This window comes from Podarcis melisellensis (genome assembly GCF_964234715.1).
Source record: "Podarcis melisellensis genome assembly, chromosome: 11".
Taxonomy (NCBI): domain Eukaryota; kingdom Metazoa; phylum Chordata; class Lepidosauria; order Squamata; family Lacertidae; genus Podarcis; species Podarcis melisellensis.
Genome location: NC_138543.1, coordinates 8,590,626 through 8,662,714, shown reverse-complemented (window position 1 = coordinate 8,662,714; position 72,089 = coordinate 8,590,626). Strand labels below are relative to the sequence as shown.

General features: G+C 44.9%; 1 protein-coding gene across 5 annotated transcripts; it reads right to left on the bottom strand.

Annotated features, from left to right (window-relative positions):
• Window positions 1-15,384: 15,384 nt before the first annotated feature.
• Window positions 15,385-70,973, bottom strand: ERCC6L2 (ERCC excision repair 6 like 2). Of its 5 annotated transcripts, none has more exons than XM_081930372.1 (20): window positions 70,827-70,973; window positions 66,900-66,960; window positions 66,276-66,700; window positions 63,649-63,768; window positions 62,373-62,566; window positions 60,445-60,606; window positions 59,853-60,060; window positions 57,798-57,938; window positions 52,949-53,062; window positions 52,532-52,651; window positions 48,318-48,389; window positions 46,546-46,691; window positions 42,208-42,303; window positions 42,002-42,101; window positions 37,971-38,123; window positions 36,162-36,242; window positions 33,109-34,285; window positions 29,856-30,010; window positions 17,395-17,585; window positions 15,385-16,694 (listed from the first exon to the last, which is right to left on the bottom strand). In XM_081930372.1, the coding sequence occupies exons 2-20, from the start codon at window positions 66,916-66,918 to the stop codon at window positions 15,776-15,778; spliced, it is 4,593 nt and encodes a 1,530-aa protein (XP_081786498.1). In that variant the 5' UTR covers window positions 66,919-66,960; window positions 70,827-70,973; the 3' UTR covers window positions 15,385-15,775. The 5 variants fall into 5 exon arrangements, with proteins under 5 accessions (XP_081786498.1, XP_081786497.1, XP_081786499.1 ...); XM_081930371.1 differs by having other exon boundaries at window positions 70,650-70,971; XM_081930373.1 differs by lacking the exon at window positions 66,900-66,960 and having other exon boundaries at window positions 70,650-70,971.
• Between the last annotated feature and the right edge of the window lie 1,116 nt (window positions 70,974-72,089).

Sequence of the window (72,089 nt, the reverse complement as noted above, 5' to 3'; positions counted from 1 at the left end):
ATGAAAGTTTTGGATTCCCCCCCATGGGATATATTTTATATGGATTCTTAACTAAGTAAATGACTTCTATGGGAGATGAAGAAGAATGTGACTGAGTAATGTTATCAAGACTCTTTCTTGTGCAATGTTGTTGTTGTTTGCGGCTGTGAGAGAGAAATGATCTGCATGACAGCTAACTCTTCTTTCTTTCTTTCTTTCTTTCTTTCTTTCTTTCTTTCTTTCTTTCTTTCTTTCTTTCGCGACATTAAAAGCTCCAGATACAATTTTATCTCTTTGGTTTTACCATAGGGCTGAAGACCCAGTGTGGGGAGCGGGGGGGATTGAAAAGCAGAATTTTCCACACTTTTTGTAAGAAGGAGGCATTTTTCAAAGCCCTTCTCGTCATGTGGGTGGGCAAATGGATGGATAGATAGAGAGACGGAAAAGGGAGTTTCCTTCATGGGTTTCCAATAATTGGTATGTGGTTTACATTCCATTCATCTGAAGGGCTGGGATATTAATCAGAACCAGGCATGGGCTACTAAAACTACCTCTAGCATTCGAAAACATGCGCCAGTGTGTTTTTTCACATGTGTCTTTGCCTCAACACCCACAGTCCCCGGAGAGAGCTTGTGGTCATTTACTACGCTAAGCTCAGCTGCAGGTACTATAATAGGAACAGCCTTGGAGATCTTTTTCCAGGGAGAGGTTTTGATGATTGCTAGCTTCAGAAGTGAATTCGTTTTATAGCCGGGGAGGCCATTCTCTCTCTCTCTCTCTCTCTCTCTCTCTCTCTCTCTCTCTCTCTCTCTCTCTTCCTGTCAATTGGCTTAACTCAGACGCAGGAGAGATGAAGGTGGGGGCCATGCAGCTTTGGAGGGGGGCGGGGAGCTCATCTGGACGGAGTCATGGAGGTCTGGCAGTTTCGTCTGGCACCTGGGAGCCGGACATTAAAGCGGCCAGGCAGTGAATAAAGCCCTGCTGCTGGCAGTGGGGTTTACTGTGTGGTTAGGAAGTGTACAAAGAATCTGTCTGGAAGTACCTCGTGGTCATACAAACTTACTTTTCAGCTCTCTCCCAGAGGAGGGCAAGGAATGTGGCATTTGGCTTCAATGACCACTCACACGGGGAACTGGCTAATGAGAAAAGGATGGGCAAGGATGGCTGGGATCGTGGCCTGCGATTTTTGGCTAGAGTCACTGCAGATTGCATACCAGAGGTCTGAGTTCAAATCCCAGCACCACCAAGGACTTACCAGGTGGTCTTTCATTAGGTGCTCTCCCCACTTGTAAAAAAAAATGAGGGGGCATAATTATAAATGCCCCTTGCTGCCATCACAGCCGCCCTGTGTGGAAGACACTTTAAGGTTATGTATACAACGCACATTTAAACACACACACTCCTCCAAATCCTGTGAACTGTAGTTTCGGAAGGGTTAACTACAGGATATATAAAAACATTAAACATTTTTTTTAAAAAAAACCCTCCCTATACTGGGCTGCCTTCAGATGGCTTGTGGGTTTGATAACTCCATACCCTCCAACATTCCTCTGATGAAAATAGGGACACCCTAAGGAAAAGTGTTGGGTGGCGCTGTGGGTTAAACCACAGAGCCTAGGACAGGGGTCTGCAACCTTTAAGACAAAAAGAGCCACTTGGACCCGTTTCCGAAGAAAAAAAATCTGGGAGCCGCAAAACCCGTCATTATAAAAATAACTTTTTTGTCACTTTTTTATTATTTCTTTGTTTGACCCCTCAGAATTACTTCTCCTCATAGAAATAAACATTAAATTAACAATTTACCTGTGTGTGTGTGTGTGTGTTCTTCACTCCCCTTCAAAACAGTAACCAGCATACATGCCTCATTTCAATGCAGTGACCAGCGTACATGCCCCTTACAATGTAGCGGGCGGGTGGGCGGGCAGGTGACATCGGGACGGTGCGTGAATAACGCACGCACCGCCCCCATGCGACGTCACAGTGGGGAGTGTCCCCCCCTCGTTAGTATCCGTCCCGGAGCCGCAGCAAAGGTGTAAAAGAGCCACATGCGGCTCCGGAGTCGCGGGTTGCAGACCCCTGGCCTAGGACTTGCCGATCAGAAGGTCGGCGGTTCTAATCCCCGCGACGGGGTGAGCTCCCGTTGCTCGGTCCCTGCTCCTGCCAACCTAGCAGTTTGAAAGCACATCAAAGTGCAAGTAGATGAATCGGTACCGCTCTGGTGGGAAGGTAAACGGCATTTCCATGCGCTGTTCTGGTTCGCCAGAAGCGGCTCACTCATGCCAACCACATGACCCGGAAGCTGTACGCCGGCTCCCTCGGCCAATAAAGTGAGATGAGTGCCGCAACCCCGGAGTCGGTCACGACTGGACCTAATGGTCAGGGGTCCCTTTACCTTTAAGGAAAAGTGGGATATTCCAGGATCAAATGAGAAACCGGAAAACTTGCGATACTTGGAGGGTCTGCAGGATTTTGTTAGGGGGTAGAAACGTGCTTTAAACGTATGGTGTATAAGCAGCCTAACTCTCAACTAATGGGGGTCTGTCATGGGCAGTTCATCGAGAGTACCAGACAAATTTTCTCCACATGCCACAAGGAACTCAAGAGGAGACTGCCCAGTGCTTGTAGAATTGCTGCACACAAATGGCTCACCCCACAGAGATAGCTGCCAGGTGATGTGAATTGAAGTGGCGTCCAGAAGATACAATAGACAAGAAGATGGTTGCTCATCCCAGAATGAATTGTGGCCCATTGAGCAGCCCGGACAAAACTCCAAAACCTTCGAGGGTAAGTCTGAAATGGCCCAGTTGCCCCACTCCTACCAACCAACCCATCCTGTTCCTAAAGTAATCCTAAAACTGTATAAATGTGGTGCTACTCTCGGCCTTCAGAGCTGAAGGGCAGCACACTAAAGGTCTAATACTAACACTAGCTGACTTGGAGAAGAAGGAGATTGCAGATTGTGTTTTGTCTTGAAAGACCTACACTGGCTCCCAGTACGTTTCCGAGCACAATTCAAAGTGTTGGTGCTGACCTTTAAAGCCCTAAACGGCTCAGCCCAGTAGACCTGAAGGAGCATCTCCACCTCCATCCTTCTGCCCGGACACTGAGGTCCAGTGCCGAGGGCCTTTTGGCGGTTCCCTCGCTGCGAGAAGCCAAGTTACAGGGAACCAGGCAGAGGGCCTTCTCGGTAGTGGCACCCGCCCTGTGGAATGCCCTCCCACCAGATGTCAAAGAGAAAAATAACTGCCAAACTTTAAGAAGACATCTAAAGGCAGCCCTGTTTAGGGAACCTTTTAATGTTTAATAGATTATTGTATTTTAGTGTTTTGTTGGAAGCTGCCCAGAGTGGCTGGGGAAACCCAGCCAGATGGGTGGGGTATAAATAATAAATTATTATTATTATTATTATTATTATTGTTGTTGCAAGTGAGTGCCAAGCTACATGTCACATTATCTGTGTGATTAAATAGCACATTTACGACAGGATGAGCCCACTGCATTCTGGGAAAACAAAAATGGCAACTGCCAGGCTCCAATGCCAGTTTAAAAATAAAGTGAATTAAGGATAGTAAAGTATATAAAACCATTGCCTGAGATTTATTTCCTTTCAGCAAGTGCACTTATGTTGGGAGTAACTGTAATTGGTATACAGGTCGAAAGATAAATGCCTGAGGAAAACTGCACAAATACCATCCATTTAAAGCACATTTCCTCTCAAAAGAACATTGGGAATTATAGTTCCTCAGGGGTGCTGGGAACTGTAGCTATGTGCAGGGCAAACTACAGTTCCCAGAATTCTTTTCAGGGGCAAAATGTGTTTTAAATGTATGGTACTTGCACAACCAAAGTTACAGCTTGAGCAGAGTCATTTAATCATTTGCCCAAGCCTTACCCCCATTTCCCTTTCTGACCATGATTTTATAGCCCTCTGTGCACATCAAGACCCTGTAATCTGGCTTTCAAACTAAAGCAGCCCCACCCTAATAAGCTTTCAGGTTTGTATTCTCTTTTTCCATGGCTATATGTTGCTTTAAAGTTGTTATGTTTAAGCTTCGGGGGAGGGGACACCTGAGTTAAATAAGTTCGCTTATTCACTTTTGCTGATAGTTGCAATCCGCCCACAGAGCCCTTTCAAATCTTTTTTTTTCCCCTTCCCAGTGTTTTGGAAAGTGGATAAGGGGCTCATTCAGTGACGCACAAGGTTTGCTTGAGCCCAGAATGAAGCATGAATTTCATAAAACGAGAAAATAACCACAGACCACACACACAGTGCAATTTCTGAACTCCGGCTCACTCCTCCTTTTCCTCCCCCCCCCCACCAATCCTGCCACACACACCCCCTCTCTCCTGCAAAACAAGATGATGACTGACATTCTTAAATCCTTTAAGCATCCATCTACAACTAACGGCAAAAGGAGGTTTTCAGAGCTTAGGTGGCTGATTGTTAGCAATAAGCTGATGAAAAAATGGATTACTACAGTATATGCCTGCCATGCTGAAGGGGAAATCACAGAAATCCTTTCCCCCCAACCCTTCTGCTTTTATAGGCAGGTTTTGAAGGGAAAAGACAGCTGATATCCTTGCAGTTTTAGACACTGCCTATTCAAGGGGAGGCTGGACACAGTAAGAGGCACAACTTTAAAGCTAGACTTCTTGCTGCTTGCAGAGACCATCTCTACATACAAGATGTGAAGGTTTGACAATGCTTTCCTTGAGCAATCGGTGCCTTTTTGTCCAGTAAAATGTGCTGCTTCTTTACCTTCCCGCCGGAGCAGTACCTGTTTATCTACTTGCACTTTTTGGCGTGCTTTCAAACTGCTAGGTACACCCATTTAGAATCATAGAATCATAGAGTTGGAATATATGATAGCCAAGGGCCATCGAGTCCAACCCCCTGCCAAGCAGGAAACACCATCAGAGCACTCCTGACATATGGTTGTCAAGCCTCTGCTTAAAGACCTCCAAAGAAGGAGACTCCACCACACTCCTTGGCAGCAAATCCCACTGTCGGGAATTTGGCCATTCTCTCAAGGTATTTCTACTGTTTGTGGGGTTTTACATTTTGCAGGCACTGCTATATTTTCTACCAGGAAAGCTGTGATACACACAGAGTATGGAGTCAGATACTAAGTACTGTCATACCTTGGGTTACAGACCCTTCAGGTTGCGCTTTTTTTGGGTTACGGACGGGTACTGGAACGGGTTACTTCTGGGTTTCGGCAATCATACATGAGCGCTAAATTGTTTGCCGAATAGCAACCCTCACATGCACAGATGCCGCGCTGTGGCTTGCAAATGCTGCGGGTTGCGAATGTGCCTCCCATACAGATCATGTTCGCAACTTGAGTGTCCCCTGTATTAAATGGATGATGGACTCAAGGGCATCCTGATCAAATTTGCAGATGACACCAAACTGGGAGGGGTGGCTAACACCCCAGAGGACAGGGTCACACTTCAAAACGACCTTGACAGATTAGAGAACTGGGCCAAAACAAACAAGATGAATTTTAACAGGGAGAAATGTAAAGTATTGCACTTGGGCAAAAAAAATGAGAGGCACAAATACAAGATGGGTGACACCTGGCTTGAGAGCAGTACATGTGAAAAGGATCTAGGAGTCTTGGTTGACCACAAACTTGACATGAGCCAACAGTGTGACGCGGCAGCTAAAAAAGCCAATGCAATTCTGAGCTGCATCAATAGGAGTATAGCATCTAGATCAAGGGAAGTAATAGTGCCACTGTATTCTGCTCTGGTCAGACCTCACCTGGAGTACTGTGTCCAGTTCTGGGCACCACAGTTCCAGAAGGACACTGACAAACTGGAACGTGTCCAGAGGAGGGCAACCAAAATGGTCAAAGGCCTGGAAACGATGCCTTATGAGGAACGGCTAAGAGAGCTGGGCATGTTTAGCCTGGAGAAGAGGAAGTTAAGGGGTGATATGATAGCCACTTTCAAATATATAAAAGGATGTCACATAGAGGAGGGAGAAAGGTTGTTTTCTGCTGCTCCAGAGAAGCGGACACGGAGTAATGGATCCAAACTACAAGAAAGAAGATTCCACCTAAACATTAGGAAGAACTTCCTGACAGTAAGAGCTGTTCGACAGTGGAATTTGCTGCCAAGGAGTGTGGTGGAGTCTCCTTCTTTGGAGGTCTTTAAGCAGAGGCTTGACAGCCATATGTCAGGAGTGCTCTGATGGTGTTTCCTGCTTTGCAGGGGGTTGGACTCGATGGCCCTTGTGGTCTTTTCCAACTCTATGATTCTAAATGGGTGTACCTAGCAGTTTGAAAGCACGCCAAAAAGTGCAAGTAGATAAACAGGTACTGCTCCGGCGGGAAGGTAAACGGCGTTTCTGTTCATTGCTCTGATTTCAGTGTTCTACTGCGCCAGAAGCAGCTCAGTCATGCTGGCCACATGACCCAGAAAAACTGTCTGTGGACAAATGCCAGCCCTCTTGGCCTGTAAAGTGGAATGAGCGCCGTAACCCCAGAGTAGACCAGGGATGAGAAACCTGTGGGTCAAATTTAGCTTGGCACCAGTCCCAATTTGGTCTACTTTCCTCAAACGAGTGATTGAGCTTTTTTTTTAGTTTTTTAGTTTTGTCCAGTTGTTGACCTAAATCTTAAAAAAGATAGATGGAGATACAGCCAGGTCGATTGTATGACCAAGCTTGTCATGCAGCAGAAACCAATATTTGAAGCCATACTTTTTGCACACCACCCTGGAACCTTTAGATAAAGTGTGACCCCCTGGGCTCTCACTTGTGGGGTGCCTCAGGGTTCTGTCCTCTCCCCCATGCTTTTGAACATCTATATGAAGCCGCTGGGAGAGATCATCAGGGGGTTTGGGCTGGATGTTCATCAGTATGCGGATGATACCCAGCTCTACCTCTCTTTTAAATCAGAACCAGTGAAGGCAGTGAAGGTCCTGTGTGTCTGGAGGTGGTTGGAGGATGAATGGTGGCTAACAGATTGAGCTTGAATCCTGACAAGACAGAAGTACTGTTTTTGGTGGATGGGGCAGGCAGGTGTGGAGGATTCCCTGGTCCTGAACAGGGTAACTGTGCCCCTGAAGGACCAGGTGCACAGCCTGGGAGTCATTTTGGACTCACAGCTGTCCATGGAGGCGCAGGTCAATTCTGTATCCAGGGCAGCTGTCTACCAGCTCCATTTGGTACGCAGGCTGAGACCCTATCTGCCCGCAGACTGTTTCACCAGAGTGGTGCATGCTCTAGTTATCTCGCGCTTGGACTACTACAATACGCTCTATGTGGGGCTACCTTTGAAGGTGACCCGGAAACTACAACTAATCCAGAATGCGGCAGCTGGACTGGTGACTGGGAGAGGCCACCAAGACCATATAACACTGGTTCTGGAAAAACTCCCAGTATGTTTCCAAGCACAATTCAAAGTGTATACCTGAAGGAGCATCTCCACCCCCATCGTTCTGCCTGGACACTGAGGTCCAGCTCCGAGGACCTTCTGATGGTTCCCTCACTCTGAGAAGCGAGGTTACAGGGAACCAGGCAGAGGGCCTTCTCGGTAGTGGCGCCTGCCCTGTGGAACGCCCTCCCACCAGATGTCTAAGAAATAAACAACTATCTGACTTTTAGAAGGCAGCCCTGTTTAGGGAAGTTTTTAACGTTTGATGTTTCATCGTGTTTTTAATATTCTGTTGCGAACCGCCCAGAGTGGCTGGAAAAACCCAGGCAGATTGGTGGGGTATGAATAAATTATTATTATTATTATTATTATTATTATTATGGTTAAGAAATGAAATGAAATTGTGAATATTGTTCAAGGAGAAGCGGTGGAATTGGTAAAGAAGTGTCTTCTGCGCTTTATACTTTTACCCAGATATGCCAGTTTATCTCATTAAATGTTCACTTGAATAATCTTTTATAATGTGGATGTGTTTTTGCTTTCAAAAGAAGCTTATTTACATTTATTTTATTTTTTGCGGTAGTGATGGAGTACTCCTCACCCCTCATAGGCACATGATAAACAGCAACCAACATTTGTGTGAAGTGTAGAAAAACAGAACGCTGCCCTAGTATAGCTTGTATCAACTCTCAAAAGCACTTATAAAAGGTAGGATCTTTACCATATGGGGCATGTGCAGAACACATGCTAGATTCTGTGAGAGGTTTTACCCACACTTATATTGGATAGATCATCATAACGTCCTTCTCGTTTCACCACTTGTGCGTTATGTGGCTATCTGAATACAAAAAGTTAGGGGAGAGTCTGCTATCAGACTACATAGTCATTTATTTAGTCCCTTTTTAAAAAACCACAGCTTTTACCCTTAGGGCAAGATACAATCAATATCTGTTGAGGAGAAAACAGAAGCAAGCAATCTTCCCTTCTGGTGGTCCCTGTTATCAGATGTAAGGGCAAACAGGTCGTCCCCACAGTAAATCTTCTCTACCTGAAAGCTGTAATTTATGTGTCTGGTGGTGTGGGTGGGGGCATATTAACATGTTACAGACCATCCTCTGCAACAGAGTAGATTGACTGAAGGGCCTTGGTAATAGCACAGTGGAAGGTTTTGCATGAAACTCTAAGTCAGGCATCCCCAAACTTGGCCCTCCAGATGTTTTGGGACTACAATCCCATCATCCCTGATCATTGTCAGCTAGGGATGATGGGAGTTGTAGTCCAACAACCTCTGGAGGGCCGCATTTGGAGATGCCTGATCTAAGCCATAGATGAGGTCATAGCCACTCTACTCCTCCCCCAGTGGCCCTACACAACCATGTGCTAAGCCATGGCTTGGCTTAGTGCATCATCCAAACCTGGGTTCGTGGATTATCTCACTCCGCACAAACTGCAAGCTGTAACCAAGCTTGTTCTTGGTTTTACAGCTCATGGTTTGTCTGGAGGTGAGAAACCATTAGCCCGGGTTTAGCTGGTGGGAACGTGGAAGAAGCAGGACCAGGGGAGGAGAAGGGCAGTCACAATCTCCTCTCTGGGAACTCCCCTGTTCAGGCATGGCCATGGTTTATATAGAGGAGCAGGAGGCAGAATTAGATTCTCAAAAGTTCTATGCGGCTCAGTGAAAGGAACACACACACAAAAAAGGTTCTCAAAGACCAAAAGAAGGTATGGAGGAAGGACAACACTCAGTGTGAGTGGATTTTTTTATTAGTGTCCTGTATTTTGAGACTGAATCCAAACAACGGGGGTTTTTTTCGGGGGGGGGGTGGCTTCCATGCAGAAACCTTAATCCAATTTATTTTCTTTCTCATCCCTCTTTTATCAGGACGTGGGATACCACAGTGGCATTCAAACTTGCCAAATTTTATGTGTGGAGAGGGAGTTTGCTGGGGAGATGGGAGACCGGTCTTTTGGACATGAGCAAAATTATAGCAACTGCACATGCGATGCTCTTTCAGCTACCTGATGAAAACTTTTATATTTCAGCAAGCTTACATATTTTAAGAGTTTTGCTGATTTTATGTTTTCATTGTTTTTTTAAAAAATGTATACAGTGGTACCTCAGGTTAAGAACTTAATTCATTCTGGAGGTCCGCTCTTAACCTGAAACTGTTCTTAACCTGAGGTACCACTTTAGCTAATGGGGCCTCCCGCTACTGCTGTGCCGCCGCTGCACGATTTCTGTTCTCATCCTGTAGCAAAGTTCTTAACCCGAGGTACTATTTCTGGGTTAGCGGAGTCAGTAACCTGAAGCGTATGTAACCCAAGGTACCACTGTACTTGTTTAGGAGTTTTGTGGGTTTTAGTAGGGCTTTATCAATGATGGAGATGGAGTCGGGTCCCTGTGTCTACCTAACCCAAGAACATAAGAGCCTACTGGATGAGGCCAATGGACCACCTAGTCCAGCATCCTGCTCCCACAGCAGCCAACCAGAAGCCTGGGGATCCTGCAAACTGGACCTGGGCGCAAGAGCACTCTCCCCTCCTGAGGTTTGTAGGAACTGCCATTACTGTGTGGAAGCATGACTGCCACACACCACGGAGGCATGGTATAACCCATCATGTCTAGTAGCCATTTATAGTTGTAAAGGTAAAGGGACCCCTGACCATTAGGTCCAGTCGTGGCCGACTCTGGGGTTGCGGCGCTCATCTTGCTTTACTGGCCGAGGGAGCCGGTGTACAGCTTCCGGGTCATGTGGCCAGCATGACTAAGCCGCTTCTGGCGAACCAGAGCAGCGCACAGAAATGCCGTTTACCTTCCCGCCGGAGCGGTACCTATTTATCTACTTGCACTTTGACGTGCTTTCGAACTGCTAGGTTGGCAGGAGCTGGGACCGAACGGGAGCTCACCCCGTCGCGGGGATTCGAACCGCCGACCTTCTGATCGGCAAGCCCTAGGCTCTGTGGTTTAACCCACAGCGCCACCCGCGTCCCTTATTTATAGTCTTACCCTCCATGAATTTGCCTAATCCCTTTTTAACCTCTTAGGGGTACCATATAAAAACTCCTCCTTGAGAAGCCACTTCCAAAGAGGAAATGACTTGAATCCCACAGAAATCTGGTTATGTGCAGCCAGGGCAAATGCATCTGCTCTGCCACTTTGTATATTGCAGAGAATTTGTTGCATGCCCTCCTTTTTGGCACGTGAACACACGGTGGGGGAGCACAAATATATATCTTAGCATTAAGCTAGAAGAGAAATAGTAGTTTTCTAAAGGCCATTTTAAACATAAGGTAGAACACATGAGACCCCACAGCTAATTCTCCCCTGGCCTCCTCGCTGGCCCAAGTAGGACCAATTCAGCCAGCTAGCCCTGAGGATTATCTAATGCTTGTTTCCCCTAAATTGATTTTTTATTTTTGAATTTTATTGTTATTCATGTTTTTATACTATATTTTATGCTGCTTTTATAATTAAGTGTTTTTAATTTGTTGTTAGCTGCTCTGAGCCCGGTTTTTGAACCGGGAAGGGTGGGGTATAAATAAAAATGTATTATTATTATTATTATTATTATTATTATTATTAACATATCCTGGCTGTACTTGCTTGTGTAATCAGGTAGGTTTTCAGCATATTGCTAGAAGCACAAAACTGTTGTGGCATGAGTATTTTTGAGGTTGTTTGGTGCAAACTACCTTGAACTTCGATATTTAGCAAACTAAAATGCATTATGTCTACTGCAAGGACAGAGTGAAGTTTATAGCATCTTCCCATGACCTAAAGGAGAATCTGCTACAGATGAAATTTAAGTTTATTTCCAACTGGGCAATCCTCCAGACCACAAAACCCACCACAGTTCAGAGACTGCTGTGTTGTTTTCGGGACCCAGTTTTCAGAACAATTTCCTGTTGCATAAAACAGTTTATACAGGCAAGGACACCCACAAGTCCTTTTGTTAATGTAGTGTTAAATCTGAAATTTCAAAACTTTCAGGAGTCACGCAAATCAAAATTGCTTCCCCTCCAGAAACTATGCATCAGAAAAATCCCTCCCATAACCTGGTCCATTAATCCTTAGGCTATGCAACACAGTTTGCAGCAAACAAGAGACTATGCTGCTTTTAGTACTGTACAGGCAACTCCCCATTTTTGCAGGGGTTACGCTCCGAGGCAGCACACGTTTAAGTGAAATCACATATATTTGAAATACCTTTGAAAAAGCCTGCAAACATCATATTCCTCCCCCACACCTTTTTGTGATGTTTTTGGACCACTTCCAGGTTTGGTCTGATGTGTGTACTGTATGTGTAGTTGCACAAAGATTGAACATCCATAAATGTGGGGTTGCCCGTAGAGTAATTTTGTAATCAACAAAGGACTAGTTTCTTACTAAGTGATTGCACTGCACACAGCAATGCCTTTAGAACAAGACATTAGCAGGAGGACTTGAACATATACATTCGTACCTTGGAAGTCAAATGGAATCCATTCGAGAGGTCCATTTGACTTCCAAAATGTTCGAATACCAAATTGCAGCTTCTGATTGGCTGCAGGAAGTTCCTGCAGCCAATCAGAAGCCGTGGAAGCCCCGTTCAGGTTCCAAAAGCACGTTCGCAAACTGGAACGATCACGTCCAGGTTTGCAGCGTTTGGGAGCCAAAACGTCCAAGTTCCAGGGCATTTGGGATCCAAGGTATTTCCATACAATTGAACAAACTGAGGTTGTATTCTACCTGAGAGTCTACGGAAAGGACAGTCGAGGCTTTGCCAACCTAGTGCCTTCCATATGTTCTAGACTGGGGACAGCAAGGTTTATCTTGCCTGGGCTGGCTCGGTCCTGCTGAGATCCGGGGACCAGATAGTGCATGCACGTGGCCTGCGATTTTTGGCGTCTGCACATGCACAGATGCTATTTCTGGCGCTGCGGAAGTGAGTCCCTGCACCGCGCTGGTTTACCGCAGCATGCGAGTGGGCAGCTCAGTTCGGGGGCAGCTCGTGGGCCAGTCAAACAACCTCCGCGGGCCGCTTTTGGCCCATGGGCCTTAGGTTGCTGACTCCTGTTCTAGACTACAGTTCCTTTTGCCTGTAGCCAGCACAGCTTATATCTGAAGAAAATCAGGTTGGCATAGGATGTGACTGATCACCTGTTTGCAAGCTTTCACAAAAAGCTTTTTATACATCACCTTGTCTTCTGTGGCATGGCCTAGGCTATTCTCTTCTGCACTGTCTCCTGACTAGCTGATAGAGGCCCCAGGGAATTTTTTTTAATGGGGAAGCTGGGTGGCCTGGAGTGCAACAGGGTCATAGTTCTTTGGCAATAAACCTAAGATTTTCATTGTCTTAAATAACTTACGTGGGATGTAATGGTAATCTATCCACAGTGTAGGCCATTCATAAAACTGAAAAGTGCCTCTCAGTACAAGAAATTAGCTTTCCTCAACAAATGTTTGTTTTAGCAGAACTCTATAGAGATGTTTTTCATTGAAGGGATTGTCAACAAAGGGTATTAAAAAGTTTTAAAGAAACTTAATTATGAGGTGCTCTACTCCATCTAGTTAAAGCAAACACTACCACATTATGCTTAATTATAGGCTTGCAAGCATTTTAGATTTTTATTTATTGTACTTTCAATTATTTAATTCTAACTCACCGCTATTGAAAGGGTGAATACAAGCTTTAATAAGTAAATATAGTAACACAGAAGATTAAAATCTAAAAGGCTGAGAATAGTTTTGCAGGCAAAACACTGATAATGGAAGAAGCAAATGTGAGCTTCCAAATTTCCAAGGTTCTTCTCTTGATTTTGGAAGAAAAAATCCAAATCTAGCTATTTTTAAAAATTGTTTTTATTAAAGATTTTATTGGGTTGTAAAAGTACATACAGTGTATTTGCTTTCAGTTCATAGAGTCCTTTTTACAGATCAGTTACATTGAATGGGAGCCAGAAATGTAACGACCATGGGTAGGCAACCTAAGGCCCGGGGGTGGCCCAATCACCTTCTCAATCAGCGTGTTTTTACATGAGTAGAAAGTGTCCTTTTATTTAAAATGAATCTCTGGGTTATTTGTGGGGCATAGGAATTCATTCATTATTATTTTTCAAAATACAGTCCGGCCTCCCACAAGGTCTGAGGGACTGGCCCCCAGCTGAAACTGACCTGTCTTACATAGTGCATGGGCAAGGTTACTGTTTCAGCACCACACAGGTAGGTTCTTTAAAGGTAAAGGTAAAGGGACCCCTGACCATTAGGTCCAGTCATGGCTGACTCTGGGTTTGTGCTCTCATCTCGCTTTATTGGCCGAGGGAGCCGGCGTACAGCTTTCCGGGTCATGTGGCCAGGATGACTAAGCCGCTTCTGGCGAACCAGAGCAGCGCACAGAAACGCCGTTTACCTTCCCGCCAGAGTGGTACCTATCTATCTATTTGCACTTTGCCGTGCCATCGAACCACTAGGTTGGCAGGAGCAGGGACCGAGAAACGGGAGCTCACCCCGTCACGGGGGTTCGAACCGCCAACCTTCTGATCGGATTTTATAAATGCTCACAGCTGCACACGTGAGGTATTGTATGTAAAAGGATTTTATTTTCAGACAAAATGCTTGCAATAAATTCATCCAAGCTGAAATTTCATCATTTTATTGGCAAAACCACTTGGCAATTCACTTACCAATTTAATGATGCGAACTTAGCCAATTGTAATTAATTCAAGAAAGTGGCACAGTGAAGTGAAACAGCAAGCAAAGGCTGCTATGCAGTTTTCATTTATTTAAATGAGGCTTGTGCATATGTATGGCCAAACTTCGCCCTCCAGCTGTTAGCTAGGGATGACAGGAGTTGTAGTCCCAAAACAGCTGGAGGGCCAAGTTTGGCCATCACTGCATTACAGTATCTGGCAACCAGTGCCCAGCAATGCCAAATGCAGTTAACGGATATAGCAGAACTGTTTATACTCTCCTGTTATGATGGCCAAGAAGCTGATTAATAATAGAAATTTGTGATTTAAGCTGATTGGAAACAAATCAAACATTATCAACCACCCAGAGATCACATGGACGGAAACACATCCCATTGTGGCAAGTAGTGGCAGGTTGGATCATAAATCACCTTTATAAAATGTACATTTATTTTAAAATTGTACAGTAAGGATGTGTTTTTTTAAGTCCTCAGTTTAAAACACTAGCATTAAAAATTTGTATCCCCCAATAAAATCTGACAGGTTTCTGGTTACCATACTGCTTTTTTCATACACTGATACCTTCAAGTTTTAGTTTCCAGCAGGTGTGAAATGAGACAACAATACATGCCTGCAAGGCTTGTATTGCTAAAGTTACACACCTTGCTGTATAAACGATCCCAGTGGAACTGCCCTATCTTTCAGAATCGTTTCAGATATCACAAAGTAGCAGAGTACAGCTACCTCTTCTTGCTCAATACCCCCTCCAGGCTAAGGTTGTGATGTCTGATGATACATACTACTTGATAGATTCGCAGAAGCCTCTTACGCTATCAGCTCAGCAGCTGCCAAACTAGTTCATCATCAAACAAGCACTTTTCAAGATGTCACAACGTTTGGGACAGAGCAATCCTGATTAATCCCAAAGTGTTTGCAGCGATTGTGGGTGTTTTTAGATATCTGAAAGTGTGCTAGTGTTAATCTAGTAGCTCAGAGGAGTACCAATCAGGTATCTAGTTAAATCCCACACTTTTGCCACAGCTTTGCTGACAGAAAACATGACAAAAATGTTGGAGTGTACAGAGGCCAACAAATTACGATGAAACATAAAAAGAATGTGGCCGTTCAACCCATGGTGTTGCAAGTCCTGTGCACAGAGGGATCGTTGTGTGTGTGTGTGTGTGTGTTTACATGGACACAAGTAACTTGACTAAATGGAAGGGATGATCTAGATGGGAATATGGAAGGCGAGCAGAGTTTTCATGTGTGCAGACAAGCAGGGGAAATGGAACTCTAACGGGACTCTGATATGGGTCTTATGGGGAAGGCTCACGGCTTTGGAACATTTCCCTCCCAAGTTTAACTTTTTAAACCTGAATTAGGAGTCAGAAGCAAGAGCACTCACAAAACAGCCAAACAGGAGGAAAATCTCCACAGGTGCTGTAAGAGCAACACACTCTTTTTCTTAACGCTAATGCAATGTATTTTGTATTTCTTCAGCCTCTTTTCAAGGATATTTTCCTTTCACGATTCTTTCAAAACATAGAGGTTTCCTTCTTTCGAGAGAGAAAAGAAAACAACCTTTCTTTTGAAGGAGTTGTGAAAGGAGGGGGGAAGGAAACCGGCGGAAAGAGCACTTAAGAAGCTTGCGAATTCATTGGGCCAGTTCCAGGGGGGGTAGGAATGATCTTTTTTGTTAACACCTGTGGATGTTTTCCTCTTGTTTTCTTCGAAATTAGACATCACGTGCCAGACAAAGATTTGTCATCTGTGTCAGTTGCATATCTTTTCCATAGAAAATTGTCATTTTTCTTCCAAAGAGACTTCTCGTCATCCTCTTTCTTCTGGGATGAAGTGACTGTAGAAGCTCTTTCGCACAGTTTCTCTATGACTGCCACGTCTGTGAGTTTTTCGAGGCTCTCATCATTCGGTTCATTCAGCATGTCCCAGAAGTCTTTTGGCCGAGTTCGTGCTTTTTCTGCAGGACCGATGAGAGTCTTCCTAGGTGCCTCTGTTGGTCTATTTTCATGGCTCTTGAAGAGGTCGTTTAAAATAGAGATGTCTCCTAGCATGTCTGCGAAAGAGCTTTCCTTGCACATTTGAGCATGTCTGCTTTCTGGTGGAGACAGAAAGGGTTCTCTTGGCGACTCCATCCCCTTCAAGTTTGGCTGTCCTTTTGCAGACAGCCCCTCAATTATTCCTGATTTACTGCTTAATGAGTCAGATGCCATAAAGTCCTTGAATGCCTGGCTGTTTCTCCTACTAACGCTATCTTGGGTAATGACAGTGGGCAATTGTTTATCTTCCACATTATGGCACACAGCAGCCTGTATGAAGGGATGAAATTGAAACTGCTTTGCTTCTGCGTCATGTCTTTTTTGGCCGTAGAGATCTGTTGAAGACTCAGACTTTGATTTTCCACGTTTAGAAATTGCCTTTCTTTTTCTAAACGGGGTTCTGTGCACATCTTCTTCCTCACTTCCTTCTGAAACAGATACAGGAACATCAACTTTTAATAGGTCCTTTAACTCTGGATATTTAGCACTGTAAAATTCTTTCAGCATTTTCTGCCTTTCTTCTGATGTAGTTTTGATAATGTGCTTGGCGAGTTCTTCCACTGAAGCCTTCTGAAAATGAGATGCCATTTCTTCAAACTGTTTCCTACAGCCATAAGTGAAACAAAACATAACTAATTATCCCAATAATGTAAAAAAATAAACAAAAAAAGTGGATGGATATCTTACAACATGAATCAGTAACACTAATTTCCAGGTTTCCAGAAAAAAGAAAATTCAGAATTATTGCCAAGCCATAGTTTATACAACCATGGTTTACAAAAAGCTGATATAACATGGTTTGCAAAAACATGAGCTGAGATTCACCTAATGAGTCCCAGCAGCGGAAGTCCTGTGGGACTTTTCCTCCTCTCCTCCCCCCATTTATTGGCTAGACAATAAAAGTTCTTCTAAAAATTGCAATTCCAACCATTAAAAGGAGGACACAATTCCAGCAACACTAAACTACTGTGGAAAAATTTCAGGATACATCAATATTATGTTTTAGACATGATTACTCTCATAGAAAACTAGAAGAATCAACATGCTCTAACTTCTCAGAAAAGCTGAGCAAACCTGACTGAAGGTATTTGCAACGCACCAGCAGAACAGTTCGTTTTACTGTCTTTCCGCAATATTTTCTGTTGTTTATCCCCCAAAGGTTACACTTAAAATCACAAAGGTTTCAAAACAATACTGCTTTTAAACATAACATTATTCATAATCCCCACTGAAAGCTAAAGATTATATAAAGCAAACTGAGAAAAGACAGTAATGGAGGTCATTTTTGCAAATTGTATTCTTACCTGCGGATTCTTTGGGGTGTTTTTCCAACCAGGAAGGCAATGGCGCCAACTCGGTGAACCTCCTTCTTCTTTTGACAGACAGGATGTCTAATGTAAAGTACTGAAGGCTTGCTGGTTTCATTTACTGAATTATCATCCTTTTTGGTGTTCCTCTTCCTTGAGAAAGCTTCCCACGGACTCTTCCTGCTTTTCTAAACCAAATGTGAAATATAACATGTTAGTCGTTTTTCACCTAACTTTTCTCCTATGCTCCTAGCTGAGGTTTGGTTTAGGTTTTTTTGACAGGGGACAGATGTGGCCTTTTTGAATTGTTGATGTCAAGGTCCCCCAACAGCTGTTTGATATTTCTATTAGGAAATCGGACTGCTATGTTTTAATAAGTGATAACTTGTCCCTGGAGCCCAAACATGTCAAAAAATGTTCTGTGAAAAAACATCACTTTCAACTGTCTCTGTATTCAGTATACAGTTAGGTTGCTGACACCAAAAAAGGGTGCCTTCTAAAATGGGAGAGGGAGAGCTAGTCATTGAGAAACTGGTCATGTACACTTCATTACTATGGCCTCATTTATGCCCCACTTTTCCACAACAGGCTGCATTCAAGCAGTGTACAAAAACTATTATTATTCTTAGTTAGTAGCACATTTATTTAAATATTAATAAGTTGAACATTCATAAAAAAACGCTATGCGCAATTACAGTAAGAATAATTTTTAAAAGTTAATAAATATTGGCTAGTAAAATATAATTCAGATTGCAGAGTAACATCATTTTAGGAGATGTTTCAAATGAGGCAGGACCGATTTCTTGCTATTTTTGCACCCAGGTTTCTCAAAGCAACCTGCACAATGAAAACGGAAATAATGAAGACAACAACAACAGTCATCTAAAATAAAATAAAGAGAAGTATGTAAAATTTAAAATACAATAAAATTAACTGTAACTGTCTGAACACTGCAAACTAAGCAACATCATAGAATTAAAAGAAAAACAAGCAGAATGGTAAGCACTGAAAGCCAGTCTGACGGGAGTAGTCCAGAGTCTGTTGAGGCTTTCCCTGGTGCTTGCTGTTGTTTAGTAATTTAGTCGTGTCCGACTCTTCGTGACCCCCTGGACCAGAGCATGCCAGGCACTTCTGTCTTCCACTGCCTCCCGCAGTTTGGTCAAACTCATGTTAGTAGCTCCTAGAACACTGTCCAACCATCTTGACCTCTGTTGTCCCCTTCTCCTTGTGCCGTCCATCTTTCCCAACATCAGGGTCTTTTCCAGGGAGTCTTCTCTTCTCATGAGGTGGCCAAAGTATTGGAGCCTCAGCTTCAGGATCTATCCTTCCAGTGAGCACTCAGGGCTGATTTCCTTCAGAATGAAGAGGTTTGATCTTCTTGCAGTCCATGGGACTCTCAAGAGTCTCCTCCAGCACCATAATTCAAAAGCATCAATTCTTCGGCAATCAGCCTTCTTTATGGTCCAGCTCTCACTTCCATACATCACTACTGGGAACACCATAGCTTTTACTATATGGACCTTTTGTTGGCAAGGTGATGTCTCTGCTTTTTAAGATGCTGTCTAGGTTTGTCATTGCTTTTCTCTCAAGAAGCAGGCGTCTTTGAATTTCGTGACTGCTGTCACCATCTGCAGTGATCATGGAGCCCAAGAAAGTGAAATCTCTCACTGCCTCCATTTCTTCCCCTTCCATTTGTCCCTGGTGCTTACATATTTCAATAGTAATATAACATAACTCACTGAATAACAATTGCAGTTTCTGAGCAGCCTTCAAAATCTCCCTGCATATCACACATTTCAAAATATTATTTATTAAACTGTGTACCAACATCATCAACAGTTTCAATTTCTCTCTTTTCAGCGCAGTCGATCCAGAAGGTCCACACTATAGGCTGCAACCCACAGTTTCCTTGATGAACAAACACATACCCCAAATTTCACTTAGCTACATCACCACCTAAATTGTCTGCTGTGCCACAGAAAACTTCGCTCTTTGATTCCCTGGTTCTATTTTCACCCATTTTGTGGGATTTTGTGCTGTGTTTTATTTTTGTTTCTTGTTTGACTCACTGTCATGGGCCAAAAAGACCATTGGAAAACCTATGGGCTGTGCATCATCTTTCAGCTTTTTTGACCAAACCTAAGATCTGCACAGATGCTCTGCGCTCAAATCTACTACAGCTGACAGAAATCCTTTTGTTTACATAACCTATGAAAAATACCTATGTAATACAAAATACAAGTGGCACAAAGGGTTCTTAATAACGCTACTTTTGTATTTACAGTACTCCACAGAGCACTTAAACCTGCACTGGGCATAGAAAGGGCACGTCGTTGAACCCCGGGCTGACAGAATGCTTAGTTCCCTCATTTACACCACACTGCAATAACATAAAGAGGGGTTTACCATTAATCCAGGTTTTACTACAAAGCATCCTGTTATTTCTCTGTCAAAACACTGTCAAGAGTGCCAAGTGTCTGTCATCCAATTCAGGGGATTAAGTCTTCTTTTATAGTGCGATACTTGTACCAATTTATAAAAATACAGATATAGTTTCTTAGGGCTGGTCATAGTCTATATTTTGGACTGGATTCACTCCGCAAAGGTTGAATATGACAGCTGGCAGGAAGCTGAGGGGAGAATACATTCTCCCCCTTTTCAGTCACCACATTTCAGTTGCCATAGTGATTAATCCTCCATTCAATGGCTGTCTTTGTATATTCCTTTTCAGTAAAACTTTAAGTAAACTTAAGTTGAAAACAAGCAATTGATGGGGGGGGGGAGGGAGAGCCTCCGTATAAAACCAAGGTACAGTATTTTAAAAAGCAAATTAATTCTATTGCGGAATATTATTTCTTCAAACCTTTGAAGTGTATCCTGTTCCCTTTCATATAATTATTTTTCCTCCTTTTTGCTACCAAGGATGGGTGTGGGTGGCCATTGCTTAAAGAGGACCTCTTACACATAGTGTTCAAACAAGCCAAACAAGGGCCATTCCAGAAACCAGTAATTTCGAATTCTTATTTAGGCTGTTTCACAGAAGCTGTTTTTGCCAATTAACACATAAATTAATTAAGGAATCAAATGAGGAACCCAGACATCCAATTCAAAATAGATTGGAAACAGTAGAAGAGGATGTTTTCCCTGACTCCAGAAGGCTCAAGTTACTTTTATGTTGTTGGAGTTTTTTATTTTTCAAAAAAGCATGCAGGCAACCTTTAAAACAAAATAAATTAAAGGAAATAAACCTGGAACACCCAATATGCGGACCAGTCAGAATGCGATGGCTTTCCCCCCAACATAGCTGTAATGTAAGCAAAGTAGAAATAAAACCTTAAGAAATATTTAGTGGACATTTTAGTTGGCACACTTCAATTAGAAAGGATATATCCAGTTTTATTTAACTCTACCCCATAAGGGTATTCTTCCATTTTGCTCCCATCTATTCAATTTTGAATGGAAACAGCTATTATTAATTATTATTATTATTATTATTATTATTATTATTATTATTATTACCTTGAAATGTTTTCAAATTAGATTTAGCTCCTCAAACAATGATGAAGCATACATACATAACAATATACAGTAGTACCTCAGGTTACATATGCTTCAGGTTATATACACTTCAGGTTACGTACTCCGCTAACCCAGAAATAGTGCTTCAGGTTAAGAACTTTGCTTCAGGATTAGAACAGAAATCGTGTTCCAGTGGCGCGGCGGCAGCAGGAGGCCCCAGTAGCTAAAGTGGTGCTTCAGGTTAAGAACAGTTTCAGATTAAGAACGGACCTCCGGAACGAATTCAGTACTTAACCCAAGGTACCACTGTATTAGTATTTGCAGAAAGAGCAGTAGCAGCACTGAAAGAAACTGAAGCAAGATAATCTGAAATTGATCTGATATCCACCACAGAGGCACCAACTCTATAGGCCTGAGGTGTTTTCAGCTTGGTTGGGATGGGGCTGAGGCACCCACAATCTGAACGGGGCAGAGGGGGTGAAGCACGGCCCCTCTGCCCAGCACCTTTCTCACAATGGAGCAGCCAGGACTGTCCGGAGTGTCCCGGGGGTGTTGCACCACAAGGGTGGGGGCCTTGCAAGGCTGCCTGGAGCAGCGGCAATAGGACAGTTCCCCTCTCTGGGGCGGCTGATAAGGGACAGAGTGAAGTTTATAGCATCTTCCCATGACCTAAAGGAGAATCTACTACAGATGAAATGTAAGTTTATTTTCAACTGGGCAATCCTCCAGACCACAAAACCTACCACAGTTCAGAGATTGCCGTGTTCAGTTTTCAGTGTCCAGTGTTCAGAATAATTCCCCTTTGCGTAAAACAGTTTATACAGGCAAGGACACCCACAAATCCTTTTATTAATGTAGTGTTAAATCTGAAATTTCAAAACTTTCAGGAGTCACACTAATCAAAATTGTCGTCGTCCCCGCCCTGGAACCTATGCATCAGAAAAACCCCTCCCATAACCTGGTCCATTAATCCTTAGGCTATGCAACACAGTTTGCAGCAAACAAGAGACTATGCTGCTTTTAGTACTGTACAGGCAACTCCCCATTTTTGCAGGGGTTACGCTCCAAGGCAGCACACGTTTAAGTGAAATCGCATATACCGTAGATTTTGGCGTATAAGACGACTTTTTAACCCTGGAAAAGAGGTTAAAAAGTCGGGGTCATCTTATACGCCAGGTATGGGCGGTGGGCGGCAGGCTCCGCGCTAGGAGAAAGCCAGGCGGCGGGCTTATAACACAAGCCAAGATTTTTTTCTTTGAAAAACATGAATTGTATGTAAAAGCAGATTGTATATAAAAGCAGACGGCTTAAGCTGCCCACCCACTTCATTCTAACTAACTTCCTCTTAGCCTGTGCCCATTAAGAATAAGTGAATAGCCAGTAGAAAAAAGATAAGAGACCAGAGCAGCCAAGATTTCCTATTTCATGAAACGTTCTTTGAGTTTATTACAGGGGCTGAGCTAGAGGAAAGAAGAGGAAAGCAAAGAGAAAGTGTAGTCTTTTTTAAAATATATATATATATATGAATCATCAGCAATTAAACAGCGCACATGAAAATTAGCCGTACACTGAGGACACAGCAGTCAAAGACTGCAGAAAGATTAATGGCTTTGTCAAAGTATGTGGTAAAGGCAGTAAATGAAATCACTAGGCATTTCACCACCACCACCAACAGCCCTGAGGTTCCATTTCCTGTTCAAACTTTTCCCCAAGTAAGTATCTAATGCACATCAAGAATCTGGCATCTCCATCTCCACAGAAGGGGTGGTGTATGTGGTGCCAATCCATGTCCTGGCAAGGTATGATTCTTAACAACCACTACGTTGTTGTCTCCTGCTTCTATCCCTGCATTTAACACTTTCTGGGACAAGTAAGGTCAACATATATGGCAGCCTCGCAATGTAAGTGGCTTGCAAAGGCACTGTTTGAGAAATGATGCACCGTAGTTTTAAAGGTTTTCTTGCACTGGTGTATTTATGCACTGGTGAAGTAAATGGGCAGGATCATGAATAGAGATAGCAAGATAGGGGAGCAAGATCTGATGGCCCCAATGAGGACTGTGTGCTCAGATAGGAGTGGGTCACAAAGGAAAAACTGGAGTCAGGGTCAGAGATTGGAGGGCCAGCAAATCTTCAAAAAAGATTCTCATTTCTTCTCTTCTGTGAGCTTTTGCAAACCTGCAAGAGTCTTCAGGGATCTGTGTGTGACTATAGAGCTGATAAATCTGTATACTTATACTACTTTGAGCATTAATATTTTTTATAATTTAGAAAAACTACTAACTAACATACATTACTAACAGCAATGAAAGCATATTACGGGCTTATAAATCGTTTGGAGACTATTTTGTAGTGAACAGCTAACAAGTCAAATAAATAAATATCATACAGTATAATTAATCTTATACTGCACATATAAATCTTAAAGATATTATACTGCACACACACACACACACACACACACACTGCACATATAAATCTCTGGGAGGATAGAGGTACAAAATAGTTCTTTAAAAAGCAGATCCACAGCACATACCTAAAGCATTTCAGCAAACACTTTAAAGCGTACGACGTCCCCCAAAGAATGCTGGGAACTGTAATTTCAACCTCACAGAACTACAATTCCAAACATCCTTAAACTACAGGCGTAATGTTTCACTGGGCAAAGCTGTGGGCTTCACATGAGTGATAGATGTGCTTAAAATGCATTGTGTGGATCTGCTCTTAATATTGGCACATGAGGAGGAAATAGATGAATTGCCTCATTGGATGTGTCACTATCAGTCCCACACGCCAGTCCTGTCAGCAAAAACTCTATCCCTGCAAAATGAAACAGATGCAGCTCTCCCCAACGCTGAATCCCTAATCTGGGAAAGCTACAGATTTTCCAGTCATAGCCTTCCCTGAAGTTTTTGAAGATGCAGAAACCATTCCACAGGCAACCCTACACACAGCTTAAGCACACAAAGAATGTGTAAATGGGAAAAGTACGACTGCCAACTTCTTTCTAGATGTGTTTCCATGCCATTGACAGTAGCTGACAAAGAAATTAAGTAGGTCAGATTTTCCTCATCACTCTATCTCTCTGCTAGGAAATGCTTTCTTAATTTCTTCATAAAAGCTACTGCTAAAGGGGCAGATACTTTGGTTCTTTAATCTATATGATATGGCACTTGTGACAGTTAAGACTCTGAAACCAATTTGGGGAGAGTAACGATAGGTTGTATCCAACAAAGTTGTGCCACTAGCACAAGACCTTCCACCTACACAAAACAGAATTCCTCTTCTTGACCAGTGCAGCACCACCAATCTATTACTGGCTTTCTCCAAACCTTCTCCAGCAGATCTGAACAGGGTGCAAGAGGAGAGGAGGGATGGATGTCCCGTTGCGCAGGTGCAAGTCCTTGCACCTAATGGGAAAACTCCATTGGGTACGACCTGATATTTGCATCAACACGTGAACTGCTCGGGGAACAAGAAAAGTTTTACAATGCAGTTTTTGTGAAAGATGGTAGCTGTTTGGCTGGGATTAAAAGCTTCTCTGACTCAAAAGCTGACCTCGGGGATGTCTCAGAAGAAAGGGAACCAAAGGAGAAGAGAATCTAGGGGGCAGGGGAAAGAGTGTTTGAGAGAAAGGACTTCAGACTCCAGGTTAGGGAGTCAAGTAGCATATGACTGCCATGTCAGACACCAAGAGCTCTCCTGTGTCTGTAAAAGCAGCGCAGAAGGAAGACGTTTGTGCGGTGCAGTTTCTACCATCACTGTAATGTTGTGGCCTATAAATCCTAAACCGGAATTAGAAGCCAAGAGACAAAGGAAGATGTGTGCTTAAATATATACAGTGGTACCTCTGGATGCGAATGGGATCCGTTTCGGAGCCCCATTCGCATCCAGAAGTGAACGCAACCCGTGTCCACTCATCGTTATTTGCTGCTTCTGCGCATGCGGTCATTTTGACCGTCTGCTCATGCGTGAGCAGCGAAAGCCGGAAGTAACGCGCTCCGTTACCTGCCGCAGCGTGCAAGCTGAAAATACTTATCCCGAAGCTACTTCAACCCAAGGTATGACTGTACATTATTGAAATTATGCAACACATGTATAGGAGACAGGCTTCTAGGTTTGCATGTATTATCAAACAAAAATAGGGAAATGGTATGTTTTGTTGACAATATTGTTGTTAGCATCCGTCTGCCTCAAGAGACAATGGAGTGTGCCTCTGGGGGTGAAGTCAAACCGCAAACGTACTGCAAACAAAGGTACACAACATATCATCCTTGGGATGTCTGTTAAGTATTTCCCAGTGAAAATATATTTTATCTTTTGTTAAGTACAGTGGTGCCCCGCAAGACGAATGCCTCGCAAGACGAAAAACCCGCAAGACGAAAGGGTTTTTCGGTTTTTGTGACGCTTCGCTAGACGATTTTCCCTATGGGCTTGCATCGCAAGACGAAAGCCCATAGGGAAATCTCGGGGACCTTTTTTTAAATGCTGGCGGTGGGGAGCAAAGCCTTTTCCCCCCCTCCGGACTTCAGAAGAGGTCCAGGAAGGCCGGTGGGGGCGAAAGGCTTTGCTCCCCACCGCCAGCATTTTAAAAGCGGTCCGGGATAGCAGGGAAGCGCTTCCCGCTATCCCGGACGGCTTTTGAAGGCAGGCGGGGGGGGGCAAAGACTTTTGCCCCCCGCCCGCCTTGGGAAGAGGTCCCTCTTCCCAAGGCGGGCGGGGGGCAAAAGTCTTTGCCCCCCCTGCCTGCCTAACCGGGGGCTTTTAAATCGCCCCGGGACTGTCCGGGGCGATTTAAAAGCCCCCGGACGGCTTTTGAAGCCTCCCCCCGCCGCCCGGCTTCGGGGCATCGTCCCGATGCCGGGCGGCGGGGCAGGAACGCCTCTCCCAGCCGCCCGGCTTCGGGGCATCGTTCCGATGCCGGGCGGTGGGGCAGGAACGCCTCCCCCCGCCGCCCGGCATCGGAACATGTCCCGAAGCCGGGCGGCCGGGCGGGAAAGCCTCCCCCCGCCGCCCGGCATCGGAACAATGTCCCGAAGCCGGGCGGCAGGGCGGGAAAGCCTCCCCCCGCCGCCCGGCATCGGAACGATGTCCCGAAGCAGGGCGGCGGGGCGGGAAAGCCTCCCCCCGCCGCCCGGCATCGGAACGATGTCCCGAAGCCGGGCGGCGGGGCGGGAAAGCCTCCCCCCGCCGCCCGGCATCGGAACGATGTCCCGAAGCCCGGTGGCGGGGCGGGAAAGCCTCCCCCCGCCGCCCGGCATCGGAACGATGTCCCGAAGCAGGGCGGCGGGGCGGGAAAGCCTCTCCCAGCCGCCCGGCTTCGGGGCATCATTCCGATGCCGGGCGGTGGGGTAGGAACGCCTCCCCCCGCCGCCCGGCATCGGAACATGTCCCGATGCCGGGCGGCGGGGCAGGAACGCCTCTCCCAGCCGCCCGGCTTCGGGGCATCGTTCCGATGCCGGGCGGTGGGGCAGGAACGCCTCCCCCCGCCGCCCGGCATCGGAATATGTCCCGAAGCCGGGCGGCCGGGCGGGAAAGCCTCCCCCCGCCGCCCGGCATCGGAACGATGTCCCGAAGCAGGGCGGCGGGGCGGGAAAGCCTCTCCCCGCCGCCCGGCATCGGAACGATGTCCCGAAGCCGGGCGGCGGGGCGGGAAAGCCTCCCCCCGCCGCCCGGCATCGGAACGATGTCCTGAAGCCCGGTGGCGGGGCGGGAAAGCCTCCCCCCGCCGCCCGGCATCGGAACGATGTCCCGAAGCAGGGCGGCGGGGCGGGAAAGCCTCTCCCAGCCGCCCGGCTTCGGGGCATCATTCCGATGCCGGGCGGTGGGGTAGGAACGCCTCCCCCCGCCGCCCGGCATCGGAACATGTCCCGAAGCCGGGCGGCCGGGCGGGAAAGCCTCCCCCCGCCGCCCGGCATCGGAACGATGTCCCGAAGCAGGGCGGCGGGGCGGGAAAGCCTCCCCCCGCCGCCCGGCATCGGAACGATGTCCCGAAGCCCGGCGGCGGGGCAGGAAAGCCTCCCCCCGCCGCCCGGCATCGGAACGATGTCCCGAAGCCGGGCGGCCGGGCGGGAAAGCCTCCCCCTGCCGCCCGGCTTCGGGGCAGGAACGCCTCCCCCAGCCGCCCGGCTTCGGGGCATCGTTCCGATGCCGGGCGGCGGGGCAGGAACGCCTCCCACAGCCGCCCGGCTTCGGGGCATCGTTCCGATGCCGGGCGGTGGGGCAGGAACGCCTCCCCCCGCCGCCCGGCATCGGAACATGTCCCGAAGCCGGGCGGCGGGGCGGGAAAGCCTCCCCCCGCCGCCCGGCATCGGAACGATGTCCCGAAGCCGGGCGGCCGGGCGGGAAAGCCTCCCCCCGCCGCCCGGCTTCGGGGCATCGTCCCGATGCCGGGCGGCGGGGCAGGAACGCCTCCCCCAGCCGCCCGGCTTCGGGGCATCGTCCCGATGCCGGGCGGCGGGGCAGGAATGCCTCCCCCCGCTGCCCGGCATTGGAACGATGTCCCGAAGCCGGGCGGCCGGGCGGGAAAGCCTCCCCCGCCGCCCGGCATCGGAACGATGTCCCGAAGCCGGGCGGCCGGGCGGGAAAGCCTCCCCCCGCCGCCCGGCTTCGGGGCATCGTTCCGATGCCGGGCGGTGGGGCAGGAACGCCTCCCCCCGCCGCCCGGCATCGGAACATGTCCCGAAGCCGGGCGGCCGGGCGGGAAAGCCTCCCCCCGCCGCCCGGCATCGGAACGATGTCCCGAAGCAGGGCGGCGGGGCGGGAAAGCCTCCCCCCGCCGCCCGGCATCGGAACGATGTCCCGAAGCCCGGCGGCGGGGCAGGAAAGCCTCCCCCCGCCGCCCGGCATCGGAACGATGTCCCGAAGCCGGGCGGCCGGGCGGGAAAGCCTCCCCCTGCCGCCCGGCTTCGGGGCAGGAACGCCTCCCCCAGCCGCCCGGCTTCGGGGCATCGTTCCGATGCCGGGCGGCGGGGCAGGAACGCCTCCCCCAGCCGCCCGGCTTCGGGGCATCGTTCCGATGCCGGGCGGTGGGGCAGGAACGCCTCCCCCCGCCGCCCGGCATCGGAACATGTCCCGAAGCCGGGCGGCGGGGCGGGAAAGCCTCCCCCCGCCGCCCGGCATCGGAACGATGTCCCGAAGCCGGGCGGCCGGGCGGGAAAGCCTCCCCCCGCCGCCCGGCTTCGGGGCATCGTCCCGATGCCGGGCGGCGGGGCAGGAACGCCTCCCCCAGCCGCCCGGCTTCGGGGCATCGTCCCGATGCCGGGCGGCGGGGCAGGAATGCCTCCCCCCGCTGCCCGGCATTGGAACGATGTCCCGAAGCCGGGCGGCCGGGCGGGAAAGCCTCCCCCGCCGCCCGGCATCGGAACGATGTCCCGAAGCCGGGCGGCCGGGCGGGAAAGCCTCCCCCCGCCGCCCGGCTTCGGGGCATCGTCCCGATGCCGGGCGGCGGGGCAGGAACGCCTCCCCCAGCCGCCCGGCTTCGGGGCATCGTCCCGATGCCGGGCGGCGGGGCAGGAATGCCTCCCCCCGCTGCCCGGCATTGGAACGATGTCCCGAAGCCGGGCGGCCGGGCGGGAAAGCCTCCCCCGCCGCCCGGCATCGGAACGATGTCCCGAAGCCGGGCGGCCGGGCGGGAAAGCCTCCCCCCGCCGCCCGGCTTCGGGGCATCGTCCCGATGCCGGGCGGCGGGGCAGGAACGCCTCCCCCAGCCGCCCGGCTTCGGGGCATCGTCCCGATGCCGGGCGGCGGGGCAGGAATGCCTCCCCCCGCTGCCCGGCATTGGAACGATGTCCCGAAGCCGGGCGGCCGGGCGGGAAAGCCTCCCCCGCCGCCCGGCATCGGAACGATGTCCCGAAGCCGGGCGGCCGGGCGGGAAAGCCTCCCCCCGCCGCCCGGCTTCGGGGCATCGTCCCGATGCCGGGCGGCGGGGCAGGAACGCCTCCCCCAGCCGCCCGGCTTCGGGGCATCGTCCCGATGCCGGGCGGCGGGGCAGGAATGCCTCCCCCCGCTGCCCGGCATTGGAACGATGTCCCGAAGCCGGGCGGCCGGGCGGGAAAGCCTCCCCCGCCGCCCGGCATCGGAACGATGTCCCGAAGCCGGGCGGCCGGGCGGGAAAGCCTCCCCCCGCCGCCCGGCTTCGGGGCATCGTTCCGATGCCGGGCGGTGTGGCAGGAACGCCTCCCCCCGCCGCCCGGCATCGGAACGATGTCCCGAAGCCGGGCGGCCGGGCGGGAAAGCCTCCCCCCGCTGCCCGGCTTCGGGGCATCGTCCCGATGCCGGGCGGCGGGGCAGGAAAGCCTCCCCCCGCCGCCCGGCTTCGGGGCATCGTCCCGATGCCGGGCGGCGGGGCAGGAACGCCTCCCCCAGCCGCCCGGCTTCGGGGCATCGTCCCGATGCCGGGCGGCGGGGCAGGAAAGCCTCCCCCCGCCGCCCGGCATCGGAACGATGTCCCGAAGCCGAGCGGCGGGGCGAGAAAGCCTTTGTCCCCCCTGCCTGCCTTCCCAGGGGCTTTTAAATCGCCCCGGACAGCGGAGAAGTCCTCCGCTGTCCCGGGCGATTTTAAAATGCCGCCCGCCAGAAGAGGTCGGGGGAAGGCGGTTTCCATAGGAACGCATTAATTGATTTTCAATGCATTCCTATGGAAAACCGTGCATCGCAAGACGAAAAACTCGCAAGACGAAGAGACTTGCGGAACGAATTAATTTCGTCTTGCGAGGCACCACTGTATTATCAACTGAACTCCTAGCTCCCTTGATACAAAAATAGCAGCAAGCGCTTTGTTTGGACTCTGTTGGACGTACCTTGTCCAAGGAACTAGGCCTTTGATCACTCACAGTTGCTAATATTGAAAAAGGCAGGTTTAAAAAGCAAGGGAAATACTGAGGTCAAAAACCAACAACAACAGAAACAGAAAACATTCCACAAATCCTTTCTCTTTACCTTGGCAGGGCGTACTGCTACATTTGCAGGGAGCTGCGAAAACTGCTGCAGTTCAAACACGTCTTGCACCGCCCACCGACTCATCTGATTTTCCGCCTTGCTTGAACCAACCACATTTTGATTTGAGTGAACATACGACACTTCTGCAACATCACCTATCAGTTGAAAAAGAAACACAAGAGTTCATTCATCTAAGGATACAACACGATTGGCAGGTAGGCATTCAATGAAACAAAAGGAAACTTCATTGTTAGGGGAAGATTGAGCCCTGAATCTCCTGCCCTTTCCCTCTTTTCTTTAAGTCCTTTTTTAAAAAAAAAAACAAACCACAACACTATTTGTATACAAAACAGTTTTCTTTCTGAACTTTGGTCTGTGTTTGCATCTACACTTAAGCAAATTTTAAGCTTAGAACCATAGAATCATAGAGTTGGAAGAGACCACAAGGGCCATCGAGTCCAACCCCCTGCCAAGCAGGAAACACCATCAGAGCACTCCTGACATATGGTTGTCAAGCCTCTGCTTAAAGACCTCCAAAGAAGGAGACTCCACCACACTCCTTGGCAGCAAATTCCACTGTCGAACAGCTCTTACTGTCAGGAAGTTCTTTCTAATGTTTAGGTGGAATCTTCTTTCTTGTAGTTTGGATCCATTGCTCCGTGTCCGCTTCTCTGGAGCAGCAGAAAACAACCTTTCTCCCTCCTCTATGTGACATCCTTTTATATATTTGAACATGGCTATCATATCACCCCTTAACCTCCTCTTCTCCAGGCTAAACATGCCCAGCTCCCTTAGCCGTTCCTCATAAGGCATCGTTTCCAGGCCTTTGACCATTTTGGTTGCCCTCCTCTGGACATGTTCCAGTTTGTCAGTGTCCTTCTTGAACTGTGGTGCCCAGAACTGGACACAGTACTCCAGGTGAGGTCTGACCAGAGCAGAATACAGTGGCACTATTACTTCCCTTGATCTAGATGCTATACTCCTATTGATGCAGCCCAGAATTGCATTGGCAGTTCTTGAGCCTCTAAGGATCCTAGCAACTCTTAATTCACCCAAATGTGCCTGGTTAGCAGAACGCACATTTCAAACCTACAACCTTGAACTTTTAACCTTTTAAGGAAGATTACCCTCCCTTAAGGTGAAACCCAAACCCCCTTTTGTGCTGTGCTTGGCAGGGGGCTGAATTGGGCAAAAGCTGTCCCTCCAGTGGTGGGTGCCAGCCACCCCGGGTGTCAGCACTGAGGGGGGTGACAAAATAATAAAAATAATGGGTGGCTCTGAGGATTAAACCACAGAGCCTAGGACTTGCTGATCGGAAAGTCGGCAGTTCCAATTCCCCTTGACAGGGTGAGCTCCCATTGCTTCGTCCCTGCTCCTGCCAACCTAGCAGTTCGAAAGCACGTCAAAGTGCGAGTAGATAAATAGGTACCACTCCGGCAGGAAGGTAAACGGCGTTTCCGTGCCCTACTCTGGTTTCCCCAGAAATGGCTTAGTCATGCTGGCCACATGACCCGGAAGCTATACACCGGCATCCTCGGCCAATAAAGCGAGATGAGCGCCGCAACCCCAGAGTCGGTCACGACTGGACCTAATGGTCAGGGGTCCCTTTACCTTTACTTTATAATTTATACCCCGCCCATCTGGCTGGGTTTCCCCAGCCACTCTGGGCGGCTTGCAACAGAATATTAAAATACAATAACCTATTAAACATTAAAAGGTTCCTTAAACAGGGCTGCCTTCAGATGTCTTCTAAAAGTCTGGTAGTTGTTGTTCTCTTTGACATCTGGTGGGAGGAGGTTCCACAGGACAGGCGCCACTACCGAGAAGGCCCTCTGCCTGGTTCCCTGTAGTTTTGCTTCTCGCAGCGAGGGAACCGCCAGAAGGCCCTCGGAGCTGGACCTCAGCGTCCTGGCAGAACAATGGGGGTGGAGACGCTCCTTCAGGTATACAGGACCGAGGCCATTTAGGGCTTTAAAGGTCAGCACCAACACTTTGAATTGTGCTCGGAAACGTACTGGGAGCCAATGTAGGTCGTTCAAGACTGGTGTTATGTGGTCTCAGTTGGATGGCACTCACTGCGGGGCCTGCAGTGCGCCTGAGCCACAAGTCTCTCGTGCCCAAACTGTCTGCCCATTGCCTCTCCCCCAGCTGTAGGGCATCTGAGTGGGAGGAGGCAGGCAGACTCCGGAGGCCCCACAGCTTGCCCTGCGGGCGCGTCGCCCCAGGCGCCCGAGCAGCTTCTTCCGCCACTGCTGATGCCCACAGCAGCCAGTGGGAAGTTTCAAAATGGGGCACTCTGGAGGCAGGAAGAGATATAGGCAGGGCCACTCCAAGATCCATTAGATCCCAAATCAGCCCCACTGCTGTCATGTGACGGCGTCAGCCCAAATCCAGGCCTGATTGCTCTTTGCCTGCCCTGCTGACAGATGCTTCCGAGCTGTGGATCTTTCACTCTGTTAATCCCCATTGGGCAGTAGCCCAGGGTTTGGACTGCACTCATAAATAGGAACATGAAATCTCTGTTGAAAGCAGCAAAAATTCGGAAGCAATTTTTGATCATCTTGAGATGCTAACAACACAAATGGTTCTTATTCTTCTATAAGTACATACAATACAAACAGTGTTTGGTTAAAGTAAACACTCCACTGTTTAGAGTCCAAACAGAGAGCATAGGAGCAACAGAGAATCTACCATATTTACTCAAATCTAATGCTCACCTTTTTTTTGGCCAAATTACGTTGCAAAAATTGAGGTGTATGTTAGATTCGATGGCACATTTACATTTTCCAGCAAATACTTTTTTGGGTTTCAAGCTTCTGAAAATGGAGGTGCACATTAGATTCGATGGTGCATTAGACTCCAGTAAATACAGTAGTATGACCAATAAAACAAAGGAAAGTTTTAACTTGAAATAAAGCTTAGTTTAGACTGTAACGCAGACTGGCAGTAAACCTGTCTCAAAAGCTCCCCTTATTCTAAGTGCTAATGGCAATTTCAAAGAAAGCTTTAATTGTTGATATATAGACAGCTAAGGCTTTGTCTTCACCAATATTTGTTTTTGTTTTAGAAACAGGTCTTTACAATTATTTGACAAAATAATCCTCCAGGTTTGTAAAGAAATTCTTTCCAACCCTGTCCTGCTGTAAATACGGTCATTTGAGGAATTAGAGAAAACTCTAAGTGCCTTTGCTTTAAAGCATCATTCACGGAACCCTATTGGTTATTCTGCACCGTATGATATATTTGTAATTACCAAGAAGTCTGTCCAGGGATCCCACGTTTTTCCCTTGGCTTTCAAATGTTTGATCGCTGAAAGAAGTCTTGTGCTTATCGGAATGGTTTCGTTTTCTCAGAGTCAAAGAGGGACTCTTAGGATACACTGGCGATTTGGGTTTAATTTGAATTCTACACCTCTCACTATTTAGCCTCTCTCTTCGTATATTAATTGGGAAGCCGTCTTCTGGTGATGAGAACTCATCTATGTGAGAATCGGCATCGCTTTCCCCAACACTCAAATTGCTCTTGTGCAACACAGTTCTTGTGGAGGACGTATCAAGCCCCCTGTTACAGAACAGTTTTTCTTTCAGAATGCCGGTGAATTTCTGCTTTCCTGATCCAGACATCTCAATATCATCAGACTCATCACTGATATCACTTGCATCTTTCATTGATGTGATCTTTCGGATGTTTTCAAATGGTGTCATTTTGCTGTAAGGTGAAACACTCCTGTTGCTGTGCTCGGAAGTCAAATGCTTTTGCAGAGATGTATGCGTGGAGCCTTTTACTGTTCCTAAACATTCGCAATTTGTTGCTGCACCTTTATTGCTTTGAACAGATTTCTGGTCAGTAGGAACTTGAGAAGGAAATATGATATCATCACTGTCACTTGAACTGCATTCTGTCTCCATAACGACCCCAACTTGATTTAAAATATGCATGTCTTTGTATTTATTTCCAGGGTCCTTTTCTTCTTCAGGGTGTAGTGAAACAGGATGATCACAGTCTGTAGTTTCTCTATGCAACTCTTGTTTTGCAGCTTTGATTGGTGACAATAAGTCTCTCCGAGGTCCTGCAGTACTGCAGTGGTCCTCAGTTTTCAGGGAACATTCATTCCGGGAGCTTTCTTTAGATATTTGCCACACTGATTTACCGCCAACACTTTCACCACTGGAGACAGCAATGCAACTATCATCCTCAGTAATTTCAGTGCCCCTTTCTAGTAGTTTAGGAAACCCACACTGCAGCAGAGTAAGCTGTCCCTGCAGAACTTTGCTGTTTTTTGCATTGCAAGATCGGCTTTGTTCTGCTTTCACTTTGGAATTTCTCACAGGCTCCTCATCACTGAAGTCACTGCCACAATCAAGCTCTTCCCTTTTCGACAGTTTCCTGGGACTGGCAGTGTCTTGATCTTCACAACCAGCCTCTGCGTGCTGAAAACATGCGAGAAACAGGAAAATATGAAACAAAACTGCAGTTTAAAACGTGTCTTCAAACTATCAGTGCTTACTTTCAATCTTCAAATGACATGCCATAGTCATAATTATTAAAACAGGGGGTGGGAAGAGCCTCCTGAAAACCTGCTCTAGTGCACTGTGGGATCTACGTAGGAACTAGAACTCCCACTTTCTACGGATTGCTGGATCAGAATTCCTGCCACAGAGAGAAGGAGCCCTTCTATTTGAAAAGGATGTGCATGGATCCAGCTCATAAAATACAATGATCAGATATTTAAAAACGGAGGAAAACTGCATTATATATATATATATTTCTTTTTTAAAAAACCACAACTAAAGTTTGTAAGTTCTTCTAGATTATCTGCTTATTGACTCTTATTATCTGCTTATTGACAGACCATTCCCTCTGGTTTGTTACCTACTATTTGGGTATGGAGAAGCAACTTCCTCATTTCCTTACCATATCTTCCAATGTCTCGTTTTTGTGCAGCTTTTAAAGATGCATTATTATTTGACCCGACAGCAATCAAAGCTAAAAAGCTCAACTTATAGGCTGATGCTTACAGGGCAACTGGGAAGCAAGTCCAACTCCATTCAGGAGGACTTACTTTTCAATACAGGCTTAATTGAATTATTTGTAAGAGTGCACACTGCAGAAGTAGCTAATCTTTAATGACAGAAACAAAAAACTTCTTGATAAAAAAAAGACATTTTACTTATTCTTACAGGACTTGTTTGGATGTTTAATGGAGTCTCTGTTTTATTGTGTGACATTTTGATGATACCGTTTACAGTATATTTATGGTATAGTAGCTATGTGAGCTACATTGGACTTCTTTTAGAAAGGTTTTTAAAAAAACACCTACACAAATAGCAAAACTAATTATAGATAAGCCAAGGTACCCAATTATAACAACATTAGAATTTAAAAGCAGAAAACAGGCCTTTCTAAAATGATGTAGAGTTATACCCATTTGTGCCCACCCCTCTTCTGATGGAAAGCTCTTTGATCCAGTGGAGGGAGGAAGTGGGTCCAGTCAAATGCGACTATGGGGTTGCGGCACTCATCTTGCTTTCAGGCCGAGGGAGCTGGTATTTGTTCACAGACAGTTTTCTGGGTCATGTGGCCAGCATGACTTAACCGCTACTGGCGCATGGAGGACCATGACGAGTGCCAGAGCGCATGGATAGGGGACACCGTGACAGAAACCAGAGCGCACGGAAACGCCGTTTACCTTCCTGCCGCAGTGGAACCTATTTATCTACTTGCACTGGCATGCTTTCGAACTGCTAGGTTGGCAGGAGCTGGGACAGAGCAACGAGAGCTCACTCCGTCGTGGGGATGTGAACCGCCGACCTTCTGATCGGCAAGCCCAAGAGGCTCAGTGGTTTAGACCACAGCGCCACCCGCCTGCTGGAAGGAAAAAAGCTTCCATCAGCCAAGGAGACACCATTTAACTCAACCTCTAATCGCCACATTTTCTTTCTTTCTTTCACAAGTGTATGCTTTAAAATTACCAATAATTTATTATTAAATTCCTTGTTCCTCTCCATTTATTATTTGGTATGATACGCTGTTCTGCCAAAAAAATCACTTGGCAGATTCAAAATGAAAAAAGCCACATAAGTTCATAAGCCAGAAAAGTAACTTTATACAATGTGCACAGAAATGTTTTGAAGTACGGAGAAGTTTAGGACACTTCTAATCCCGCCGTCCTAGGTTTTTCCCCTCGTTTCCTCCGGGTCTACTCCAACTGACAGGTCAATACTTTATCACAGTTAGCAGATCCAAAATCTTAAAAGTAGTACATTTCATAACATGTGAAAACAGAAAGGCAAGTTGATAATTTACTGTTTCTGCTGTGTCTCCTTGGGGTTCCTCTTTTAACCATGTAGTAGCTGTCATGACACCAGCTTCCACTTGTCCCTCTCTCTAAAAAATAAAGCAATTTACTAATGGTTAAGTTTACATCATGTAGACTCGCTGGTCTGAACAGTCACCTTTCTGCACATCAGTGCAGTACTAATAATGGAGCCATTCTCTGAGTGCTGATCCTTGTGTAGCCAAAATGGCAACACAGGCACACACAGAGAGAGCTATGTCAGGGCATCAGCGGGCTTGGGGGAATTGCTTTATTTGCATTCAAGGACAGAGTTAGCAGACCTTAATTCCTGATATTTTCCTGGTTGGGTATTATTAATACACACACACACACACACACACACAGAGTCATACCTCGAAAGTCGAATGCCTTGCAAATTGAACGTTTTGGCTCCGGAACGCCGCAAACCCAGAAGTGAGTGTTCTGGTTTGCGAATGTTCTTTGGAACCCAAACGTCCGACATGGTTTCCACAGCTTCCGATTGGCTGCAGGAGCTTCCTGCAGCCAATTGGAAGCCGCGCCTTGTTTCCAAACATTTTGGAAGTCGAACGGACTTCCGGAACGGATTCTGTTTGACTTCTGAGGTACGATGTATGTGAATAACTAAAATATCCACGATGTGGCAACAAACGGGAGGGTTTTTCTCAGTAATGACGCTCTGCTCAGGGAATGCCACCTCCTCTCACATTCGACTGGCGCTATGATGGGTTTTCGGCACTAGGTGTTTTTTGTGTGTGTTTTTTTCAACCATTCAGCTTGATTGGTGCAGATGGGCATCTCTGCCCTTGATGGACTTGCTTAAGTTGTTTCTTGTTTGCTCTTTGGAACTATACTGGCTTTAACTGTATTTTATTTTGAATTACTACGATGTACCGTGATCTGGGAGCATATTCAATGAAAAGCAGGTTTCTCAAACAAATAAATATTAAAATATCAAGTTAATGTGTTGGTGAGGAAGCTCAAGCCTTCAGAACTCTTCCCAGCTTATACCTTTTCTCTGTCTGGGGATATTCTGTGCCCTTCTCAAATACTTTTGCCTGGCTGGAATGTTTCTTTGAACTGTGAACATGCTGGTTGCTTGCTTGCATGTAAAGAGGGCCTTGGTCCAGTATGCCTGAAGGAGCATCTCCACCCCCATCGTTCTGCCCGGATGCTGAGGTTCCCTCATTGCGAGAAGCAAAGCTACAGGGAACCAGGCAGAGGGCCTTCTTGGTAGTGGCGCCCACCCTGTGGAACGCCCTCCCATCAGATGTCAAAGCGACAAACAACTACCTAACATTTAGAAGACATCTGAAGGCAGCCCTGTTCAGGGAAGTTTTTAATGTGTGACATTCTAATGTATTTTTAATCTTTGTTGGAAGCCGCCCAGAGTGGCTGGGGAAACCCAGCCAGATGGGCGGGGTACAAATAATAAATTCTTATTCTTATTCTTATTATTCTGACTGGAAGGTAGCCTACTGTACAAAGGGTTACGCCAACTGCTTGGCCTACTTTTTTGCCTCTGGCCCTAGCCACCATTGGCATGTGCCCCCCACATGGATGCCCATTAGGGAATGCTGCCCTTGAGACAAAAAAGTTTCCCCAGCCCCAGGTTAAGGAAAAGTTACACTAGCAACTAGACTGGATCTCTCTTCTCTGCTGAGAAATGCAATATTACTAACTTTACTGCTGTGAAAATCCTCCCACATTTCAAAACATGTGTTTCTTCACAGGCCTGGTAAGATATAGAGAAAAGATGCACAAATATTATTCAAAAGGAAAAAGGTAAAACACCACACCTCCAGAATATCTTTTGTCAGACAGCATCCATGGTCCTGAAGCTTGAAAAGGTTATGAATACCAAAAAGTTCTCCTTGGTGTTGCTTTGATCCTTGCACAGCCTCAAAATACCGCTTGGCATTTTCACTTCCCACTACAGCACAATGCAGTTGCTAAAACAGAGTAGAACATAAAAAAATAATAATAATTCAGGAGCATGTTCCTGCAACATGTCAGAATTTCCTGGCATTTACAGTTTATGTGCCGATTTAGCCAGAGCAGGCACAAATTCCTAAAAGAGTAAAATATTGTGTTTTATTTTCCCTGGCAGATGCCACCATTGTGGAGTAATATTAACCTGAATAATGTTATTGGAAAATAAAGAAAATGTGCTCTGAAGTCTCCCGTGTACCCTGTATAACATAGGAAACCAAATAACTGTGCTAATGTACTCCAGCAGATACACTCTATTGCAACACACCCAACAACTACCCAGCTACATACTGCAAATAAATAAACAAGCTAGGAAGTAGATTATCTCCAGGCATAGGCCACAGCCCCACTGCCACCATCCTCAACAATCAAATGAGAATTTAGTTAACATGAGCTAGGGGAAAGCAATATATGACCCACAGGCTACATCTGTACCACCAAGGCTTTCATATTACTTGAGAAACAGCCTACTTGTCCCTTCCTCATAGTCAACGGGCAAAATCCAATGTGGGACCACAACTGGTGAAAAAAGGCTTCCCACTACTCTCACTTTCCACCACCTTGCTGTAGAGCAATAAAATGCTCAGATCAGAGGCTGGTGGCACAGTATATAGCACAATAGGGGAAGACATTGGAGATAGGAGGAAAATAAAGGCATCCTTTGCCGCTCATCCTTCCTGAAAAATCTACATGCCTGAAAAACAATATGACGCTCCTGTTCAAGGCTGCTTAGAGCCCAACACTGGAGAAATCCTTTTACAGATCTGCAATATTTTTTGCAGGTTTCACCTGTTACATACTATGTTGTACCATGTTGTGAGGCTTGTTGTCCCCTGAACTGCCAAATACCAGAAATATCTCTGTTAAGCATAATCGGTTTAATTGACACAGAAATGGAAAATGTATGTGTATCAATAAAGGTTTAAAATGGCTAAATGTGTACTGCTAACATTGGCATTTTTTCCACAGTAGTTTTCTAAGTGGACTCAAAGCTCCGGATGAGTTGAAAATTAACCAACTATTGTTTTCTGCTAGCTAACATGTGAGTGTTGTAACTTGAGATCAGATGACAAAAGTATTGAGTTGCAAATTTGCCATCTTGAAGGGATGGTGGCTGTTAGCCTTTCTCTGATAGAGAACAAAAGGATAGGATAGTGGCTCTCCAAAAAGAGCTGCATAGCCTTAAGAAGGCTAGAATAGGGGAGAGAGGCACCAATTTAATTCTTGGAGCTATCTTTTATTTCTAAGATGCTGAGTCTGTGCTGGATGGCACATGGATATTTTAGATGTATCTTTGATGCTTATGTTCTGTTTTTGAAGAGTTCTGCACGTAAAAGTTTGAATCATATTTTTATGGGTCTGGACAATGATTTCTTTCAACAGAAGTCAGGTCTTATGCTTCTGGTCGCTTCAAACTGCACGATATTAATATCTGCAATACTCTCTTCCTAATCTAACAAAAAGGTGTAATCACTTGCTGGTCAAAATCCCGGCACTATCACAATTTAAAGTATAATTTGTTTGCAAAAACGGCATTGTGATTTTTTTAAAAAAAGGTTTTACACGGATACATGGATTGACATCATCTGAAAATACTATTGGGAAACTTACAAGGCAATGATTTCAATCAAGTTTCTCAAACATACATTAATGCTGCCTGTAAGCTAATTAACAAAATGTATAGCGGGCAGGATTTTTAAGAATGTTTAAAGTCTTGTCAAAGGCAGTTGGCCTAAAAACTGATCTGTTTTGACAGTGTTTTTCTGTAAAAGACCTGAACTTCAGGACCTCTACAATTATTTATTCTGAACTGATCACATTACCAGCAATATTACTTTCCTCCTCCCCAAACAAACAGTGAGACCAGCACTAGTAACATTCATTATTTCAAATTATTTCAAGAGGAATATTAGCAACTTGTGTAGAGAACAATTCATTTCCACATAGAATGTTTAAATTAAGTCGTATTCAGAAGAGATCCACTAAAATTCATGAATTTAAGCCCGTAAGTTTCAATGGATCTGCTGCTCTGAGTAGGACTTAGTTGGATATAACCCAGTATTGTTAAAACCATTAAATGTTGGTTCTTGGGTAATTCTTATTTTAATTTTAATATTTTATCGGCCAGGTGTCAAGAGAAGGAGTTTAATGTACATAACCCATTACTGAAAACACACAATATTAAGGTTCCCTGCAGAGGAGATTGCAGCTGCTGCACTCCTCCTCTGATCCTCTTGCCATAAGCTAGGTCATGGTTTAGTGCAGTCTTTCCCAACCTTGGGTCTCCAGCTGATTTTGGACTACAACTCCCATCATCCTTCACTAGCAAGGGCAGTGGTTAGGGATGATGGGAATTGTAGTCCAAATACAGCTGGAGACCCAAGGTTGGGAAACACTGGTTTAGTGATGTGGTTCTCCAGGCAAACCATGAGCTGTAAATCCAAGAACAAAGAGCCCAGGTTCAGACAACACACTAAGTCAAACCATGAGAAGGTAAGTTTTAGAAGACCAGTGAACAATGTGAGAAAACTCTAATGTTTATCAGGGCGCTTATTTATAGAGCACCACTGGTGTATACGGCGTTTTACAATGTAATAAATAATAATAATAATAATAATAATAATAATAATAATAATAATAATAACAACAATAATAATAATAATAATAATTTATTTATACCCAGCCCATCTGGCTGGGTTCCCCAGCCACTCTGGGCAGGTTCCAACAGAATATTAAAATACAATAATCTGTTAAACATTAAAAGCTTCCCTAAACAGGGCTGCCTTCAGATGTCTTCTAAAAGTCTGGTAGTTGTTTTTCTCTTTGACATCTGGTGGGAGGGCATTCCACGGGGCGGGGGTGCCACTACCGAGAAGGCCCTCTGCCTGGTTCCCTGTAACTTGGCTTCTCACAGCGAGGGAACCACCAGAAGGCCCTCGGCGCTGGACCTCAGTGTCCAGGCAGAATGATGGGGGTGGAGACGCTCCTTCAGGTATACTGGACCGAGGCCGTTTAGGGCCTTAAAGGTCAGCACCAACACTTTGAATTGTGCTCGGAAACGTACTGGGAGACAGTGTGGGTCTTTCAGGACTGGTGTTCTCAGCGGCCGCTCCCAGTCACCAGTCCAGCTGCCGCATTCTGGATTAGTTGTAGTTTGTAAAGTACAGTGGTACCTCAGGTTAAGTACTTAATTCATTCCGGAGGTCCATTCTTAACCTGAAACTGTTCTTAACCTGAAGCACCACTTTAGCTAATGGGGCCTCCTGCTGCTGTTGCGCCGCTGAAGCACGATTTCTGTTCTCATCCTGAAGCAAAGTTCTTAACCTGAAGCACTATTTCTGGGTTAGCGGAGTCTGTAACCTGAAGCGTATGTAACCTGAGGTACCACTGTATATAAAAAAGATTAATGTGACCCAAAGCAATTATATATGTACTTATGCTTCAAAATCAAAAAGCATGGGCACAAATGCTGTAAATGAAAATGAAAATTGATAATTTGTTGTAAGAACTAGGTACTTCTTAAGAAATAAAGGGGAGTGTCAGAAGTGTTTAGGTGTTTTATTATTTATGCCTCTGCCATGATAAATGTTGCCCTTTACTAGTAAATGATGAATTAAATGTGAACATTTATTGCAGGCATCCTGGTATATGTTCTTTCGTTCTATTCTCTCTAGGAAGAGTTTAAATTATATATGAGAATTATTAAATTAGCTTAAAAGCCATAAAGCAAAGATGAAGTTGGTCAACTTTAATTTTTACACAAACAACTGGTTAACAAGTGCAGTGATTTGATATAAAAAAATCAGCAATGTGAACAAAAACACAGTGAAAACTTTACCTGTTTATAAACCTGCCGCAAGTACATCATCTCCTCCACCGTCCCCAAAGAGATTAGCCGAAATACTTTCACATCCCTGCATTGGCCAATCCTGTAAGCTCTGAAAAAACCAAAGTCCAGGGTCAAAAAGAAGAAGAAAAGAGAAAGAAAAAAGAGAAGCGACATCTATATTTCAAAGTAACCAGTTTTTAGCAAGTTGACTGTACCTGTCAATGGCTTGAAGATCATTCGCTGGATTCCATGTTGGGTCAAACAGTATGACAATATTTGCACCAACAAAATTGAGCCCCAGTCCACCAGCCCTTTATAACAACAGAAGAAACAAAGAGGTGAAGAAATGTGTTTTTTTTAATGAGATCACCATTTGTACATAAAGTAGCCTTATTACGAGCATTTTTCCTAGACAAACTGGCAGAAAGTTCTCAAGTTTCCAAAAGGCTATAAATAATGCCACTAACTATACTGCTTTCAGTAGAAACCACAAATAGCATTTCTCTCATCATAACGAACAAACTTACTGCAGTTTCACTGTTCCTGTGCAATAGAGCTACTGTCCCATCATCTTCCATAATCTCACAATACTAGCGATGGAAAGTGACATTCACATTTATTACGCTACAAACAATGTACATTTTCCAACCATGTTGTTTTGTACAAGATACCTCAAGGTCATTTTCATTCTTCCCCAAAGCTATACAGGATGAAAGAAGGGGGTACAGAGGTTTACATTAACTACGTTGTTCCATTTACAGGAAAAGTCGCTTGCCACATTCAATTAAACTAATGTGCTGTACTTCAGTTTGAAGGGACAGGACACAATTTATGTTCACTTGGGTTCAGAAACTCCAAGGAAATGAAGCTTACTAAACTTTTAAAACGTTATGCTTCTACTTTCCTTGCAACAATTCTTTTCCACCACTTAATAAACTAGACCGAAAACAGTCCAAAATAAGCCATTAAGAAGACACTCTTTTAAATAAATTGGCTAAACCTCAACCATATTGACAAGTTGCGCGGACAAGATGTGATGACTTGCTTTCATTAAAATCCTCAGAGTTTTTGCATGGATCAGAGATAAGTTACCCTGCATGTATTTTCCAGGGAGTCAAATTATATGTGTCAATGTGGCATTTTTTTCTCCAACAGTTGCATATTGAACACATTTTCCTTACAAATAAAGCAGCTCAAATTCTGGGTAGGCTTCAAAGATGAAATCGGAAGCATTTTGTAGGAATTTTACATCACATCAATAACATCACACGAGCGTGCAGTCTCTCTTTGAACCCAATCCACCAGATTCCAGTGATTAATCCTATTACATTTCAATTGGCAGGAAATAACTTCAAGTAACTAAAAATACCCTCCCCATACCTTAGGTCTTCTCTTTTAAGAAAAGTTATTGGAATTAAAAATAGAAAACAAAAGAAAAATAGCCGAGAAAAATTACTGGTTTTTAATTGGGCTTATTTTTTCCTGACACAATATTATTACTTTGTTTATTTAAAATATTTATATACCACCTATTAGGATAACATCTCAAAGCAGTTTGCAGTAAAATTCATTAAAAATACAGGAACAACAATAAAATAAATATACTAGCATTAGCAGCCAGCCCAATGTTTTAAGAAACTTGGGGACATGGCTGGCATCAGTAATCAGACCTGAAACTGCATCACAGTAGATGCATGCCTTATTTCTGCAGGGGAGCCTATTCCAAGGAGCGGGAGCCACAAAATAAAATAAAATAAACTCCTCTCCCTGGTCCTCGTAAGATGAGCTTCCACAGTCTGTGACACAACAGGGAGAGTCCTGGTAAATGACATTAGTGACTGGACCAGTCTGTACAGGAAGTGTTCCTTCAGATAACCTGGTCCTAAGCCCTTTAGGGCTTTGTGGGTCAATATCAAAACTGTTTATTTAGCCCACTAGCAAACTGAAGTCCAGTGCAGCTCCTTTAACAGTGGTAATCTATACCATGGGTAGGAGTTGTACCAGCATCCCATTATACACTAGCTGTAGCTTCCAGACCAGTCTTCAAGGCAGCCTTACAAACAGCATGTTCCAGTCATCATGGGTCACAGTGGCAACACCATCCCTGTCCGTGAATGTCCACAAATGGCGTACTACTCCAAGTTATGAAAAGGTACTTCCAGTCTCTGTGGACACTTGGCCCTCCAGCGACAAGACAGATCAAGGATCACCCCCCCCCCCGACTACGTACCTGCTAGGGGGAGCGGGTGGCACTGTGGTCTAAACCACTGAGCCTCTTGGGCTTGCCGATCAGAAGGTCGGCGGTTTGACAGGGTGAGCTCCCATTGCTCTGCCCCAGCTCATGCCAACTTAGCAGTTTGAAAGCACACCAGTGCAAGTAGATAAATAGGTACTGCTGCAGCGGGAAGATAAACGACATTTCCGTGTGCTCTGGTTTCCGTCACAGTGTCCCGTGGTGCCAGAAGTGGTTTAGTCATGCTGGCCACATGACCTGGAATGCTGTGTGGACAAACACCGACTCCCTTGGCCTGAAAAGCGGAATGAGTGCCACAACCCCATAGTTGCCTTTGACTGGACATAACCGTCCAGGGGTCCTTTACCTTTTACCTGTACTTGCCTGCTCCTTCAGAGGGAACACAATCCCATCCACAACTGGCAAATTTTCCAGTTCCCACACTTAGAAGCCAACTATAAATTATAAAGAATCCACAAGGCCATAACTTCAACTTATTGGCGCTCATCCAACCTACCCTCCCCCACTACATGCGCTCTACGTGGGGCTACCTTTGAAGGTGACCTGGAAACTGCAATTAATCCAGAATGCGGCAGCTAGACTGGTGACTGGGAGCGGCCGCCAGGACCACATAACACCAGTTCTGAGAGATCTGCATTGGCTCCCAGTACGTTTCCGAGCACAATTCAAAGTGTTGGTGCTGACCTTTAAAGCACTAAACAGCCTCGGTCCAGTATATCTGAAGGAGCATCTCCACCCCCATCGTTCAGCCCGACACTGAAATCCAGCGCAGAGGGCCTTCTGGCGGTTCCCTCATTGCGAGAAGTAAGGCTACAGGGAACCAGGCAGAGGGCCTTCTCGGTAGTGGCGCCCGCCCTGTGGAACGCCCTCCCATCAGATGTCAAAGAGATAAACAACTACCTGACATTCAGAAGACATCTTCAGGGAAGTTTTTAATATTTAACGCTGTACTGTTTTTAACACTTGATTGGGAGCCGCCCAGAGTGGCTGGGGAAACTCAGCCAGATGGGTGGGGTATAAATAATAAATTATTATAATATTATTATTATTATTACATCCAACTGCAACTTAAAAATAGAACTAGGCACCATCAGCACACTGCTGACATCAAACCTCTGATGCCATCTCCCAACAATTGCATATAGATGTTAAACAGCCTGCAACACCCCACAGAATAGCAGGTATGATCACCCAATGCTACTGTCTGAAACTAGCCCTATAAGTGGGAGGCCTTGAAGACTATTATACTGTATTGGTATTAAATACAGCAAAACAGAATGGTCTCTTTTTGGGGGCTTCGTGAGTGACAAACAAAATGGCATCTTGTAAACAAGGATATGATATTGTGAAGGGTGAGTGAAAAATATAGACCGATTAACTCTAAGCATTAAATACAGCCGATCCAGGAGCAAGTTTCTTGCTCAATATCTTAAGGGAATTGCCGATGATACGACTGAAGCCAAATTGAGATATCTATTAAATGATGATGACCCCCTAAGATCACTCATGGTTGCCAGATTCTTGATCAGCGTCCTATCCCTAAAGAAGAGAAACGGACTCCTGTGTGGCTCGGATAATCCCTTTAAACCATGATCTATGTTTTAGGATGTAATTAGGTGATATCACCATTGATGTCTTCTATCAATTTATGAGCAGAGGGCGATGTTTATGCTACAAATTTGTTGTAATGTATGATGTTGGTCTTCTGTTTTTGTTTTGCTTGGTTCTTGTCTGTTTTTTTTTTTTTTTGTAAGTTTTGGCGGTTTTAAATTTGGAGGTTCAAGTACATTATGGTGGTATGGGAAACTGTTGTGTGACGGGCCAATGGCCGTAATAAAGATCAATTCAATTCAATAAATACAGCCGAGGCCATAACTGAATTTCTGAGTTTCTATTTGTGCATGTCACTACTAATTTCTTTCAAACGAAACTGAGGATGGTAGCTTTCGAAAACAACTGCATTCAAGATTATTCTGGTTCCAAAAGGGGAACAAAAGGGGGGGGGGCTTTTATTTATTTAATATTATCACTCGTCATTTTCGATCTCAAGCGATCCTCAGAAAGGGTAGACGAAGATGAAGACCGAGGAAATATGGAAATACGTAAGGGATATGACTCATTTCTACCCTAATGGTCTTGATTGATGCAGTCTACTTCCCAGTCTTATAACAGCAGACAGTAATGTTATTGCTTCTTCCCAAGGAAGTGACAAAATGCAAGATCAATCAAGTGGGAGTGCAGTAAATTTGCTATAAATCTCTTAACTACCTAGACAAAAGCAGACACAGCGTTTTCTTACATTGTCGAAACGAGGCAAATGTTAACTTCTTCCATGCTGTTGAACTCTTTTACTATCTTGACCCTTTCCTCCGCTTTTGTATTTCCATCGAGTCTTCGGTAATCTAGCCCAGATGCCATGCAATATTGCTCCAGAACATCAAGCAACTGGTGGAAGAGATGGGGAGACCAGGCAATTAGTACTATTTAAAAAGAACTACAATAAAACAGGCAGATCAAGTGTCTTGAAGGTCTGTAACAGCTCAGAGTTTTCCTACCATCACTCTTTCTCCAAAGTCATAGAATCACAAATATTTAATTAACTTGCAGAAACACTTAACGTTTTCCATTTTCCATTTAGTGCAGTGGTATGTTTAAATACTGTAGTGTGTGCTTTTCCAGTGGAAGCAACGAACTATTAATTTGATATGGAGAACTCAGATAATGTTTACATTCATTTTTTAATTCAATCCAGGCAACCCTGCCTTATCTCATGTGCCATTTCCCCAAGTCCCATTAGTCAGTTGCAGGAATTCACACATAAGAGAAGGAGGCAAGACAGCTTGGCCTAGGCACTGACGAGAAAGTTTCACAGGATAACCCGCATCTCTGCTCAGAAGTAAGTCCCACTGAGTTCAATGGGACTTACCCTCTGGAAGTGTGAACAGGATTGCATCCTCAGTTTATCCAAGAGCTGCCTCACACCTTACATTTTTCCTACAAGGAAATCCTTCTGTGTAAGGAAAAGCATTAAAACTGAACAGCCACAGGTGTGATCATTATGGGGTATGAGGAAATACTCCCAAGTTTTCCCTACACAAAAGTGTTTGGGGGGTGTGTGTGTCATGGTTTGACTTTCTCCAAACAAGAACAAAGTTTGGTCTTGGCTTACGAATCATGGTTTGTTTGAGTAAAACAAACCATGGCTCCTGGTTCAGTTATACCGTTAAGCTGAGGGATGATGGTTTGTTGCTCCTGCTGGATTGAAGGGAGGCACAAAGCAGGAGCAATCACCTGGTAAACTATGAACTAGGAATTACTGTGATGTGCAGACTGGGCTATTATCATATTTAATACTTTAAGTGATGATGATGCAGATATATTCAATGCCTTAGGCTTTACTATACATAGTTATAGTCAGTTCCATGTTCTCTTACGTTGCCCCTATTAGCTCATACAAAGACTATTATCCCATTGCTTAGAAGAGTGCCCAGAAGTTCCAAGTCTGGAATTTACCCATTCTACTTCTTGAAGACGGAAAACTAGAAATTACAGCATTATTCGCAATATTTTGCATGACAGCCTACAAAATACATCAGTCATTTTTACCTACTAGGCCAACATGGACTTTCTATCTTTCTATAAAAATACAAAATGCAAAATAGCCAACCTAGCAGTTCGAAAGCACACCAAAGTGCAAGTAGATAAATAGGTACCGCTCTAGTGGGAAGGCAAACGGCGTTTCTCTGGTTTTCTGGTCTCTGCGCTGCTCTGGTTTCGCCAGAACCGGCTTAGTCATGCTGGCCACATGACCCGGAAGAACTGTCTGCGGACAAACGTCAGCTCCCTTGGCCAGTAAAGCAAGATGAGCACTGCAACCCCAGAGTCGTTCGCGACTGGACTTAGCTGTCAGGGGTCCTTTACCTTTACCTTTTTTACCATTTTATTCTATTTCATTTGAACTGTACTAGTACTTTGTATTAAATAGAGTTGTATTAAATAGAGTACACTGGTTTTTAACCATATAACAAAGAAAGCTATAGTCAGTTTTGTTACAAATCAGATGAAGCTCACCTTGGTTGAGAAGGAAAAAAGGAGCACTTTATCTTTGTTTTTTCTGAAGTGATTTAAAAGTTTCTGAAGGACCTGGAAGTAAACCATAGAAAAGAGTTATTGAATAAACCTCAGGCAAAATATATTTTCACATGTATTACAACTTTCCAAAGTTGTGGATTTAAAAAACACTACAACAAATCCAGAAGATGAAGAAAAAACAAGTCAACTGATTTGAAGTGACCTCATACAAACTAAAAAGATGAGCAGGTCAATGGAAATGGCAGGAATCCAGTGCAATTTATGCTGGGATATATTATCCTGGTGTAAACTTCCCCTGTTCCAAACTCAGTTCAGGAGTAGGCCTACCGCCAGCTGAGCCATCCCAAGCCTAGCAGAGGCAAAACCAGCTTTTAAAATTGTATTTGCTTTACACCATGCTATTTGCCAACGTAACTTATGCTGGGTTGCATTTGACTGAGATGGCTAGAGTTTGGAATGGCGGTAAATCTCTCCCTGTTATCGCTTGTCCCCTGCCACTACCCCGGAATGCCCCATTTGTGGAACTTGCCCCAGGCAAGCTGCGGCTGTGCTAGAATGAAAGGTTTACACCAGTGTATCGCCAGCTGAGCCAGGATGAGGGACCCCAGCTGGCCTAACCCCAGGTGAACCTGTTAGAACTCCTGCTCCGTGATTGCAGTCATGGGATTTTTGTCTCTCACATGACGGTTTATGCTTTGACTCCACAGAGTGGGAAGTGACGGAGACAGGATGTTTGAGTTACTGTGTTCTGTGAAGTGGGACTATTGTCCTTTGTTCTTTTTCTCTTTGCTGTCTGATGCTAGAGAGAGGGGGAGCCATGTTGCAATGCTCCATGTGTGTTTATATGTAAATAAAGTAGATTAGCCAAAATGCTGAGTTGCTGAGGTCTGTTACGCAACTGCAAAGACTCTGTGAATCCCTAAGTGTGCCGGTGTCTGTTGGCATTGGTCGCTGTGATGTTCGGGCTGAAGAAAGCTTTTGAAGCTCCCAAACAATTGACCAGGAGGGAGAGAACATGCCACTCGAGCATGTATCTCTGCCAGAGTCCTACTCGAGTGTAGGACAGACCCCAGACCCAGCTAATTCTGCTGGAGACACACCTATTCCAACCTCATTTACACCAGTGAATCTTGTGTTTGGATTGCGCCGTAAGAAGATATCAAATGATCAGAGATACAGATGTGTGCACTCACTCATTTAAACATGTATAAAATAAACATTTTACAAAATGTACAGATAACGCACAGCTTTGGTTAAAACAGCTATAAAATAAAATTCATGAAACAGTGCAGGAGGTGTGATCTTAATGCAAACAAAATGCAAGGATGGCAAATCACATATTTGTATCATTGTAGCTGCCCAGCATGTGATAGCCTTAATCTACAAGGCCATGACCACACAATGACATTTTTCTAAAAACCCAGAGTGTAATAGTCACCCTGAAGTGAGCCAACCCCCTTTTAAGCCTGCTGTACAACATCCAAGTTCAGAACTTCTTGGAACTTGGCTTCTCACAAAAATCAGCCAGCTGTATGCCCTTCCCCGCTCCCAGTGTCCTCTGTTGGTCTGTTTACAGTAGGTCGTGGCTTCCCAGACTTTGCACAGACCTTGAAATGCCAATAACCCGCCCACACGCAATGCTCTTCTGGTAGGGAAGCAAATAATCCAGAGCATTCTGTATAACAGTGATACTGTTATTCTCCAAAGGAGCATGTCCACATCTGGCAAACAGTAATTCCAGAGCACCGTGCAGAAGCAAGACACAAAAGGGGAAAGAGGAATTTTTCTGTCCAATGTCGGTAGCCTATTCCCAATGGGCAATAAATATTTAAACAATGCTATTGATTCAGTGATAAATACTTAACCTCTTAATTTGTACAGATTTTCCTGAGAGCAAAACATTCCAAATGACAAGAGGAGACTTATCTGATTAATTCTATAATGGCAGATAAAATCTTGAATACAAAGCAGCAATCGTACTGTTCATAACCCACACTGTAGGCCCAATCATCCAATTTCACGGTGAATTGAAGAGGCACGAATTGGAAATATTTGGAGAGCTTTGGTTTTCAATTCAATTAGAAATTGTCAAAACTGGATGGTCTTAATGGGTAAAAAAATAATTAAGTCCTGCCATTTCAGACTCCAGTTTTATTTTCTTAGGTACAAGGAGGTCAAATTAAAGGGTAAAATGAGTTTACCTACAAAACAACCAGGGGAGAAAGTGAGGAGAACAAATATGCTCACATAATTAATCCCCAAATGGGTATCCTGAAAACAAATCCACTTTGCTTAAAGAAAATAAACCAATGTCATGTCATTTTGGAATTTAAGGGGACTCCACAGCATGGTAGGTATTTAAGTATTCCACAAGGCAGATTAGAAGAAAGGCAAGGAACAAATAGATAAGACTGAAAATGAAAACTATATGAATCCAGAATGCCCAAAGCCTAAAGGATAAGCAGACTGAAACAAATAGAGAATCAATGTGGTGTAGTGGTTAGAGTGTTGAACTAAGACCTGGGAGACCAGGGTTCAAATGTCTAATCAGGCATAAAGCCCACTAGGCCAGTCATTACTTCTCAGTCTAGCCTACTTCTGAATACAGTGGTACCTTGGTTTACAACCATAATCCGTTCCGGAGATCCGGTTGTAAACCAAAACAGGCTGTAACCCAAGGCGCTTTTTCGCCAATGGGGCCTCCCCCCCCAAAAAAATAGTTAATTGTTGAATAGTGTAAGAGTAATTGTTGAATAGTGGGTAGACATGGCAAACGACACAGCGATTTCTCCAAAGCAGCTCTTTATTTTGTAACTGGAACAGAAAACTGAACAGCAAACAGCTCAGCCGGCCTGCTTTTATAGGCATCCAGCTATCAACATTGTAGCAACAACAACCCAGGGTTTCCCGCCTAAAATAACTGACGTGGACCTGAGTGAAAACTATCTACAGTATCCCCCTGCTGGCCCAGGGTGAGAACTTCAGTACATAACAGTAATCCAAAAAAATTGGGTTGTAATCCCAAAAAAGGGACACGCACTTCTGGGTTTGAAGTGGTTGTAATCCAAAACAGTTGTAATCCAAAATGGTTGCAAACCAAGGTACCACTGTACTGGTTGTTGGGCATCACCAATGGGAAGAGCATATTGCTCTCAGTTCCTGCTCTGGGGCTTCTCATAGGCATCTGATTGGCCACTGTGAGAGCAGCATACTGGACAAGCCACTGGCCTGATCAGCAGGACACTTTAACAGTCTTATTTCAGGAAAAAAAACACTCACTAAGTGGTGCCCAATAATGGCGTGTCAGATGCCTCCTGTGTTATTTCACACAGAAGCTATCCTTGATACTCTGTGGATGAACAAAAGCAGGGGCACGGCTGAGCTGAAATACTTTGGAAACTGCACAAGTTGATGCAATAAAAAGAAAAAATCCCAAACCCCACCTTATTGCTGCCCTAGCTATTCAGCCAGCAAATTCACTCTTGGTCAATTTCTCAACCGTAGTGGTTTATTGATATAGGTTATGCCTGCCTTTTTATATGTTAAAAACCCCAGAATTAAAACAGTTGAGCTTTTGAAGTAAAATATAATTTTAAAAGCTGTCTTTGCAATATTTTCATAACCTTTCCTTAGCTGCAGCTTGGCAGACTGTTTAAAATTAGAACAAACCTCCTGAGAGCAACAATATCTGATTAAAGCCTTTATTTTACTGGTGTCTTACTATTTTCATTTTTTTAAGTGCATCTGTAGTAGTAAAGTATAGATTATAAAAATGCAGAAGACTGTAAAACCAGGGACCTGATTACATGGAGAAGAAGGTTCATTCTTTTCCATGCGTGCTCTGGTCTATTTCTTTCCAGACATCTTACCTGCAATGAAGTTAGGGTGGAAATAGGCAAATTCAATATATACACAACCTGATCTACAGGAGCTTCAACATGCACATTGACGGTACATTTGTTTGCACAGAAACTCAATTTCTTGTACTGGTAGCAATAATTTTGCATCAACGTATTTGTCATGAGTGTGATAACAACGAAATATGCAGAAAATTTCAAATTTCATGGAATTACATGGTAATGGAAATGTAAACAGTGGACCTTTATCTTAAAGAAACTATGCATGCTAAATGAAAGCTAATACCAACTATTTTTTGCCACATAATGTATACTTCAATCCCTTCATATATTTACCTTCATTTTCCCACTATACTTTGGATCAGAAATGGTTTCAAAGGCTGCATCTTTGCTAAGCTTCACAAAATCAGGAAATTTGGAAAACACTTGGCTGCACACCCTTGTGATGTAGGCTTCCTGAAAAGAAACACAAATTGTGCAGAAGGAGGATAAAATCTGGCAAATCTGTAATTAACATCCTGGGCATAAGAAGAAATCTAAAACACTTTTTCAACAGTTACAGGAGCAAGATGATCCGACTAACTTTAAGGGTTGAAAAATAGATTAAAAGCTATAGGAATTAGTACTGCGTTTTCTAGGAGCTGAATATGACTGAAACAATTTTCAGCAGTATGAACAATTAACAAAACATCAAGAAATGTAATTTAGCCATCAAGTTCTTCCTCAAAATATTGTGGGTTCAAGCAGACTGACCTGCTGTTTGCTCGTGTGGTTCGTTTGTAACAGTGCAGCATGGTTAGCAATCTTACGAAGGACCGTCAGGTAACTGAAATATAATGCCCGCATTGTTTCGCCATGAGCATTTGTCTGCAGAAATATAAAAAAAAATATTAACCATCTTAGAAAGGGGAAGAGAAGCTCAAGGCAGCTCACTGGCAGAATTTTCGAAAATGGTACTGTTCCCACCTGCACTTGGAAGTGGTACAGGCCACTCTCAACCACCTTGTGCATCTACTTTTCATGCAACTGACAGGAATTTTTGAATGCACGACATTGAAAAGAATGCAGACAGTGCAGAGCGTCTCATTTTACTGCTCAGTAATAATTTATCTCGGACAGAACAAACTTATAGCACAGATCTCCCTCCTCCCACCTCTATACAAATGGTCTTGCCTGTTGCAAAAACTGGATGGTTGGTTGGTGTCCTTTAAAAAATTTTTTAAGACCCCTATGGTGCTGGAGGAGACTCTTGAGAGTCCCATGGACTGCCAGAAGATCAAACCTATCCATTCTGAAGGAAATCAGCCCTGAATGCTCACTGGAAGGACAGATCCTGAAGCTGAGGCTCCAATACTTTGGCCACCTCATGAGAAGAGAAGACTCCCTGGAAAAGACCGTGACGCTGGGAAAGATGGAGGGCACAAGGAGAAGGGGACGACAGAGATGGTTGGATAGTGTTCTTGAAGCTACTAGCATGATTCTAACCAAACTGCGGGAGGCAGTGGGAGACAGGAGCGCCTGGCGTGCTCTGGTCCATGGGGTCACGAAGAGTCGGACACGACTAAATGACTAAACAACAACAATGTTTAAGCACTTTACGTTTCTGATCACCTGGTTTGGCTTTATAGACAGACATGGCAATATGGCATGTGTGCCTATTAATTGCAAAAGAACGGAATGACCACAACTTGTTGGCCCTTCCTGTTGCCAATCATAACTGAGTAGCTCTGTCAGTGCATGGAAGAGGGTGATACACAGGGTGGCACACATTTCTCTGACTCTCAGACTATAATCCTGGAATTCTAACACTGCTGCTTATTGATGTCATCCAATCTCAGCAGATCTAGATACCAAATAAAGATGCAAGGAAATAAAGCTGCAGGTGCAACTTCAAGCAGAATTTAGCCATTTTAACCTCAATTTCCCCTAAATTGGAAATGAGGCCAATTTAGGGTTCAGGCCTGGGAAAGGTTCCCTCACCCCAGTGTTTCGTTTCCATGCTGGAGTCTTCTCTGAGGGATTGTATCCCATTTATCACAATTGTTAACACTCATTGCTTTCTTTAGAGGAAAGTTAGGTTATGATCTTACATAGATTTAAAGGTACTCCTGACCATAAGGTCCAGTCATGGACGACTCAAGGATTGCGCACTCATCTCACTCTACAGGCCGAGGGAGCCGGCGTTTGTCTGCAGACGGCTTCTGGGTCATGTGGCCAGCATGACAAAGCCGCTTCTCGAGAACCAGAGCAGCGCACGGAAACACCATTTACCTTCCCGACGGAGGGGTACCTATTTATCTACTTGCACTTTGACATGCTTTTGAACTGCTAAGTGGGCAGAAGCTGGGATCGAGCAACGGGAGTTCACCCCATCACGGGGATTCGAACCGCCGACCTTCTGATCGGCAATTCCTAGGCTCTGTGGTTTAGACCATAGCGCCACCCGCGTACATAGACTTACTCCCAAGGAAATTAATGCCAAACTACGTATGCTTAGGATTCAGGGTGTTGTTTCTCATACATCTAAAACATATTAAACCTAAAACAACTCAGAAAGTATAATCCAACAGCTTCTTAGTGTACCAGCAATGACATCAGCACCTATATCAAATAACTACTTTCCCGGCCATGCCTGGCTGATTTTTAGGTGATGATTCACTGACCATTTACTCTGTGGTAGTTCCACTGAGGTAAACATGACAAAAAAATTAAGACCGTGCATTTTATGACTCTCACAAGAATAGCAATAGTAAAGCTATTCTTTCATATACCATGATTTAGCAATATAACTTCTAAGAACATGTCACAAAACATTCACTATCTCCCCACCTTCTCCTCTATTTTGCAGTATTTTAAAAAGTAACCGACTAGCCTGCTTTATTGAGAACTTCAGATCAACTGGAATATTTTAAGGGTACAGATATATGAACAAATATCAGCCAGCAGATCAGCCCAATGTGATTTTGCACCATAAAGAAGTCACTCAGGGAACAAATTAATATTCAAGTAAAAAGGAACTCACTAGGTATTCTTTTCCAGAAGTGTTTTCATCAATTATTTTCTACATGTTGTCTGCTTACTACTATTTTACCAAGGCTGCTGAAAAAGTACAGCATACATAACAATGTTTTACAATGTTATTCTTCAACCCTTGTTGTCTATTTGTGGGGCTTTATTTTATTTTATTTGTAAGTCAGCTGTTTTGGCTGAAGCCAGTCATGAGAGCACAAATGCAAAGAAACCATCCACCACAAAGGTTTATAAGAGCACAAAGAGAATCGTGTAAGGGAAATGTTTATATTAGTGCAAAAAAGACCACAGGCAGTGGGAGTAATCTTCAAAACCTACACGGCTTAGTCCCTTAACCCCACGTGAAACAAAGGCTCAATGTGCCTGAAACACCAAGTCTCGGTTCAGAAACTGGAAGCCTGCTCAGCAGACTCCCTCCCTCATTTTTATCAGCAGGTTTGCCATGACACCTAAATGGGCAACCAATGATTGTTGTTGTTGGTTGTTTAGTCGTCTAGTCGTGTCCGAAACTTCGTGACCCCCTGGACCAGAGCACGCCAGGCACTTCTGTCTTCCACTGCCTCCTGCAGTTTAGTCAAACTCATGCTGGTAGCTTCGAGAACACTGTCCAACCATCTCGTCCTCTGTCGTCCCCTTCTCCTTGTGCCCTCCATCTTTTCCAACATCAGGGTCTTTTCCAGGGAGTCTTTTCTTCTCATGAGGTGGCCAAAGTATTGGAGCCTCAGCTTCACGATCTGTCCTTCCAGTGAGCACTCAGGGCTGATTTCCTTAAGAATGGATAGGTTTGATCTTCTTGCAGTCCATGGGACTCTCAAGAGTCTCCTCCAGCACCAGAATTCAAAAGCATCAGTTCTTCGGCAATCAGCCTTCTTTATGGTCCAGCTCTCACTTCCATACATCACTACTGGGAACACCATAGCTTTTACTATATGGACCTTTTGTTGGCAAGGTGATGTCTCTGCTTTTTAACATGTACTTTTAACATGCTTTTTAACATGTACCGATGATTAGTACCTCCCTTCTAAACTAGAATTTGAAGCGATGGTTTCCAAACCCACTTCAAGCCATGGGTCGAGGCACCAACCACATTCTGTCAAAGTGGATGTCTGCAAGCTATGGACTAAGAAAGCCAGGAAGTTGAGAAGCAGTGGAAAGAGCTCCTGAGCCCACCAAACTATTCTCAGCTGGCAAACCATAATTTGGCATTATGTCTGATTTGAGCCTAAGCACATGCAACTGCTTTTGAACATTATGACCCCTAGTTCCCCTACCTCACGCCCCACATTGCTGCTTCCTACACCATTCCATTTATGCCTTATATGTGTAACTAATAATGGCGACATTCACTTGTAACCAGCCAATCCACACTTGGATCTGAAGAAGCAGGGCTCCAATGTAAACCTGTAAAACTTTATGTGGTATCAAAAATTAAGTCTGAAAGGGTGTTCCTGAATACTTTAAATGCCAAACCTAAGACCAGCAATGGAGGAAGCCGCCCCTATGGGCGCCTAGGGTGGCGCGCCCAGGGGTGGAGTGAGCCGCCCATAGGGGTGGGGCAAACCACGGGGCCTCCAAGGAATCTGCCTGTCTCCTCCTACTCAGCTGCCCTACAGCTGGGGGGGAGGCAGCGGGCGGACCGTTTGGGCAGCGTGGAGCCTGCGCATGCCCAAGCGACCGCGTGAGAGATACGTGGCTCGGGCACGCTGCAGGCCCCACGTGCCACCTGGCATTTTGTCACACACACCCCAGTGGTGCCACCCAGTGAGGACTGCACCCATCGCACCCCCCTTCCTCCACCCCTGCCTAAGACTAAAAGTCTAACAACAAAAACATCATGTTTTGGCTATTTAATGATGACTTTTTGAGTAACTCGACCTCAGTGCTTATGAAATCCAAATAGAAAGAAGAAAAGTGAGTGGTAAAAGAAAGTACAGTGGTACCTCGGGTTACATACGCTTCAGGTTACAGACTCCGCTAACCCAGAAATAGTGCTTCAGGTTAAGAACTTTGCTTCAGGATAAGAACAGAAATCGTGCTCCGGCGGCACGAGGCCCCATTAGTTAAAGTGGTGCTTCTGGTTAAGTACAGTTTCAGGTTAAGAACCGACCTCCGGAACGAATTAAGTACTTAACCCGAGGTACCACTGTACAGTCATACCTCGGGTTAAATATGCTTCAGGTTGAGCATTTTCAGGTTGCGTTCCGCGGTGACCCGGAAGTAACAGAATGGGTTACTTCAGGGTTTCACCGCTCACGTATGCGCACTCAAAATGACGTCACGTGCATGCGCAGAACCAGCAAATCATGACCCGTGCACACGCAGACGAGTTTTACATTCTGCTCGGGTTGCGAACTGGGCTCCGGAACGGATCTCGTTCACAACCAGAGGTAACACTGTACTGGGAATCCAAAAACCTAGACTGCCAGAGGAGTAAATGAGTTTTATTCCACGTTGTATCCATCGTCTGTGCCCCACTTTCAGATCCATGAAAAATCGGCATGGAAGCAGAGTGCGCCAGTTGCACATTGAGAGGGAACTTGGCAATACAATCAAACCTGTCCAAACATCTTACTTTGTAGCAGCAATATTTCCTTTTGCGGCCACTGTCGCAGCTGCACGGCTCCCCCGCTCGCAGCACCAACTGCACATCCTCTGTCTCCAGCACAGTCTTATACACAGCTCTCTGGAACTCGGTCAGAGAACAATAAACCATCTGGCAGGATAAAATGCAAAACGGGGGGAAGAAAACACCACAAATAAAAATGTTAAGCTATTGTGAACAATTGCAAGAAGATAATGATCGTGTAAGGCACAGCCCAACTCAATGTGATGTTTCATTGTTGTTGCAATGTTGTAAACTTTAGCACCATATAAAGGGGGGGTGTCATTGGCTAATATCTTAGATTTAAATGACACAATCTGTCACGAATATGAAAGTTAAATTGCGGCAATCCTTCTCAATCTGCAACCAGTACGTGCAGGAGGGGAAAGGACTCAAAATGCATCAGTGTAAGGCTGCAAAGATTTCGAAGCTCTTAAAAGATCTATTTTGCCATTTCCTGGTGCATACTATTGCAGAACACTAATGCAGACAAAGGGGATAAAGGGAAACAGCCAGCTCTTTAGATATCCATTGACATTCTGAATTGCTGATGTAGGAGGGAGGGGCTCTGTACAGTGGTATGACAAACCTTATCCTTCCTCTCAAAGACCATGGGTGGCATCTCCATGACATCTTTTGGCCTCAACCAGCAGGATGCAGAAATCCCAAGATCCCTCCTGAATTTAGGCCACCCACAAAGCAGCAGCACCACGCTGTGCTATAATAATCCAAAAGTATCTCGAACATATACTCACATTATCAAGAGAATGAAATGAAATGAAAGCTGCAAGATTAAAGGCAACCGAGTGGCATTGCTGTTAATCTTCTCTTTAGAAAGCCCAGTTTAGACTGTATTATTACAGGCTTTGGATAAAAGGTAGGTATAAATAAGGAAGGAAAAGCAGCAGACAAATGTGCATCTTTATTAAAAGTATGTGTGATTGTGTATTCTCTAAAATGTACTCTTATGCTCAGCGTACAAGGCAAGACAAGTGAAATGCATGCACTCTTTCACGAGGGTGATGCCAAGCCCAGGCAGTCTTTTTCCATTTAACAATTCAATTAGGTTTTTACATGCATTTATCAGAAGAAAAGAAAGTATGAGAGCAAAAAGCCTCTCACTAGTCTTTTAAATGAATACATCTTCAGAACTCCGGACCATTAACAATTTTTTGCATGGGAACTGAAGACATTAAGCTTGCAGACTGAGCTATGGGGGTTATTTGGGCTTGTAATTACAAATTCTGGACAAAATATGAAAGGTTAGATGTGAAAAATCATTTGTCTGCGGAAAGTCCTATATTGAGAAAAACTGCTAATGACAAAACAATATTGCTTAACAGCAGTATTTGATCCTTTCCTTACACTGACTCACAATACCAAAATTACTAGAAAAAAACATTTTAGCAATCAAGGAGACAATTCAGTCCTTCTCTAGACCCATTCATGCCTACGTATTTGCAGAGCACTGCTAACAGCAAATGGATTTCCCATAACTGCACCTGACAGCCCCACCAGCCCCAGTCCAGTGCACAAACACAGCTGCACATGTGCATTCCCACATGCAAAAGACAGAGTGGATCTCCCACCCACCCCAGATGTCTACAAGGTAAGGTAAAGGACCCCTGACAGTTAAGTCCAGTCGCAAACGACTCTGGGGTTGCGGCACTCATCTCGTTTTACTGGCCGAGGGAACCAACGTTTGTCTGTAGACAGTTTTTTCCAGGTCATGTGGCCAGCATGACTAAGCCGCTTCTGGCGAAACCAGAGCAGCACACAGAAACGCTGTTTACCTTCCCATCGGAGCGGTACCCATTTATCTACTTGCACTTTGACGTGCTTTCGAACTGCTAGGTTGGCAGGAGCTGGGACCGAGCAACGGGAGCTCACCCCGTCGTGGGGATTCGAACCACCGACCTTCCGATCGGCAAGCCCAAGGCTCAGTGGTTTACACCACAGCGCCAAATTTCATTAAATCCACATTGAAAAGCTATAGACAAATTTATTGTAGCTGATCGTTCTTACTCTGTCCTCCTTCTTGGGCAACTGATCATTTATAAGAGCTTTTGTACGCCTTAAGAAGTAGCGAGATATTTTCTGAGCTAGCCTCTTCATTGCTTTTCGACCTGTTGCTAGTTCTCTTTTGGTTGCAGTGTGCCTCTGACCATGTTCTACTGGATCAGAAAATTCCTTCTTGAATCGTGCTTCGTTACCCAAAAGTCCCGGGACAGCCCTAAGAGACAGGAAAAAATCAGTAGACATATTGTCATTCTTGTTGTGACCTCCTGCTTTGATTTCTTGTGTGTTACTCCAGCACTCACATATCCAGTAGGATTCTACAGCCAAAGATCCAGATTCTCTGTCTGCTGTTGTGTTCCAGCTGCTGGCTAACTAAATTCCCATGCATACTTTTAAATATGTCCATTTTCTAGGTACCCGAGGATGTACCCCTAAGACGGACTGAAATGTAATATTGGAGCATTTATAATACTGGTCTTGCCATAACTAAAACACTGTGCAAAAACACTATCTGTGCATGTAGATAAATAATAGAATGGCATCAACAGTGAATCAGCATTCAACCTATACTTGCAAGCTTCACTTTTCTTGTGCTTACCAGTCCATGACACACCAAAGTTCCTTCATGTTGTTCTGCAGAATCGTCCCAGTAAGTCCCAATCGAACCTTGCACTTTAGCGCCTTCATGGTCTGGGTTATTTGCGATTTCGGATTCTTGATTCTATGCACTTCATCTACAATGACAGCCGACCACTCTAAGCTGGGAAAACAACCAGAAATTATGAGAGTCTCCCTAAATCCTCCAAATATATTATTTCATAAGCTCTTGCCAATGAGGTTTCCCATATTATGCAAAACAATGACACTCAAGACTGAACTTTCCATGGTTCTGGGAGAATGAGAGTACAGAGTATCAAAACAAAAAAAGGGTTTTCAAAAAAAATACATCAAGTTTTTTAAAAAATGTAGCTGAAAAGTTTATAAAGAACATTTCAAAGCACTCCCTCCCATCTATGCTCCATATTACATCTTTGTCATGGCTCAAGCCCCAAATACCTGAAAGGCCATCACTTTCCCTACAAACCTCCTCTGGTGCTTGGCTGTTCCACCACCCTCAGAAATTTGGTGGTAATAAATTATACGGATGACGATGACAACCCCCCAAACCCAGCCCCTCATACAAGCTTGAAGAAGAAACAGATAAGGGGAAAATACAGGCCATTCCACTCATGCGAGTCAACCTCTCCCCTGAGCCGCCTTGTCCTGTGGACATAGCTTGCTTGGTTTTCTCAGAGAGAAGCACCCATTGACATCCCCTCCAGCACAGATGTCAGTACTGACAGAACTGGACAGGGGCCTTTTAAGTCAGCATTGTCCATGCCTCAGGGAACTGGTGCCAAGTGCAGTATAGTTCTTGCAAGCTTGCAGAACACCTAATATGGTCTTAGCTCAGCCAGCAGGGCCCATTTGGAGATGCCCAGGGACCTGGCTTGATCAGCGAGACCTGGCTTGTCTTTCCCTGGGAAGAGATAGATAGATGATAGATAGATAATTTATTTGCTCGCTTGCCACCCATCTGACCGGGTTGTGCCAACTGATTGTGACCAGACATTCCTGCTTATTTTAGCTTCAGAGCTACAGAGAAATTCTTGACACTCCTTACAAACAGCAAGTGAAAAGAACTGATTTCTGTATTAGGGAGAAAGGGTTTATCTTTGAAGGGAGACGGGGAGAGAAACTGAATATAACTTTCAGCTGGGATTTTGTAATTATCCAAAGAAGTCCATAACAGCCATAACTTAACAGCTACAGGCAGGGCTAGATAACATTTGATCGCACCAATTAGGAATGACTTAGAACTGATGGCCGGGAGATTAAACCAAGTACAATACATTATTTGCCATCCAGCAAGAATCCATTTCAGTGTGATTCATACTTTAGGGTAAAAATTAGGGTTGGTGCTCAGTCTACTGAATAAAGTTTTCAAAATTACATGAAGAAACAGGGCTAGCATTTAATAAAAGCGCTAAATGTTTCACATTTCAGAAATATCACGGTTTTATTGCATTACTGAAGCTTGCCTAGAGTGAGAGTGGTGTTTTTGGCTACAGCCCTTTTCCCTACACCCTCCCACTGACTGGTGGTTGCAAAAATGTTCCCTGCCCCAGACTTCATCAAATGTCACTCGTTGCAATTAAAAAACTCTAGAGAAGTATTTCTCCACTCCAAGCAGAAATTTGACCGTTTCCCCTTTGCGCATATATTTCTGCAATGCAGCTGAAGACATTTTCATTCTCCTATGCATGTTTAATTGGAAATTAAGTCCCACAGTTTGCAATGGAACCACTGACAACTTGTGTGCATAGGATTACAGCCACAATATATATGCTCAATGCATTTTCTCTTATTTCTCCCAAAGGTTTCAAGCATTCAGTGTCCTGGGTTTGCAAGAGTACCTTTAGGATGTAACAACAACAACCCCACACTCATTGTCTGCAGTAGAGGTAATTTTTAGAATTGTGTTACCTGTTAAGGTCATCCAAACAAAGGCGAAGGGTTTCATATGTTGTTAGTGCAACTTCACATTTCCCCTGCTTGATTCGACTCATTTCATAGTCCTTTCTATTGCCATGCAGAACTATCACCTTGAAATAGCCCCAGGTATCCAATTCATCTTTCCAATTATACAGGACAGAAAGGGGTGCCACAATCAGGAAAGGCTGGAAAGAAGAATGTGATGTGGTTTCTGAACCAGATACAAAGTGCTGAATACATACAAGCTGCGTCTGAGTACAAAACCCCCACACTGTTAATATTCTTATGCTATCCTATACTTTACAGCTGCCTGGGCACAGCACAGTGAGAGGAACCCAGAAAAAAAGGTCCTTCAAGCTCATTAAGACCCAGCCAGAAGAGTTTCTTTCAATGTAGCCACCATCTTGTTTCTATGGCAAGTTTATGTAACTTGAATTCCTTGAGGCCTGAAGCAGCCCATATGGAGGCCTGCCAGTTGACGGAACACCCCTCTCCCCATTTTTGCTCAGGACCATGCAAGTTCTAAGCATGCCTACTTGGAGCAAACCTGGAAAATGCCCAAGACGAGGGGAAGAACAGATGGCAAGGGAATGCCAACAGTCGAAGAGTATCAGCCAAGATCAGGTGACAAGCAAAGTTTGAGAGAAGACTCTTTGTGGTGATGGAGGTGGAATACTCAAAATCCACTGCTTATAATTTATATCAACCCTCTCAAAGCAGGGAAGGAAGATCTGTCTGCGTCCTGTTGCCAAGCACCTAGGGATTTTAACACAGCTGACTAAGAAAGAGGTAGGACCTAAAGGTAGGCCAGGAAGCAGAACCTAGAAGTGTCATGGTGAAGGCAAGCCCAACTACGGGTGAGAAGTACAGAGGCAAGAAGGTGGAAGCATCCCCCTGTATATTAATGGGGAAGTGAAACATATCCCCCCTTCAGCTGCTTGTTAGGAACCAAGAGCCCACTTAAATTATCTGAAGCCTGTTTAGATTGCGTAGGCTTTATTGGGGTCACAAAAAAATGTTTTCCAGGCAAGCTAATTATTCTCCAAGCTACTGGAAGAGTCAGCAAATGGTCCTTCAATTATCACAGGAGTTGAAGAAGCCTATGGATCAGAGTTCTCCATGCCACCAACAACCACCACTACATTCTATAACATATTGCGGGGGTCACGCTATGTAACTGTGGTCCATAGAACCTCACATACATAAAGCATAACTCCATTTAAAAATGGTTTGTATTGTTGTATCTTCAAGATGCCCCTAAGCTTACTTTCTTTGGAGCAGATGGCTTGTCTTTTTTCATAGTTCTTCGCAAAAATTCAGGCATGTTATTTTCAATATCTGCACGTGTCCCCTTTTTGTGCAGCACTGCGGCCAGAAAGGAAATAACCTAGAAAGAAACGCAAGTTGAAGTGTTTAAGAGAAAATAATAACCAAATTGCACTCCGAACAAAACTCTGATGCACAGCGGAAGATTACATAGCTCTGTTCGCATATCGAAAGGACTGTGGGAACAAGTATGAATTTGATGATGGTTCAACTGGTGAAATGGCCTTTTCCACAAACAAGCAGTTAAGATTCACAACAAATGGGAAAGATAGTTTGCTAAGACTTGTTTTCTCAGAACTCATATAGATACACTGCCTCAGGACTCCAAAAACAAGGAATCTCAACAGAACCTCAGCCAGCCCCACTGCTGCAACTAAATACAGCATCCCACAGCTAAGCAAGGAAAGGGACCCAAAACACTCTTCATCTGTCACAGAGTCTCCAGCTCTCAAGATGAGGAAACATGTGCCAACTAGCCCTTCCTAAAATGTGCGGGTTGCATAAAGGAGAGTCCTCCTGACAACAAATGCAAGTAATTTGTGCTGGCAAGTGTAACAGGGAGTCCAACCTCTTCTGCCAGGAGAATCTCACTTCTTTTATTGATACACAAGACTCATTCTTCCTGGGCAGAATCAGAGCCAGGGCATCTGGAGCCACCAGAGGTCCAGTTCTAATGCAAGTCCTAAGATGGAAGGGGCAGCATATAAATAAAGGGTAGCAAACGGTAGCCCTCCAGATGGTGTATTGCAAAACACCTATCATCCTTGACTCTTGGCCACACTGGCTGGGGTGGATAGGAGCTAGAACCCAAAAATAGATCGAGCATCACAGATTCCCCATCCTTGCTATAAAGAGAACCATGTAGGCACAGAAAATGACCCGTATAAGTGAATTTGCAGCACTTGCTTTGATTTCACTAATTTAGTTACATGCAATGATGCTCTTAGCTTGTTGTAGAATTAAAAGTCAATATTACTTTAATCACATTCACAAAGTAGTCCTGCTTAAACCAGAATTTTACTGTTCAGCTAGGTGACCAGGATGGAAAAAAAACAGGCAAGTTTAAAATATTCATCCATTAACCAGCTTTATCATTTCTTCTTGTAAATGTAATATCCCATGCCAGCCTTGGTTTGGATTCAGCTTGGTTTTTTGTCTCATGAAGTTTTATTTTATTTGGGTAATGTGGATAAAATTCCATGAAAAATACTTTTAAAAAGAAAAGAAAATATTCGTCCACATATCCGCTTCCAGCTTACAATGAAATTCAAACTGTTGTGAAAAAGATGCTTCTAATTGGATTCCTGGTTCTCATCATGAACCACTGCTATTATCAAGTATAATGACACACAAAATAGGTGGCAAGCCATGCATGGAAACTTTTTTTTAAAAAAAGAGAAAGTGGTAAATTATGGAAAGAAGCTGTAGAATAAAACCAGTCTGGAGTTTAATCCCTGGATGTCTCACACAGCAGAGTGCTATTTCATCCTTGGAGTGAAAGAATGAATTGCCATTCTGAGAAAATAATGTTGCAGGCTTCCTTCCCCACGCTGACAAGAAAGCATTTTTACAGTCTATCTTTCCTCACATACTGTCATTTTGCAATCAGTGGTATATACCAGTGTCTGGGAAAGAGTGTAATAAAATTCCCCAACAGGCAATATAAAAAAAGCAAGAGGAAATCAGCCTTGTTTTTAAAAGGAAGCGTAGAGACTGTATACTCATGATCACTGTCTTAAGTTATTTCCCACTTTGTGACAATTCTGGAAAATTAAAGACCTCACTCCAGTCTCACCATCTGTTTGCCTTCCGGGTTTATCAAATATCATGGTCAGGACAGAAGAATGGACTCCCAACTTTCTCATTAATATCATTAGCTTAATTCTTTCTAGAGGGTTTTTTTTTAAAAAAAAACCTGAAGCATCTAAAGGCCTCACAACTGAGGAGAGAAAAACTGGGGGAGAAACGTGGCTGTGGCTTACTAAGTTTCGTTTTGTTAATTATCTAATTATGAAACCTAGGTATAAATATTATCAAAGCAGCTACAGACAAACACAATACTAAGAAGCAGAACAAATCAAGGGGCAGGAGAAATTTAGTTGTCCTCACAAGTTCATGCAATGGGCTTTTCGCCCCTGTCCTCCCCCTCTGGAGAGGAAAGGGTGATCGTTCCACCTGACAAGCTGCAATACTTGGCACAGACTAAACACAATGTTGAATTTCACCAAAGGGAGGTGGACAGGCAAAGGCATAGCTGAGATGCTAAGGGTCAGGTGTAAAGGCTTGGCAAGGTATGAAGGAGGGGGAGTTGACAAAAGGTTAAGCGGGCTTGATGAGCAGAGCAAACAGAGATGGCAGCCCCTAGCAAAAACTTAGAACCACTAAAAGCAGGAAACAACAATCATTCAAATGACTGGCAACTCAACAGAATTTGTGAGTTCCCAATATCATCACGAGCACAAATCATCATGAACACGAGAGACCCTCGCAAAATTCAGCCAATTCTTTACTCTGCTCCAGACATCAACACATTTTTGTCCTTAGAATAGCAGAGAGGAGGTAAGATACCTGTACAGTTTTTCCAAGGCCCATGTCATCTCCAAGAATGCACCCGTTACCACAAACAGCGTGTCCATATAAAAACAGGGCCCCTTTTCTTTGATAATCACGTAGATATCTATTAATTGTATATGGGATCCGATCTCCATCCTTAGACAACTCATAGTCAACTGCAGATGAGGGAAATCTTCTGCCAGGGAAATGAGGCTTCTCCAAATCTTCGTCATCAAATATTAAGTTCTTCGGGGCATATTTACTGGTTTTGATGCTACAGAGTTTTGCTACTAGTATTTTCTTTCCTTGAGAGCCCCTAAAAGATACAACTGCAAAGGAATTCCCATTCTCATCTGTTTCCAAGGATGTTATTGTGGCTTCACAAAGCTTCTCATTTTCAGGAAAAGGAGCAAGGCATTTATCTCCAACATGCCATCTGCCTGTTAAAAATCACATACAACAAAAATAAGTGTTTCAACCTGAATGAAATTCAGTGGCGTGTACTTAATTAAATTATATTCTTTTTTTTCCTGAATAAGACCACATAAAATTGGGATGCAAACTGTTTTAAATTAGTCCTGCAAAAATCAAGATGCATCCTAACACTGTTCTCTTCAAGGTAACAGAAAAATCACCCACCTGCCAAATCGTCACACATTCTTAGTTATAGATAAGCACGGATCCCCAAATACCTATAAAACTGAAAGGAAGGAAAGAAACAAGCATAAGCAAAAAGTAAGTATTAACAAGATAAGAGGTAAGTATCATTAACAGACATTTCGAACATACAATTAACCTCCATAAAGGAACACCCGAAACAAATGCTATCATAACATAATGTCCCGAATAATGACATCTCCATGCTGGAAAAAATAAGAAGAAGAGTTTGAATTTGATATCCCGCTTTATCACTACCCTAAGGAGTCTCAAAGCAGCTAACAATCTCCTTTCCCTTCCTTCCCCACAACAAACACTCTGTGAGGTGAGTGGGGCTGAGAGACTTCAAGAAGTGTGACTGGCCCAAGGTCACCCAGCAGCTGCATGTGGAGGAGTGGGGAATCGAACCTGGTTCACCAGATTACAAAACTACCGCTCTTAACCACTAAACCAGCCAACTGTACTTTTCACTTCAGGGGAGGGGAAAAACTGTGTCCCTCAAGATGTTGTTGGGCTCCAGTTGCCATGAGCCCCAGCCAGTATGGCCAGCAGATCTGCTCCACTTCCCAGTGGAGAGAAGTTGCAGCGGACCGTGTGGCCACCCACTCCCCACCGGGGGATCCCGGCTATGTCAGAGCCCAGCCAGCCAATCCGCTGGCTGGAGGGGCTTGGCCGGGTCTGTTTAAATCCTTCCTCTTTGGCTCGCTTCCTCAATCACCCACCCTCCCTCCCTATTTTGCAGGTTTTAGGCACTGGCCTTGCTATGGACCTCGGTTGGTCGCCGTTGAGGGGCCTGGTAGGAATTTTTCCACTTGGCAAATTGGCACGGGCCACTTGGTTTCCGCCTACCTCGTAGCAATCGTCACAACTTTGTTAGGGTTGCGGTTAGGCATTGTTTGACCTTGTGATGGGGGAAGTGTGGCCATCACCTGCCCCTCCAAGCTTAAGGGTACTCTGTTAAAGGAATCCGGGGGTATTGATCTTGTCCAAAGCCCGGGTCAGGGGCTAGGGCCATGACACAACCGGGAACACCAGGGGGAGCTCGAGATAGTCTGTATTGACAGGGCTCCTCCATCCGGTGGTTTACCCTTACCAGATTTCCTGCACATTGGGCAGGAGTCAGATATAGTCAGGTCCAATCAATGCCTAAGCCAATACTGCTCACATTCTGTAATTCAATAAAGTTGTGGCCAAATTTGCCCAATAACATAAACCTAATATCCATGTCCTTGTGTGTGTTATTTCCCAATGAGGGGGTGGCTGTGGGGTCTTGACACGCAATCAACAGCTGTAGTCGAGCATCTTCTGCAGGGTTTCGGGTTAGTCATCCAGGCTTTAGGAGATCTCAGGTGAGGCATCATATCAAGCTAAGAGACCAGCCCTTCTTCTCCTACATCCCTATAAGAGGGAGTAAGTGCTCTGCACTTAGGACAAAAAGTCTCCCCCTCAATTATAATTATAATTATATTTTTTAAAAAGGTGACAAGCATTGCTGAAGTGGGGTTCTTCATGAAATACCAATCTGCAGGAAATCAGTATAAAATGCTGACAGTTTGATGCCCTGAAAAGGGACTTTGGCCCAGGTAAGCGTGCAGTGAGCTGCAGCCTAAACATCTCTTGAGAAAGGGGCTAGTGTGTGACTAAACCGACTCAATTACAGTGGTACCTCGGGTTAAGTACTTAATTCGTTCTGGAGATCCGTTCTTAACCTGAAACTGTTCTTAACCTGAAGCACCACTTTAGCTAATGGGGCCTCCCACTGCCGCTGCACCGCTGGAGCACGATTTCTGTTCTCATCCCGAAGCAAAGTTCTTAACCCGAGGTAATATTTCTGGGTTAGCGGCGTCTGTAGCCTGAAGTGTCTGTAACCCGAGGTACCACTGTATCAGCAAGCAGCAGGTGGCAGGAAAGAGAGCAGAAACTGAAAACTATTATTTGTTTATTGGTATTTATAGGCCGCTCATTAACCACATCCTCTGGACAGTAAATGTAAGAACGTAAGAAGAGTCTGCTGGATCAAGCAAACAGCATCCTGTTCTCACAGTGGCCAACCAGATGCCTGTAAAAAACTCTCAGGCAGGACCCGAACACAAGACCACTCTCGTCTTCTGCGGTTTCCAGCAACTGGCATTCAGCAGCATTAGTGTAGTCGTCATGGCTTGTAGCCACCAATAGCCTCCATGAGCTTATCTAACCCTCTTTTGATGCTATCCAAGCTGGTGGCTATCACTGCGTTTTGCGGGAGCAAGTTCCAAAGTTCACCTATGTGCTGTGTGAAGTGCTTTCTTTTATCTGTTCTGAACCAATAGAGCCATGGGCATAGCCAGGGGGCAGGGGGAGGCAGCTGCCCCCATCAAATAAATAAATAAAAAGACTTAACTAAAAGTAGAAATAATCATAATATTTGAAACTGAAATGTTTGTTGAAGTCACTTGGATGACGTTGTGGCACATTCTAGCGAGGCAACTGGCAACCCGACTGAGTGATGGACTATGGTACACCATGTGGAAGGAGAAGAAACTCAGCAAAGAGCAGTTGAAAGAGCTGGACATAGCAGATCTAGTAAAAGAGGCAGAAATCCTTTATCCTATCACGGAAAAGGTTCTGCTCATCTCTCTTGCTCAGCCATGCTCCCCTTGTACCCTAGAACAGTCATTCGGTACATTGCGGAGAGTATAAACCTGGCTAAGGGTGATGATGGCAGGGGAGCGTCTCCATGGGTAATGCTTACTGAGTGCGCACACAAAAACCACATTTGGGGGGAAGGAGGAATTGGAGAAGGAAATGCAGAGAAGCATTTCAGCAAATCCAAGGGGGAAAATGAAAAAGAAAATAAGATGAGAAAAGGCGTGTTCTTTGTAATTTTGCAAAATATACTTGTTAACTTTGGGAAAGGTACTCCCTGGTGTTACTTTTTATTTTATTTTTTGACTTCCGAATCTGCTAGACATAGCAGGATAACAGGTGGGTATCCTAACCCCTCCCCCAAACATAAATCCTAGCTATGTCCATGAATACGACATGAAAGAAGGGTAAGGCTTGCGCTTACAACACCCCTGACCACGCTGAAAATGCAACTGAAATGCAGCAACCTCTGGAGGGCCACAGATTCCCCAGCAACCCTGACATCAGGTTAGAGTGGCCTCAGCCCAAGAACACACACAAAGGCAATGCAGGAGACCCTTCTTCTAAGCCAGCATTAAGATCCACAAGATAATATCACCAGGACAACTATCTGTAAACAAATAGTAAGCATCCTTACTATTGGCAAAAGAAGCCTCTTTCCCAAATCAGTTTTATCTTAATCAACAGCAAACACAGTAAATAAAGAGTTCACTTGTCAGTGGTTCAGTGCTCATTTCTTCTCTTTCCAAAATATATTTTATCTTGAACAAACGCAGTAAATAAAGAGTCCACTTGTGATATACCAGTGGTTCAGTGTTCGGACTTTGTTCCGGTAAACCGACGTTTCGTTGCTAAATACCTTTAGTCATTGAGCTGTCAAAATCTACTGTAACAGAACTGCACCGAATTAACAAGGAAAACTAAATCAAAAAATAGGCTGAGAAAGCATAGTTAAGGCATAACTTTGTAGTGTAAACGATACACAAGAGAAGATGGTATGTAAGCGGATTAAATGTATAAAGGTGAGACAATAACTAGTCTATTTGCACATACCTAGTTCCTACCTCCCAGTCCCACTCATACAAAAAAATCTCTGTAGAAACTTACCTGTCCCCATCTGCATGTTTCCTTCGGGGAGGAGCACAGAAAGAGGACGACGTCCTTCAGTTTGTTAAATCTCCTTAGGAAACATGGTCAGGGCTCACAAACCTAAGCCTATTTGGGAAAGAAACTACTTTTGCCATTTTCAATGGACGTTTATTGTTTATTTACAGGTGACATTACCTGTAAACAACATTTCAGATATTTGCTGATATTATCTTGGTGTCGACTGCAGTAGTCAGCCCTGTTCACTGTTTTAGTATTAAGATGTAGGCAGGAATAACTGGAATTAAAGGGCACTTCCGGGCTGGGCAAAAGCCCCGAACTCACGTGCCGCAACTTCTGCCACTTCCGGGGTTTCAAAGCTGCCCTATTTCGAAGCGAGCAGCAAGGTCTCGCGAGATCCAGCCGTGGTCTCGCGGGATCCGGGTCTCCACAGAGCATCTCCTCTCAGGATGAAATCGCCCTAGACTTAAAAAGTGCAGAGTTGCCCGCCCGGCCTCAGAGTCTATGGTTGTTATCCGTGCTCCATTTCCCCTTCCTTGTCTCACCCTCGCTTGTCGGCGCCTAAGGAGGAGAATTCCCACAGGGCACGATGCGGGGCTGAGCAGAAGAAGCCTGCCCAAGCCAAGGAGAGGAGCAGGCAGGAGTTCCTGCTCTTAGGAAACTCCTGACTCTAACCTTTTTCCTATCTCTAGGGGGAAAACGAACGGCTTTTGATGCCGGCTCGCGCGGCCAATTCTCGCGATAACGAAGTTTGGTGCTTCCCCTCACCCCCTTTGCTGCTTCCCCGGCTGCTTTCAGTTCTCACTTTGCTCGCAGGGAGGTCGGAGGTGTTGCGCTTGCTCCTTTGGCGCGGCGGCTGGAGCTCAGACCGCAGGAATAAAGGAGTCAAAGCCAAGGAGCTGTGTGAAGAAAAAATAAAAATATTTTTTTTCAAGAATATTTATTAAAGTTTTCAATAATAATACAATAAAAATCAAAAAGAAAAAAGAAAAAATAACAAAAATAAAAATAATTAAAAATTAACTGGAATTAAAGGGCACTTCCACGCTGGTCATGGGACCGAGACGGCTCTGGTCGCCCTAACAGATGATCTTCGTAGACAGCTGGATCGAGGCGGGTCGGGGCTGCTGATTCTTCTAGATCTGTCAGCAGCCTTCGACATGGTCGATCACGAACTCCTGGACCACCGCCTTGCCAACGTGGGGATCCAGGGCACAGTCCTTCAATGGCTGCGCTCGTTTCTCTCTGGTCGGGGACAGAGGGTGGCGCTTGGGGGGGAATTGTCATCGCGCCACTCCTTGGTGTGTGGTGTGCCCCAGGGTGCAATACTCTCCCCGATGCTTTTTAACATCTTTATGCGCCCCCTCGCCCAGCTTGTCCGGAGTTTTGGGCTGGGCTGCCATCAGTATGCTGATGACACCCAACTCTATCTGTTGATGG

Coding starts and splice junctions, on each gene's coding strand:
- ERCC6L2 (XM_081930372.1), bottom strand. Junction 34,286..36,161: donor AAGGAGACACAGCAGAAACA/GTAAATTATCAA, acceptor GCATGTTTTCAG/CACGCAGAGGCTGGTTGTGA. Junction 17,586..29,855: donor TAGCAGTACGCCCTGCCAAG/GTAAAGAGAAAG, acceptor CATTTGGTTTAG/AAAAGCAGGAAGAGTCCGTG.